Below are 72,089 nucleotides of genomic sequence, written 5' to 3'. Positions count from 1 at the left end.
CTTTACTTATAGATAGGGGTGGGCATTCGGATCAGGTAGTTCGGATCCCAACCTGATTCTATCATATTTGAATAATTTTTTGAATTTATTTTAAAAAAATTTAGATATCGAATTACCCGATACCCGACTTCTGGGTCAGGTGAGTACCTGATATTTTTTTTTTTAAAAGAAAAAAGACTTTCCCCTTTTGTCCAAATCTTTCTTCTTTAACAAAATATCGTTTTGAAATATTATTTTATTTTTTTCCTTTCTTTTGCAATTTATATTTTTGCAAATCCTAAAATATTACAAAAAGAAAGTGAAAAAAATTCAATAAACCCAAATATTAGTGTTTAATATTTAATTTTATTCTTATATGTTTAGTTTATAATGGTTAACTTAATTTTTATTGTTTAGTAAAATTTATTGAAATTAAAATTTTTATTTTTTTACTTCTTTTTAATATATTAAATGATTAAAAAAAATATATGAAAGTATCTTAGTAAAAATAAAATAAAATTGAGTATCTAATGTATCTGACTGTCGGCTACTGAAGCTTCGGGTTGGGATTGGGTAGCTATTTTAGCTACCTGAAATTTCGGATACCAGACTCGAACTATCCTAACTCAAAAAAACCAATTCGATGCCCACCCCTAGTTGTAGATGACAAGTATTGATTAATTATGGTTAAAACTTAAGTTTTCATATTAGATGGGATGATTGTGGAATGATAATGATGATTTACCATGACTTTCGGGTCGTACTTATTTCACTAGAAAAAATATAATTCTTACTATGGTTAATTATCAGGGTTAAAAGAAAAAAAGTATAGCGGATACTAATCACCCACAATTGTGAAACGTTTATTAGCCGTTGTTTAAAATTATATTTTGTTGAATAACGGCATATTTTAAATTCTTCGATATAGAGTTATTTGAAATAGTTTTTTCAAATTCTTACATTAAATTCGAATTCATTCATCCGAACACAACACAAAGCTACTTTTGGTTGATGAATTTGAACTCGGAAGAAGTATTTGGAGAAGGATTTCTCAAATGAATCCATACATAAATAATTTGAAATAAATCAATATTCAAAAAAATATAATTTATAACTAGAGTTGAAGGATTTGAAATCTTTTGAATTTAATATTATCTAAATAAATTTAAAGCATATTTTTATTATGAGTTTCGAATTCATAATTTTAAATCTATCACTTCAAATGCAACCTCGAGTAAAATTATCTCGCTATACAGTTGCTGCAGTGTTACTGCAAATTCACTTTAATTTAGGATACGGTAAAACCACTCAAGACTTAATGAATAATATTTCGAAAGCCTCCTTCATGAACAACTCAAAATTTTACCCAATAAGTGAAGAAATCAATACACGATAAGTGTATTACATATATCATATAATTGATTTATGTTTGATTGAACCTGATTTGGACTAGAATTTTTTGATATGTAGAATTTCTGACATCTTTTTTGAAAATATATACTATTTAAAATCATAACTTTTGCACCAAAAGTTTGTAATCTTACGAAAATGTCCTTTTTTTTATTAAGATGCTTAAGAAACCCACTTAAGATAATGTTAAAAAATATTATTAATTACTTGCAATTTTTTTATAAAAGAATTAAATAATTATAAAAATAACAAATAAAAAATCACTAGAAAAAATATTACACATACGTTAATGGTTAATAATTATTAGCCATTATATCTATAAGTGAAGTCAAAATATTAACCATAATTAAAATTCATATCAAATATTTTGACTATAGTTAAAATTATAGTCAAAATATAATCTTTTGTATCGCTTCTGTTTTGTTGTGGTGAATAGTATTACTTTACTATGACTTTTTAAGCTGGTCATTTTATAATGTAGAAATATATATATTTTAAGTGAATATTAATTTCCTTAGATACACATGCAAAGTGCCAAAGAATATACTATACGTGAAATTTTGTAACGCACGAATACTTCGAAAAATCGATCAATGCAGTGTTGGACACGGACACAGCTCGGATGAAAAATCGGAGTGTCCAAAAATTAAAAACAAAAAAGGAACACGGCGTTGGACATACCAACACGTTTTGGTGGCGTGTCTGACACGTTTTGATTTTTTTTTTTTTATAATTTTAAAAAAAATTTGGTTTCTTTAAGAAAAATAAAATTTAGGCTTAATAAAAAAAAATTTAATTCACTCTTCTTAAACTAAAAATATTGTGATAAAATTACTACATAATTGAGAAATGTTCACGATAATTTAATTAATTTAAATTATTAGAAATTTTTCATTACGTTCTTTCTAAAATAAATTGATTATGTATATTTTTTAAGCCACATTCGATTAAAAACTCAAATGTAAGACATACTTATTTTATAATTTATCTTAATATTTTTCATATTGCATATTTTAATTTTATGAAAAACTAAGAATATATATAATAAAAATATATATTATATATAGCCCTGTCACTGCATGCCGTAGTCTAATTTTTTTATATTTTTTGTGTCACCGTATCCGTGTCCATGCATCATAGGTGCAAGCTCTTGAGTGCACAACTTAATTAATTATTTCATATGGGACAAGAAGTTACAAAGCTATACTATTACAAAAGAAAATCTATTAATCGTATCAATTTTTAATTGTCCCGTTTTACCCTTTCATTTCTTTAAAAAAAATTGCCCATAATAATAATTTTAATATTTTTTTAATTATTCAAAAATTATTTTTTTCCTCTCAACCCACCATTCCATTTTTCTCACTCATTTTTTTCCGTATGTTTTGCCTTAAAAACTTTCATAATTTTAACAAACCCTATTATAATAAATTTTTTCTCTCTCACATTCTCTTTTTTTATTTTTTCTTACTAGCTTCCATATTTTTAATAAACCCACAATTATAATTTTTCTTTCTTTCTTACTTTACCCCATATTTCTTTTTTCTCAAATACCTCTTTCTTTTTCATCGCCTCATTATGTTTTGTGTCTTTTTATAATTTTTTTCCGTTATCTTACATTATAGTTTTTTATATGCTCACAAAAACTGCGTGCAACAACAATTAGTACATATATAAGCAACCAATCTGATGAATAACCAACTGTTGAACACTCGCCATCAAATCTCCCACACAAATAGAATTGTGACCAATAAAACCTCCCACACAAACAACGGTTAATGACCGTTGCGTAACCATGTTTGATTTATATTTGCTACAATTTTCTTCTTCTGGCTATAGTAATTAACCGTAGCGAAAAATCATAATTCTTCTAGTGAAACAAATGTTAGTTTATGAATACGTGATATATTTTTATTATTTTTTAATCAACTGAACAGGTTTGAGTCGAGTTTGAAACTTAATTTGTGGAGTTTAAAAAACAAAGCTCAGTCGAGTTTTTGCGGACTAATCTTAAATTGAGTATCGAATAATTTAATTTTATATTTCAATTTTACACGCATAAAGAAAGGAAGTCGCAATAGGGGAAATTGGTCATAATTGGCAACACAAAGGTGGCCTTACTTTTGGGGAGACACAAAAAGAGGGAACTTTTATGGACGAGAATATGTGTCACCTAATTAACTGTTGCAATTCAAATTTGATCATGAAATATTTATGGAAAATATATAATTTATTATATTATATATAAAGTATCTTCAACTACTAATTATATCCAAAAATAAATAATAAAAAAGTGCACTACTCATGACTTAAATTGACACTAACAGTGTGTGTTGACTAAATTTATTTTAAAACATTTTATAAAAATATACTATCTTACAAGATATATACTCTTATGACTTATAAAATAAAACATCTTATTTCAAAAACCAATTCTTGAAAATGTTCTAATTAAATAAGACGAGAGCTTGTAAAATGTCAGTAACGAAAATTTAGGAATTATTATTATAAAAATCAAAGAGGTTAAAATTTTAGAAAACATTAGAAACTCCTTATTTTTTTCTAACGGAACTTATAAGCTCTAATATTTTATTTTTGGATTTTGTATTTTTTTTTTAAAAAAAATAGCAAGTACTTTCAACATCTTGTAAATTCTCAAATATTAATTAAATGGGTTGAGAATTTGGAAACTACAGCGGGAGTTGGTACATTTATATAGTTTTAATCGTTTATCCGCTTTTTGCTAAAAATAAGCTGAAAATAACGTTTTTATTTTACGGTTCTTGATTTTTGAACTGTTTAGATCTTTAATAAAAAAATTATAGAAACTCTCTACTAACTAATACAACGTATCAGTATCAGTAAAATTATATGTATTAAACTATTTCTTCAAATACTTTGATATCGACTTTTTTTCATTTTAAATTTTTATTTTCAAATACTTTCGACTTTTACTACTACTTAATTTATAACTTTTTCACAAACTTATATCCACTAAAAAATAAAAATAATTTCAAACACCCCTTTATTTGTTTTATCCAAAAAGAATTCATCTTTTTTATAAGACAAGTTCGTATACGAAGACTGTCGGCATATTTCGAGTGGGGCTGAAGGTGCCGGTGTCTGACCACGAAGTGGTAGGTCGATCGATGCCTTTCATGAAGAGTCCTGTCATAGACATAGACATATATACATACATATTTACGTGTGACTATGTGTGTATATACATACAAACACACACACATATATATATATATACATATATATTTATATCTCGTAGTGATAAAATATCGATTCACAATCTTGACGTTATTCCTAAAAATATAGATCGATATTTTTTCAATACGATCATTAATTATTGACGAAAAAAATCATGTACAAAATTATCATTATAAATCAACTAGTAGCACATCTATAGTGACAATAAATAATTCTCGTCGTCACTAGAATATCCCTTATATTTGTCACTAATTATTTTCAATAATTTTACGTACAACATTTTCCTCACTAATTCTCGCTAGTGATAATTGTAACAACATAATTGTCACTATCAAAGTTGTAAAAATCAATATTATGACAAATAAAATAAAATTTATCGTCACTTAATACGAACAATAGATAATAATATTACACTTTTTACTCTCTTTTTTTGTGGTATACTTTATATTTAATTTTCTACCGAATTTTCTTTTTTAAATTATGATATATTTATGTGTGTATATATATATATATATATTCATTTTTATTATATATGCATGGAGTAATATAAAATAGGTCCTACAAGCCCTTTTTGAGATGGAATTTATGGCCATAATAATGAGAATCCCTTTTTCAAGATTTGCGGCCTCAAAGGTACTTTTCGAGGAAGGAATGTTCATATTTCAAAGAAGCAATAACACATGAGGCCATAACAAAGTGACAATGATTTTGCATTTTGATCTCTATTATTATTAGTGGGAAGAGATATAACTTTGTGTCTCAACTATATATAGGGTCGTCAACATGTCGATTCGATTCGAGTCGTATGTATTATTATTTAAATTTATTTGAATTATTGTTAAAATTTAAGACTTCAATTTTATTTTAACTTGAATATTATCAAATACGGGTTAAATTTGAATAATTTGTTATTTTCAATTATGTTTTACAATTATTTTTTATTGACCGATCGAGTCGAACTGAAACTAAATATATAACTTTTTGAATAATTTTTATTTAAATTTAATTTATTAAATTTAATGAATTGAACTCAAATGGATTTTTGGAATTTCATTGAGTATTGAATAACTTGTTTTATTTTTTTTTTTAATTTTTAATTGCAACTCGTACCAAAATGTGATAGAATAGACAATCAACGTGTTAGAGATGGAAGGCAATGCGTATTGATACACTAACCACATACATCTAAACAAGACTATTTCATTGGTTGGTGATGTCTAATTATGGATAATTTTTTGGGTATTATGATAAATAATTTAGTTATTTATTCTTAGAAAGTTTCAAATATTATTTCAAAATTATCAATTAAAATATACAATAATTTGTCACAAAATTGTACTTAGTTTTGATAGTGTGATGAAAGCAACTCCTATTATGCGCGGTTTAATTAGATCTTCTATTTAAATTGAAATTCCATTTTAATTTTATATATATATACACTTATATATACATATAATTTCAACAAAATAATTATTTAATATGTAGATTATCCAAAATATGAATATGTAAATCATACAGTAAATTACATTGATGCAAACTTGTGGGACGTTGTCTCTCTATGTATATAATAATAATTTTTAAAAATTTTATAATAAAAATAAAATATATAAATTAGCACACATTGCATTTCAAAAAAGAAAGAGAGAAAGAAAAGAAGATCAACTTAATTAAGAATATTAATATCGACACAACCAAAAAATTAATATACTGCGTCAAAAATCTAGTGTTTATAAGTGGGAAGGTGTTTGTTTTAATATATATTTAGTATGAATTATGAATACACCCCGGAAATTGTGATTTGTAATTATCAGTATATTTTTCTTTTAAAGACAAAATTTTATAAATACACTCTCAAATATGTTATATCGACATGTCCTTAAAAGGTTTGCGTGTAATAAATGTTAATATATATATATATATATATATATATATATGTAAGATGCTAAAGCACAAAAGACATATGATCAACTTTCAGATGATGCAGACATAGAAAAACTTCAACATCATCATGAATAAAAAGTCCTCACTCCCTTTTTCCTTGTCTCTCAATAACAAAAGGGTGAATTTCATCGCACGTGTTGAAGTTTTGTCCTAAAGATATATTTTTATTAGATTGAAAATTATAACATCCTATTTGATGTTTGCTCCGTTTATATGTACTTTTATTTGATAGAGTTCTGGATGTTCATTAATTATGGAGCTGACGTGATATTAAACGATGATCGTGTAACAAAACAGAGATGAAGCTAAATTGATATAGAGAAAAAGAGACAAGAGCAGACGGGAAAAAATGAGATTGAACTGATAAAAACAAGCTAGGCCTAAATAAAAAATGGCCCAACAATCAATGCCGATGATGATGTAAGCTTGAACGAGAGTGAACTGACGAGAGAGAATGGAGAAACAACCTGCGAGGGTTTGTTTGGGGGAAAAATAATATGATGAACTATATTTGGGCGTCACTTCTTTATATATATATTTTTTCTTTTTAAAAATATGTCCATAATTTTTTTCAATTTTCTTTTTCTAAAAATTTAAGGGTGTTTTTGTACTTATGTACTTCACCAACAGGGATCGTAAATTTTTTCAAAATTCAGGTCGAATAATGGTAATTTATTTCATAATAATATATTTGTACTTAGGGTACGTAAACATCAAGAAATACTGACCTAATTTATTCGAAACAAAGAAAAAGGACTTACGTTAAAAAAAAAAAAAAGCAGAAAGAAAGAAAAAGAAGTTGCAGAACGTGTGGTTTTCATGATAATGAAATAATTGAAGGCATATAATGTGCGTGGAGGCATCACCATCCTGAAAGAAAAGTGCCGAACAGGGTGACAAAATGGATGACGATTCATCAGATACTTTTTTTTTTATTTTGTCACATATATAAAAACATCTTTATCTAATCATTATTATTACAATTATCATTCTTATCTCATATGATTATATGCTTTTAATCTTGTCGATTAAGATTTAACAGAATCCTCTCCGACATAAATCACGTGTCGATTCCTAAGTTAGTCGATGCAATATCACTAGTTATTGTTTAGTAGTTTTATATTAAATGACTAACTCGTCTAAAAGTTTAATCTATCAGACTTTTTTTTTTTATCAAATCTTGCACGTACGTGAAATGTTTTCTTTATTTTTTTTTATTTTTTTGTTTTGATAAATGGGCGGAAATGGGATTAATCTGAACGTAGAAATATATAATATTTTTAACATTCTACAGAATAAAAGAATGATTTACTTTTTATTAAAAGAAATATGACTTTTTGTTATAATTAATTAAGTAAAATATCATAACAAATACTAATGATCCACGTCTACGCAACGACTACTATTAGTCGTTGCTTACGCAGGCAAGACCAACACATCACCCTAACTAATACTATAATAAATATTAATTAATCGTGTTAAAAATTTAAATTTTTATATTAGTGTTGTTCTGATGATGATAAATAATATTAATTTATATAAATTTTAAATCGTAGTACTTATATTGTACGAAATAATTATTTTTTATTTCTAACTAGTGTTTGAAACTTAGGTATATCATGTAATTAAAACTCATGTACGTAAACTCCCACGACAAAATATTTGGTGAGTTACACTTTTATGAATCAATAAATGAAATTGAAAGCATTTACTCCACGTAAAAAGAGAGGTCAACTTGTTTTTGACCAAAGAATTAAAGTACAAATACTCAACCAAAAAAGCAAAGATAAAAAGGGAAGAAAGTGGCCAACTCATTGCACTCAAGTTGGTTGGCGAGGATATGTATATGCACAATAATTTAAAATTTAAAAAAATATTATTATTTTAAAATAAATTAAATAGATTAATAAAATATTAAAAAGTACAAAATATGAGAAAATAAAAATAATAAGAGAAGAAAAAGAAATGTGGGAGTCGAGAAAAGAGAAAATGGGAAGTTAAGAAGAGAATAAAAAAAAATTAATTAAATATTAAAAAAATAAAAATTGACGTACCAAAATTAAGTGACTGATCAAAAAAGTACTCTCACTTTGTATAGTGTATAGATATTGCACAAACATTTACCAATGTGTTAAAAGTGATTATTTTTAGTAGTTTATGATCAGAAAACTCAAACAATAATTAGGGTTTTTTCATTGGTAAAAGTAAGGAGCAAATTGTTTATGGAATTTTTTAAAATAGTCCTATTAATATACAAAACATCTTATTTTTAGTCCTCTTATCAATTGACATTAGGAAATCGGTCCTCCTGTCAACTGCAGTTAAAAAAATTAAAAAACCCGAATAATAATTGGGGATTTTTCATTTAGAAACTAAGGAGATAATTGTGTACGAATTCTTAAAAATAGTGTTACAACTTGCAAAAAGTTTTATTTTTGGTCCTTTTGTCAATGATTGTTAGGAAATTGATGAAAAAAATTACGTGTAGGTCATATGACTATTATTATTTCAGAATAATTTACAAGAGTATTTCTGATAATTCGGCAAACAATTGTACTAAAAGTATACAAAATTTAAATTATTCCATAAAATTGCAATTTCCCATTAAAGTAAGTAATAAGCACTGTAACACTTACGTAATAGTTTACATTTTATTGTTTTTTGTTATTTAATTTTTTAAAAAATTATTGATATACTATGGTGTTAAGTGTATATTTTGAAATATTGTATGATATAATAAAAGAAGACGATAAAAGATTGTTCTTCTAAAAATTAAAAATAAATAAAAATAAAATTTTTAGATCCAAGTCTCGTCAGAAGCATGGATGTTACCCTAGTATGTATTAATATTAAATAATTAATTAATTATAAATAATTTATTAGACTTAATTAATTTTTCTTAAAAAGTATTATTTTTTAACTCACCGACTCAATTCAACCTACTCTTCTTATAAATATAAATATACATATTAATATATATATATATATATATATATATGTAAGAAGAAAAATTGTGCTTTTTCTTTCTTCCTTGGAGAAAATTATGGCCATAGGACCCATGTCCCTTACAAGTACCCTTGTGCCGACGACGACGCCAATGATGACCACAGCAACTGTAGACAAAAGGCACATTCACTCATGGAAAAAAAAAGGCTGTATTTGGATTTATTGTTAGGGACTTGTTATAGTCAGGTAGTGAATTAATGTTTGCTGAAACATATGAAAAGATGAAAACTGTACGATATAAAATTTTATGTAGTTCGAAAAATTTATTCTACAACAACAATTTTTGAAATCGATTAATTTTTATTAGAATTTTTCGGATGAATTATAATTTTATGGAAAAGTGTCGTTCATTAATTATTTATATTAGGAACTTGTAATGTGTTGTGAGATTACGATTTTACCTCTGGAAACAAAAAATGTTTCAAAGTCAACCCTCAAACTTCCGCCTTCGACAAAGGGCATGATGTGTGGATTATCTCCCGAAGGTCGTTCTATCTCAATTCAGCAGAGATCTCTGGATCTGCTTAATATTTTTAGAGTCTTTACGATCTAGACCCAATACATTCTAAACCTTATGTGTATGGATCTACCTTGACCCTTCGAATATTTTTGCACTGTGATTCACTCGAAATCATACAATTGTAAAAAACTTACAAATAGTCGTTTTATTTGCCCTAAGTATAATTTTTGTTGCCGTACCTAACTATCGGACTTTAGCATCGAAAAGCTATTGCTGAGCTTCCCGCTACAGCTCTTCGTAATTTATTTTGTAGGCCTTGTACCTGAGAGATTTGAAGCATTCCTCGTCCCTTAAAAGGCAACATATCCATAAATACACACTCTTACCCCAAAAATATTATAATAATAGGGTCTAAATATATTATTGGAACAGAGTCCACGCTAGACCATGGAGTCACATCTCCTCTCCTATCCTTTGTGATATTCATAAGATTCAGTGTATGTACATATATATGTGATGGTAAAGGGGGTAGGGCAGTGATGTTGGGGCGGTGATATTGGTGCAGTGGTGATAAGGAGCAGAGGGGGACCTTATTTGATTCTGCCAAGGGACCTGTACTTCTTGCTGTTCAACGTTGCATGGACTCATCTTCCACGTGCGCCCATTTTGGTTGAGCATTCGCTTTCCCCGAATTTTCACTTCTAATTCATATAATTATTGGGGGTTCGGGACGTTCATATTCATCACCCTCAATCATGACAAATGTGAATTTTGTTAAATAAATTACAATAATTTATCTTAATAAAATTGAGTAATATTTTTATTCAATCATTACATTAATATCACTCAACAATCAATAAATTATAAATAATTCATATAAATTGAGATAAGCACTCACATAAAGTAAGATAAATTAATACCCACACATCTGATAGGACACGAACCCATATCTTTAAACTTATTCAAGGGACCTCAACCATAACCTTAATTACTTGGTGAGATATTAATTATTGGCACTATAATAATTTAGGATTGAATAAAATATTTATACGTATGTTGTGGGTTTGAATTTTTAACAAAGTATTTGCTGGAATTGAATATATATATATATATATGTGTGTGTGTGTGTGCGCGCGCGCGCTCTGATGTGTAGTTATGCAGTTTGGTTATCGAGGATTCTAGGTCAATTAGAAGAATTTTAGTCACCTAACAGACACAAAACGGGACCTTTCTAGCAGGTTTATACGGTGTCATCCGTATTTCAATTCAGAATTTTGTTTATCATTTGATGTAAAAATAGTAGAATATATGCTATAAGAAATATATGAGCTTTTGTATTTATGACTAATTATTTATGTTCAAAAAGTAAAAAAATATGGTGAATTTTACTCGCAGCTTAGTTTACCCACAATTATTTGTTGTCATTCTATTAGCTAAAATCATAACAAATACTTTTGTCTGGTTATAACTAAAAATTATTGTAAATACTTTTGAAGGTAATTACCTAGTAAAAAATTTAAAATTTGTCTGATCGTCGCTGATTAATATTAATTTATTATGGTTTTCAGGTCCGAACTCATTTACAAAGTAGGAAATATTCAATTTGTTTGTAGTGATAAAGTGGAAAATTTCGTAAAATACTACCTTTGGTTAATTTAATTGTTTCTTAATGATGTAAATACAAATTTATTTTCAATAATTTATTAAAAACTATTGAATAATATAACAAATACTAGGATTTGAAAGCACAGTCCAAAGATTAATATTTTAAAAAATTAAAGATTAATTAAATAATTTGAGTATATTCGGATGAGCATTTGGAGTTGAACTTTTGTGTTTGGAATAGTGTGTGTGTGTGTGTGATTGATTTACATATATAGACAAGCCTTAAGCGGTGTTTGCAACCAAAACACGAGTCCAAATTGCCGTTCTGGGTCAATCAACAAAATTCTCTCTCACTAGATAAAAAAAACAAGTATATCAACATTATTACAACAAATTTATGTACGAGGTTTCCACATCTCCAGCCCGGAATTTCGTACGTCAATTATATTTCTCCCGCACATTGTCTAGATACGTAGGTACACTCTTTTAATTTTTTCTAAAAACATGCCTGTACTATATATGTTAGGCATATAAGGATCAATCAGATAGAATTTTGGTAAATAAATATGATTTCACAAAAAAATTTATGATTTAGTCGAATCGAAGACATTCTAACTCTTTTTCCGAGAAATTTTAAATGTATGAAATTATGTCTCAATTATTCCACGGTTAATGAAAGCAATAATCACATAATGCAACGCACGTTCATGTCTCAGTCGTATGATTTCTAAAATTCATTACAGTAGAACCTTTATAAATTAATAACTTCTCTAAAATAATTATTTTTCTCAGTCGCCACTTGGGCCCAATGCCTGAATTAATAGTTTCGATAAATTAATAAGATAATTTTTTAGAAGACCCTTATATAAATTTATTACCTCTTCAATATTGTAAATTAATAATTCTATAAAATTACAAATATAACTAGGACAACTTAGTAAATTAGGATTTTATTATCGTTTGGCTTCTTCTTAAAATTTATATCTAACTGTATTTCATTTTTAATTTTTCTTACTGCATCCAAAAGTTCCGATGTTGCGTTTCATACTGCAATAAAAAAGTTGCAAAGAATTGTTGCCGTTATGAGTGATTCCTTTCGCATGATTGGTTGCAAAAGTATTTTATTAATAAAAAATAATATAGATTCGTTAAATAAAAAAACCTCTTTAAATTAATAAATTATTGATATATCAATTAATTAATCTCTTTAATTAATAAATTTACATATTCTCGATATTATTAATTTATAAAGATTTTACTATATTTATCAAATTATATCACATGCGTCATCAAATGGTCATCTTTTCACAAACTTATAAGATTACGGACATAGATGGATAATTAAAATCCTAATTTCTCAATTGTTTTCCTTAATTGTTTACGTGTTTCAATGTCTTCGAGTTTACTCAGATGTAAAATGTTGTTCTTGAAAAAAAAAATTACATTTGGCTAGTTAGGAGTAGTTCCCAACTAACACTTTTCGATACTTAAATCAAATTCGAGATCTAGATAGAATAATGCAAATGAAGATATTTAATATCGATAAATTATAATAATTAATAAATATATCTTGCCGTAAATGCAGTGGGATGAGGGTACTTATAGAGTTAACGTGCCGATCAACCTGGTCCAAGTGGCGTCATATCAAATCATGAGTTGTCAGAGGATCTATACTCTAGACCTCGAGCCACCCGAGATAAAAAGGCATAGATCCTAAGGTTCCAGTGGTATTTTAATATTGTTGGAGGGTTATGTGTGTTTTTCGAAGTGGATATGGTATACCCCTATCAATATGGGTCGGGCCTGTTACTGCTCCAGAACCAGATAAGTTTGATCATATGAAGATGTACTGAGGAGTGAAGGCCCAGATAAGCCCAATTAGAATACAAATTGGGCCTTTCAATTTAACCCATTGGATCAAAATTTCACAGAGTTTGAAACCATTGGATCAAAATTTCATTCCTGACGTATATATTGAATCAATGAAATATTAGAAATTTGGGCTAAGGCTTTTTTGGGTACAAATTATAATTTATAATATGCACATATAATGTATTCTAACATCAGAGACCTGAACATATCTAGGATTATTTCTCCTGTTCTTTGCACTAGTATTTTTAATTTAATTTAATACATTTTCCTATCTCATTGATTTATAGTCATTTGATTTATAATTTTTATTGTTTAATTTTCTTTAGTCCATTTTTGTATTTTGTTGTTCGCTTTGATCTATTGCTGATTTGCTTTCTTGACTTTTGCTGTGTTTTGTCATTTACGTATATAAATAGAAAATACTATATAGTATTAAATAAAATTGAAGGCTTTGACTAGTACTACTTTTTTTTTTCTTTTAATAAATTAAATTAAAAAGAATTGGAAAACCGGAATGTTGGGTACCCGACTAAATCAGGTACTTGAAATGTCACGTCCCTACAATTATCATAACGAAATCGGATACCTAAAAATAATTACTTAAAATTTTGGGTATCTAACACAAATTATTCGAATTCAAGCTACCTGATCTGACGCTGATCCTTATTTGCAACGCATTAATTAATTTTTATTAGTATTTTATTTCATAAACATTTACATTGATTCGTTTTATTAGGTATTTCTTATAAATAAATATTGATGAGAGTCTAGTGAATTTATTCTATAAATAACAAATTTAAGAATATAAACTATAATAAAAATTTAATTATGTCCACCCAAATACTTGAATAATTAATTTATAAAAAAAGAAAAAATAAACCCTGTTTGAAAAGTAGGCAGGCGTAGCATAGCATCCCCACAAGACAAGTAAGCTTTAAAACGTTAGTGCCAGAATAATTAGAGTGCTCTGACAGCGATTCTAATCCAACTTTACCTTTTTATAAGGAAGAAAATGTGAGTATGGATGTAGCATCACTTGTCCCCATCGAACCAATCCAACTCACCACCTCTTGTTAACTTTTTCTCGCCCTCCATTTCGATTCCAGGTCAGTTTTCAATTATCAACCGTTCTCCTTTTCCCGAGTAAGGAGCCCGGTCTCCACCCCCGCGTGAAAAATCATTCCTTAAAAGTCAAGCAAGAGTAGAACCCACCACCTTCCTCTCGGACCCATTCTTGCGTTTGCTCAGATTCCCTCAAGAATTGTTTGCTTTGGCCGTTTTGACGCTGAATTCCATGCAAACCCGCATGAATTCATCTATATACCCTATGATACGTGATGATTGAAAATTTCAGCATGGAACCGTTTGGGAAGCTGGGCGTGGACCTTTCGCCGTTGGAGCTCCGGGAGACAGCCTACGAGATCCTTGTCGGAGCCTGCCGGAGCACCGGCTCTGGAAGGCGTCTCACTTATGTTTCCAATTCCAGCTCAAAGGAGAAGTCTCAGCAGCCACCTTCTTCGCCGTTGCCGCATAGGTCTATTAGGACGTCGGCTGCGAGCAAGGTGAAGAAGGCCCTGGGTCTCAATCCGGAAACGAAGAAAAGCGAGGAGAACAATTCGGGCGAACCGGGGGCTGGGGTTCATGGAAACGCCGAGAGAAAGAGGGGCGGGTTTACTGTCGGAGAGCTGATGAGGGTTCAGATGAGGGTTTCTGAGCAGACCGATTCGAGGGTCCGGCGAGGCTTGTTGAGAGTGGCTGCGGGTCAGGTGAGAAATTTGTGACTTTGGCTGTAGTTTTATGTTTTCGTGCTCAACCGGAAAACAGGAGGAAATATTTAGTAACATTGAACTCGTGATTCGGGGTGGGGTACCAGAGATAGAAACATATGTAGAAAAATACCATATTTCATTTAGCCCCTTCATGCTTACTATAACTAGTTTGGTCAACTGGCGTGGAAGCTTTTACTCGAGGGGGTGCTCTTGGCCCAGTGAATATTGCTTATTCTGGTGTTTATCAGTGGTGGTATACAATTGGTTAATAACGTATTTAAGTAATTGTTGTTCTGTAAGACCATAATGAAAACGGAACTTTTGTTTTTCCTCTAGGTGAATACAATATTTTACTAAATTAAAGGGTATTAAACTTTTATTTCTTTTGTTTTGTAGAAGAGAAAATGCATGAGAATTTCAGTGTAATTGGTTTTTCAGGTTCGTTTCCAAAATGTAGAGAATTTTCAATTAATTGGTGGTGTGTTATTGGATAATGAGGAAGAAGTGAATTGAGGAAAAATAGATTTTTGCACCTGATTCTTGGTTGGGTTTTCTGTTTGTGGAAATGAACTAAAATTTCCTACTTTTTTCATGTGGTGAATTCTTTGGAATGATAGAGCCGAGGGGCCAGTTCGTTTGTCTTTGCTCTGTAGTTCTCATGTATTTTGCAGGTAAAACATTGATTGAACCTTTTAATTCTTATATCTGAAGAACTAGAAAGATAGACATTCCAAGCAAAGAGTATTTCGAGGTAATTCAATCTGATCTTGGTAACAGAATGGAAATTTTGGAGAAACTTAAGTTAATGATAGGAACTGGAGTAACCTCAGCTTAGCATATGAAAAACTGAAAGGTAGCATTGAGAATTTTGAAAAGACATGTGCTCCCTGTTCTTATGTATATATATATATGCGCGCGCGTGTGTGTGTGTGTGTGAAGATACACAACTATTGAATTTGAGAAGCTTTTTAAGTAGAATAGGATACAAGAAAACAGCTCAATGTATTTTCTGCTATGAGTTAATTATTTTCTTCCTTGCTGAAAGATATTAGTATGTCATCAGTCATTGCATTGTTTGATCTGTACCTGTGCACGAAGAATGGTTGTACCGTTGCGCTGTACACCTCTTTTTGTGTGACATGACATAGTACCTGCAGACTGTTTGTTGGATAATTTTTCTGTGATTTGTGACAATTATTATGGATATGATACAGCATCATGAACCTTTCATTTCAATCATATTAGTAACTGGGTTTCCTCCCTGGTTTTCACTTCTTAGCAGCTTGGAAGACGAACCGAGTCGATGGTTCTGCCATTGGAGCTATTGCATCATTTCAGGTCATCGGACTTTACAAGCCGGGAAGAATATGAGGCATGGCAGAGAAAAACCTTGAAAATCTTTGAAGCAGGGCTCCTTGTTCACCCATACTTGCCTCATGATAAATCAGAAACGGACGCTCAACGCCTTCAGCAGATACTACAGACGGCCTCAGAGAAACCCATTGAAACAGGAAAGTTTAGTGAATCAATGCATATTCTCAGCGATGTTGTAACTTCTCTTGCCTGCAGATCATTTGATGGTTCTGTCTCGAGTATATGCCACTGGGCAGATGGAATTCCTCTAAATCTCCATCTTTACCGGATACTTTTGGAAGCGTGCTTTGATCTAAATGATGAAACATCTCTTATCGAAGAAGTGGATGAGGTATTAGAACAAGTAAAGAAGGCCTGGTCAATTCTTGGTATAAACCAAGAATTTCATAATCTTTGTTTTTTGTGGGTTTTATTCCACCAATACGTTGCTACTGGTGAAATTGAAGATGACCTTCTTCTTGCTGCTGATCGTATGATGGTAGAAGTGGAAAAGGACGCAAACTCAACTCATGATCCTGAATATTCCAAGATCTTAAATTCAACGTTAAGTCTGATGTTAGATTGGGCAGAAAAAAGGCTCCGTCAATACCATGACATTTTTTATAGGGGCAATATAGAATTAATGCAAAGTGTTTTATCACTTGGGGCATCAGCAGCCAAAATATTGGACGTATCTCATGAATATGGTAAGAAGAGGAATGAACTGGATGTGACATGTAGCAGGGTTGATGCTTACATCAGGTCATCGGTGCGCAGTGCTTTCTCTCAGGCAAGTATGAGTTAAATTTCTCTAAAGTTACATTCCTGTAATGTGATTTCAGATTTTGATGGCCTGTTTTTTCTCTTTTGGAGGTTATTCACTTGTTCATATATCCTTCTTCTTCAACTTTTCCTGATTCATTCCACATTTTTTTTTGTGAATCTAAACCATTCATTTTCCTGTATATTGTTCTGATTTCTTATATTCCAACCCTATTTTTTCTTATATGGAACTGTTGTGGAAACTCCAAATGGTGTAGATCATGCCACCATAGCACAATATAGGTTCTACTACTAATCTATTATCAACACCATTTGGTGTTTTAACTCCCAATTCAAATAAGAAAAATCCATTCTACTGCATTTCTGATTAATCCATGTCAATCATTTCCAGACCTCTTTTTTTGTGTATTCCGAATTCCAGTGAGTTCAATTGGTAAAGGAACATGGTTTCACGTATAATGCTGTCTTCTTGTAAGCGAATGAAATGTAAATTGGAAATTTGATTTTTGGTAATTTGGTTTCTAGTAATAAGATTCTATTATGTCATTTCGAACACATGAGAAATCTTGGCAGGAAAATTATAAAAAATCAAGATGAAAAAATGCCTCTACTCTGTACCCATATCACACATGAGGTAATTTGTAATTTGTTTCTTAAAGATGATACTTGTAATCATATGTTTTAATCAAATTACATTCTTGAATACTGAATCATGTTTATCATCATTAATTATGGCTATCTTGAATTATTAGTTAATTACTATTAATTAATATATTTGGACAAAATTTGAGATAAATATAATCAAAATCAAATAGACAATAATAATTCTATACAGTAAAATTATTATTGATATGAAATAATTTTAAATACCAGCATTAAATGTTTTAACTGTTTCTGATGATGTTTAGCTACATAGTTTACTTCATTACTAAGTAGTTGTTACCTAATTAGCACTGAAATTTATCACTACTACTAAAGATTTCATATTATGAATTATGCACCTTATATGAATAATCAAATAGTATGGTTAAATAGTTGCTGTGGAATAGTATTTTGCGAATTTTTGTTTCCAAGAATTAGGACAAAATACTGATTTGAGATTGGTTCCGTGGATTTTAAATATCTCCTAGTTGAGAAATCAGCTATCCTAAGCTTAAAAATAATGCAAAACATAATTTAGTGTTAGACAATAGATCTCCCGTTTGGATGTCATTCCTATCAAACAAACAGAGACTAAGGGTTATGTTCCCCAATCTTCAATAAATGTCTTTTTATCTTTCTCTTCTTTTAATTGTGAACTCGAGCTGCTTTGTGGTCCATTCGATGACAGGAAAGAGAGATGGTCATCTCAGGCAGGAAGTCTTCTAGGAAACAGCAAAGTCCTCTCCCTGCCCTTTCCATCCTTGCCCAAAATACTCTTGACCTGGCATTCAATGAAAAGGAAATATATAGCCCTATATTGAAAAGATGGCACCCTCTTGCCACGGGTGTAGCTGTTGCTACTCTTCATGCTTGCTATGCGATTGAGCTACAGAAATTTGTTTCCAGCATAAGTGAATTAAATCCTGAAGCTATACAAGTGCTGCTAGCCGCTGAAAAACTTGAAAAGGAGCTCGTGGAAATGGCAGTTGCAGATTTAGTGGAGAGTGAAGATGGGGGCAAGGCAATAATTCAGGAGATGGCTCCTTATGAAGCTGAGGCTGTGATGAACAACTTGGTTAAATCCTGGATTTTGACTAGAGTTGACAGACTCAGCGAATGGGTTGACAGAAATTTGCAACTAGAGGTACTTTCCTTCCCCTGTTTGTTTATGTTTGATGCATTGTCAGGATTTACTATTGACCTTCAAATCGATGCTCAGTTTGAAACTAAAATACTGTAATCTCAAAGAGATAGATTAATGTATTTGCTTTGGGCCTGATCTGGTTTACAGAGCTATTCATTGCCGACCATTTTCTTTGCTCATATGCGCAGCGTTGAGTATAATGAAATGGAACATGCAAAGGGAAAAAAGCAAAAGGCACTACAGAAATACTAAGCCAAGGCAAATTTTGCTAATTATTATCTTCACAATTTTAAGTTGAGGAAAAAATTTCTGGGGCTTCTTTGAACGATAAATATGTGTACCCCTCACATAGGCTTGATTATTCATGGGAAGGGAGATATTGAAGTGGATAATTTTGACTTAGTGCTACAAGTAATTTTTTCAAGGTTCTAGCTCAAATTTTACTTTATTACTACAGGATAAAATCCAGTTTTACATGGGACCGTGTGTTGGGCTATTAAGAAAGATGTGCATAAAATCAAGTATGGCTAAAACAATTTCCAGATGTATTTTAAAGTAAAAATGTAGAAGACTGCAAGAAATTAGCACGTCTGCAGATTGCTTTTAATCAATAAAGAGAGCAAATGGACATATGTCTGGGTGAAATTGAGTGAGCGCTGGCAGACTAATCCATTGAGTCAGCTGTGTGTACTGAGAGTTGCTACACTGGCATTTGAGATAATAATGCAACGGGAGACTTTGAAGTGAAATCATACTGCTGAGGTGGTTGAGGAGGAATTTGACCTTTGTACTTCACTCAGGCTATGATTGATATAGTGGAGCCAGAAAATAGGATCTATATAGCAGTTCAGTTAATATTGAGTTGGATAAGGATGAAAATAAAACTTATTCCTGTATAATGTGCAGTATTATATACTTTTTCTATGTCTGAAGGGGCCAGTTGGATGGTTTTCTGATATTATTAGTTAATGCTATTATCTTTGGACTTGGTTAGTAAGGTTCCCGTGTTATGTGAGTGAATACATCCCATTTCACTCCAGATGCCTTGTAGTGATATGGTGTAATTTTCTGGTAATGCACTTCTTTTCTGCCATAACATCATCGTGACCCATTTCAGTTCTGTTGGGAAAAGAAATATAATCTAGTCCCTATTGCTATTTTAACGTCATTTGAAATTTGTTTCATAGTTCTATTGTTGGTTCTGTTAACTGCTTTACTCAGCTTCAGCTTCTTTAAGGGACACCTCCATGGTTACACTAAATTATTTGAGCTTGTTAGTATTTTTACCTAATGTAATCTTAGATTTTTCTCACTCTAATTTAACCCTGACATACGATCCTTTCTGGCCTGGGTAATAGCTCCAGGAGTGGAAAAGGTTTTTGGATGATCCTAATTATTATATCACCTACTGTTTTGTGGGTCTAGTATATTTTGCAGTCACATGGACTAGAGGTCAAATTGTGATGCTTCGACTGTCGCTCTCTATGCCTGTGCTATGAGAAAGTTTCAGAGGGGTGTATACTTTCTCTCCCGTATGTAGTAGTGATCTAACCAACTCTATTCTCTCTTCTCCCAAAAGAAATAAGGAATTTAAGAGAATACTATTGGCCGAGTGGTTTACTTCTAAATTGATCTGATTTACTTGAAAGTGAGGGTTGGAAAATGAAATTGTATTGTAACATTACCAATTACTTCTCACAGGACTGGAATCCTCAAGTAAATAAAGGGCGTTTTGCATCCTCTGCTGTGGAAGTTCTACGTATCATAGATGAGACTTTGGAAGCATTCTTTTTGTTACCAATACCAATGCATCCAGTTTTGCTTCCTGAGTTGATGGGTGGTCTGGACAAATGCCTTCGGAATTACATCGTCAAGGCAAAATCTGGCTGCGGTAATTGTTATATTCTGCATATTTCTTTAAGTTTGATCCAAATTTTTGCACAGAGTTATTGATGCTTGGCTTATATTGAGCAGGATCTCGATTAACCTTTACTCCAACACTCCCTCCGCCAACCAGATGCACTACCAGTTCAAAGTTTGGTGCATTTAAAGTGAAAGATCGGTTATTTATGGGTCCAGGTAGGAAATCCCAGGTCTACAGCAGAAATGGGGACGATTCCTTTAGTGTACCACGACTATGTCTCCGCATTAATACTTTATACAACATTCGGAAAGAGTTGGAAGCTCTAGAACAAAGGACAATGGTGAATCTGAGGAACAGTGGATTTCCTGATGATCAAAATGTGGCAAATGGAAAACTTGCGCTTTCAATAGCTTCATGCACAGAAGGGATCTTGCAGATCTCCGAGGCAACAGCATACAAAATTGTATTTCATGATCTGGGTCATGTCTTTGGGGACTACCTGTACATTGGGGACATTTCTTCATCCAGAATAGAACCTTTCCTTCAGGAGCTGGAGCAGAACTTAGAAGTAATATCTTTAACAGTTCACGACAGGGTCCGAACCCGTGTAATTACTGATGTAATGAAAGCGTCTTTCGAAGGTTTTTTGTTGGTTTTGCTTGGTGGTGGGCACTCTCGTGCCTTCACTCAGCATGATGCTTCAATAATGGAGGAGGACTTCAAGTTTCTTGCTGATCTCTTCTGGTCCGATGGGGATGGTTTGCCAGCTGATTTGATTGACAAGTTATCGCATAGTGTAACAAGTCTGTTTTCTCTACTTCAAGCTGATACCGGGAGCCTAATTGAGCAATTGAAACGTGCCACTCCAGATAGCAACGGAACTTCAGCAAAATTGAGGCTACCATTGCCGCCAGTAACTGGTCAGTGGAGGCCAACTGACCCAAGCACAATCCTTCGTGTTTTATGTAATCGGAATGACAAGATGGCATCGAAATTTTTGAAGAAAACATATGACCTGACGAAGAGAAGCAAGCACAATCCGTCATATGATGCTCCTCTGAGTTGAAGTTTTCTGGAAAGCACTGGACGTCTGCCATTAGCCATTTCATTTTAAGATGACAGAATTTTTGGCAAATCGGGAGCCAAGAATTGCATATGCAGCAAGGATGACGGAACTGTGAATTTTCAGCATACAGCCGATCGGCTGCCATCGCTGCTGGTTCATCTATTTACCAACCTTTGTGAGCTGAAATAAAGTCATCATAAAAGGGTCTTGAAGCAGTACAAGGATACCTTCTGCTGCTTTCTAATTTGATTTTCCTTGGGATTTTGAGGCTGCTAATTTATGATTGTGGGTTGCGGGGTTTGTATATACTTGTGCAGGCTGTAAAAATGAATAGCAAAAGTTGAATGACTTGGCTGCAGTTTTGGTGCCTGTCCTGATGCTTAGCTGTATTAACCATCTTTGGGTTCCCCCTACAAATAAAAGAATAAAAGGGATCAATAATCTAAAACGTCTGGACTGAAGGATTTTGAATCCGAACAAATGATTTTGGTGAAACATCTCAAATGACTTCATATATAAAAAATAAATAAATTTCACAATATTCTACAAAATATAGAGCAACTGAAAGTTGGATGCATGATTGCATGTCACAGACAAAACCCACAAATCGTCATAACCAATGAAGTTGGGTCATATATACGACGGTGATCATGAAATCAACTTTCAAAGGTTGGTTTCAAATGTATCAAATCGAGACTCCGAGAATGAGACCTCAGGGTTTTACTAATATTGCACTAATAAATGTATCCATATGATGGGTGTCACGTTTCATTGACCACAGGCATGATGGCTATACATTGTTAGAGGATGATTGACAAAGAGTTGTTAAGCCGACTGAATCGACTCTCGGAAGATTGTCACAAAGAAGCCCAAGTGGCACGTTCGATATAATTGGAATCATCGACTCTGATAGTACGGGATTTCATTCAAAGATTTGAGAATTCACAGTGATTTTATCACGGGGCGACTGTATAATAAAGGACGACTGTATTATTACCGTAGTCTTTTGAGAGGGATTTTTATAGGATCTCTTTTACCCCCATTAACTTCATATTATGTTAATTTAATTTCTCTGGAACATGGAAAAATTTGGTGATTTCTAAAATATCCCCACATTGCCAAAAAATCATTAAAAAGTAACAAAATAATTTAAGTCCCGTCTCCAATAACATTTGAAGCAATTTTCGTCAAAATATTTTAGAACAAATTACCAATTAAAATCTAAACAAATTGGTTAATAATTTAGTTCCATATGTTCAAATTAGTAAATTCATAATAAGTCCATATAAAATTTGAGTCTTATACATTTTTGGAGAACCGTCTAACCAGATTGAATTTTCTAGTTGAAATTTTGTTACATATTTCATTTTATTTAACATGTGCACAATAAGTATATAAAAGTTATGTAATATATTTTATTTAAAAAAAATTTATACACATAACAAGTATATATATATATATATATTAAATAAAATAAAAGATTCGAAAGTGAAAATCTAATCGAGCATTGAAGTTCATCATTATTATTATGTGAAACACAGGGTTGGATTCCATTTAGTAGAGAAGCAAGTAACATTTATGGTAAATTACACCCATCTTCTTCTAAATTTGAAGCATAATCATGAATATTTTTTTATTATTTAAAAAATTATAAATACCCCTTAATATTTAATGAACCTATATAATTTTTGGATGTAGGTATGAAATTGTCAACCTTACCCTTACTGTATTTTTTTAAAAAAAAATTAAAAATTTTAAAAAAATCGAACATAGTGGATGAAAAAATTTTAAAAATTATAAAAAATCATCCACTTAGACCATATAAAAATTTAAAAAATAAATAAAATTATAATTCTAAATTAAAAAAAGGACAATTAGTCAGTTAATCACAAAAAATGAATAAAAATTCAATAAATTTGACTAATTATTAAACGACCAATAAAATTAAAAGGTATGAATAATTAATATTTCAAACAACAAAAAAATATTAATAATTATATCAAAACATAAATCAGACCATTGTAATTTACCCTAATATTTGCAATCCTGATGATAAATGATAGATTAGAGATGAGGCTTCTGTGGAGAGTTGGTGTGTGTCATTATTGTTTGTTAGAAGTAATCATTCATCGATTGGTGCGTTTACATAATTATGTATATCAGCTCAGCTATTAGGAGGGATTACACTCTCCGACGTTTCTATGAAGGATTATAGGTATTTTTGTCCTCTAATTATTTTCTAATTTTTTTTTAGTTTTTCCTATTTTTCTAGAGTTTTAAAAAGATTTTTTAATTTTTTAATTATCGTAATTTTAGTCTTCTTTGTATAAAAAATACCAGAAAATGCCACCTTAGTCTGACATGGTATTTTAAATTGAGGACAGTAATTTTATTGGCTAATTATATATAATGTTGCAATTACATGGATTTAATTAAAAAAAATAAAATGTGCCGTAGCGTTAGTGGGGCGCCACGTGGCATTAAGTTATATTATTCACCAAAATTACTATTAATTGTATTTAAAATAAACTTTTAATACTTTTTTTTTATTGTTTTTGCATTTTTAAACAATATAAAAGAAATATACTCCTATTTATAATTTTAATGAAAATAAGAGCCAAAGAAATTAATTATAGAAAAACCTCAAAAATTTTGCAATGCTTTCGCTCAGCTATTTCGTTATGTTCGGAAGGCAAGAATGCCGATGAAGAATGCGTCGAGAAGAGACACAAGACCCTAGGAGGATAAATTAATACTCGATATATCAGTAATTTTTCTAAAATAGTAATTTTTCTCGGTCCCGACTTGGGTCCAATGTCTAAATTGATCATTTTAAAAAATTAATAAGATAATAATTTTTTGGAAGACCCTTACATAAATTTATGGTTCTTTCAATATTACAAATTAATAATTCAAATATAACTAGAACAACTTAGTAAAATATGATTCTCTTGTTTTTTTTTTTAAAAAAAATTTAAATGTAGTTGTCTTTCATCTCTAACTTTTCTTATTGCATTCAAAAGTTTCGATATTGTACATGTTTAATATTATATCGATTAATTAATATTAGTTGAAAATTAGGATAATTTACAGCTACCTCTCGTAAAGTTTGACATAGTTATAAATATTTTGTCATTATTTAGAAAATTACAAATACACTCATCAAATGAAAAATAATTATGTAGTCCTAGACAATGATATAGAAATTACTACTTTATCTATGTTAATTTTTTTAAAAAATAATTAAAAAATATAAAAAGATTTGAGGTTTGTAAAATAAATAATCCATATGGCATAGTAGTCACAAAAATATTTTAGAAAACTCTTAAAAAATATATAAAATTATAATTTATAGTTTAAAAGGGCATTTGGTTAGTTTACCAAAAAAAAATAGATGAAAATCTAACAAAGACTAATAGGATGGACTTGTTGTTAAACGGATGTTAAAATTAGAGGGGTATTTATAATTTTTCAAATAACAATAAATTATTTATAATTTTACCATTTATTTTTTGATGAAAAATGGAGTAATTAACGTAGGAAAAACTTAAATATGAGGACCTTTTAAAAATATGAGAAAAAAGTGTAGACCACCTATTTTATGGGACGAAAAATACAATTTTGTCTAATAATTTTTCTTTTTATATAAATATAACAACAAAAGCCGATGTGGTCTAGTTTAGTTGACGAAATTGAGACTTCATAATCAAGAGGTCATGAGTTTCAACCACACCAATTAATTGATTAATTATACATATTTGATATTCCCAATATTAATAATTGATGTATATTAATTATTGAGGATTGAAATGTACAGAATGTAATTGTAATCATTTAATAAAAAAAAACCGCAATAATGGAATAAACTGTTGTTCAAAATATCCAACTTAAATAATCATAATTACCGACGTGCAATCAGTAATTAAACCAAACAATCATCATCCATCTGTTTATCTTTCGTCTCGCAAATTATGAATCCAGACAAAATATATGTTTTTAACCATGCATGGGAGCAGTCATTATGCACCTTTGGCCAACATCGATCAAAACAGACAAAAGCAGTAAGTGGGGTGACATGGATTAATAATAATTCTCATCCAACGATGCTTGGAAAACACGACTTCATCAACATATATATATAACGCACAAGAATCGCCAAGACAATCGAATCCCTCAATCATCGGCTTTTTCCCTCTCTTTTTTCTCTTTTCTCTCTCTCTCTCTCTCTCTCTCTCTCTCTCTCTCTCTCCCTCTCTCTACGTATATATATATATGCCCATAAATAATTGTACAGACACATAACACATAGATAACGATATAGATATGGGCTTGATGCAGGTAGCATTGTTGTGCTCATTGACGATCCTCTCACTCAGTTCACTTTCGAATTCACTGAGTTCGAATTACTACCACAAATCATGTCCCAAAGTTGAGTCCATCGTCGCTAAGGTCGTTCGCGATGCAACGTCGAGAGACAAAACGGTGCCCGCAGCGCTTCTCAGGATGCATTTCCACGATTGTTTTATAAGGGTAATTAGTGAGCATTTCAACAATGTTTTAGTTCCGCTATATATAGTGAATTTAGGGGTGGAAATTGCAATTTTTGTCCTGTTATTTAGGGGTGGATTTGCAATTTTTGTCCTGTTATTTAGGGGGTCTCTGAAAATTTGGCAATTTTGATTCCATATTCTCGGAAAAAACCTTAAGTTACGGGATGAAAATTACAAGTTTTCCAAGATGGCAGGAGAAATTTCAAGAGCATGTTCAACTTTAAGTAAAAAAGCAGACGAAAAGGGAGTAATTAAGCCGCAATCTTTTTGTGATTAATTATTATAATGATGATGATTAATTAGTGAATTTGTAACGTTGAAAAGGGTTGTGATGGGTCTGTGTTGCTGGAGTCGAGGGGAGGGAACAAAGCAGAAAGGGATGGACCTCCAAACCGTTCGCTGCATGCGTTTTATGTGATAGAAGGCGCAAAGAAAGCAGTGGAAGCTGTGTGCCCTGGCATCGTCTCCTGCGCTGATATCTTGGCCTTCGCCGCTAGAGATTCTGTCGTCCTGGTTAGAAAATCATCATCTCCATCTCATGCATATGTATTGGGTAAATTACATTGACGCTTACACCAACATTCCCTGCATTTTATAAAATTATGAATACGTCCTTTGAGATTGTAGTCCTAATTATAAATAGGATTAAATGTATATCTGATCCCATAACTTAGATTATTTGATTTTTTCGTTTTTTAGCTTTTTGAAATATGTAGCATTTTTGTCCAACTTCTTTTCAATTTTCATATTTTTAATTTTTTTGTTCATCGGAGTTCACCTCCACTAACAAAAAGGATGAATTCAAGCAAAAAAAAGGGTTGAAATTGCAAAATTAAAAAGATAAAAAACTAAAATACTACCTTAAAAAGTTAAAGCACAAAGTACTAACAGAAATGAGCCAATAGGATCAAAAGGCCCAATTTTAAAATGTATTTAAACCTTACAGATACGCTCCCTATTTTGTGATGAAATTTTAAGCAAATCCCCCTCTAAAGTACATTTCACAACCACCCCTTAGGTGGTATAATTATAATTTTACAAAGAATAATGAGTATTTGTGTAATTAAATCTAAAAAATTACTCTTAGTTATTTGCTTATTTTTTATGAACTGTAACTAAAAGTTTTTCATCCATGCAAAGAGGATTTCTACCTTGTCTAATTTTTTGTTTTTGGGTTTAGCATATACTATATATAGAAGTTAATTATAACCACTACTCACCTAAAAAACTTTACCACCAGAGCCCTTTATTCTTTGTTGTGACACACATCAACCAAAATTATAATCTTCATCTTTTAATTATATGGGGTGATAATTTTATTTCTATTGAAATTTAATTTGACAATTTAAACTTGTAATCGAAAGAAAATAACACATGAAGGATAACATCCGCTAAAATTACGAATTTGACCTGCATTTGAGGCTCGTGTGAAAAGCTCACACACCAAATTCCTCTAGATTTGCAATTTTCGACAATTTCTTTAAATTGAAGGTGGTGTACAAGATATAATGATATTGACTGAGGTTTAAATTAGTTGACGAAGTTAAGGTCCCATGATCTTAGAGGTCATGTGTTCGAACCCCACTTTATGCACGGAACATGTGTCCACTGAATAGTAGGTGTGTCGGTTAGATTTAGTTTGTTTGATATTATTGATCATAATATGATTGTTGTAATTCGACAGGAATAATTGTAATCAATTTATTTCAATTAATAATAATTTATCACCATTACTTTAAAAAAACAATATCATGATATTGAACATAAAATGTAATAATTCTTGTTGCAAGCCAACTTTACCTTTATTTAATTTTGCATGTTTATATTATATGCATATAAATGATAATTATTGTAGCCCAATTTATGTAAAATAATGCAATTTAAATATTGATAGTCTGGAGGGCCAAGATGGGATGTCCCAAAAGGAAGAAAGGATGGAAGGACATCAAGAGCCACTGAAACTGCACTTTTGCCTTCTCCCACTTTCAACGTTTCCCAACTTCAGAAGAGCTTTTCTCTAAGAGGCCTCTCAGTCGACGACCTTGTCGCTCTCACAGGTCACTTTTTCATTTTTATAACTTAATGTAAGTGAAAAATTAAACGACAAATTTTACATATTTTCGGGTAACATATTCTTTCCTTTAATGTTTCTTAATTTTATTAAAATTCATAATCTATGTATATATAGCAAAAGTTGACGCACTAATACAGACAAAAAATTAAATAATAATTTAAATATTATTACTAATTTTATGTATAAAATGGCAATAATTTTTCTTTTTCCGTAATAATTAATAAATATTATAGTTTTAATTACTAACTATAATTATTTTGAAAAGGGTGTGTCCAGCAAAAATTGATGGTGATAAAAAGGTTGTGCACAAAGTTGTCATGACTAAAAAATTAGTAACGCGTATGGTGACAACTCAGCGATGCGAATAATTGTTGTTAATAGGATATCTATAATGAGAATTTTATACTTGATTTTCATGATTAATAATTATAATTTGACAAAATCGAAAGTGTTGCCATTTAATATAGATTTTGAACGACAATTTTAAGATTGTCATATAATCGAAATTATTATGTTTTGTTGTAGTCACATTTTGATTACCTATTAGTAAAAGTAATTAATTAAATAAAAAAGAAATTAAGAAAAGTTAATAGTTGCAGGTGCCCACACGCTCGGGTTCTCCCACTGCTCATCTTTTCAGAATCGGATCCACAACTTCAACTCGACCCACGATGTGGACCCGACCCTACGCCCCTCCTTTGCAGCAAGTCTGAAAAGCATTTGCCCCGTGAAGAACAAGGCCAAGAATGCAGGCATCAGCATGGATCCTTCTTCCACCACCTTCGACAACACCCACTACAAACTCATACTTCAGCGCAAAACCCTATTTTCTTCGGATCAAGCTCTGCTCACCACTCCCCATACCAAAACCTTAGTTTATAAGTTTGCAACCTCCAAGAAGGCTTTCCACACTGCCTTTGCCAAATCAATGATCAAGTTGAGCAGCATCAATGGAGGACAGGAGGTCAGGAAGGATTGTAGGTTTGTAAACTGATGAGAAGACTTAAGTTCAGCTAGTCAACAGTGTGCATGTCGTCATAATGCGTTGGAAAGAACTATATATTGATATATATATATATATATATATATGCCTGTTTTTTTTATTGTTTTTGTGTTGTTATGAGTGAGGAGCAATAGATCTAAATTGTAATCTATGCTAATTATGTTGAAGGGATTAATCGGGAGAAATATCATTTTTCGTCCCATAATTTAGATTTTTTTATTTTTGGTCCCTGCATTGGTTATGAAATTCTTACTTTCGATTCCGTAATTTTCAAAAAGTAACATCTTTTGTCCTATGTCACCTTCCATCAGATATTTAATAAAAAAGACCACGTGAGATCATAAAGTATATGGGACAAAAAATGCTACTTTTCTAAAGTTATGGGGCTAAAAGTAAGAATTCTATAACTAATAGGACTAAAGTGCAAAGGCCTAACAATTAGATGGTAAGCACATCATTTTCTGTTAAATATTTAATAAAAAGTGATATAGAACCAAAAATTAAATATATAAGACAAATATAAAAAGACCAAAAATTATATTATTATTTTCCCGATTAATTGCAATTTTGATCTTATAATTTGAGGACTTGACATTTTGGTTCTATAAAAATAGGAATTGACAATTAAAGGTACTACTAGTTTAAAAAAATTGGAAGTTTACAATAAATTTTGGTGGAAATTAATTTTATAACTTATCCATAATTGATTTTTGATTTGGGGATTTTCTGGTGAAAACGGTGGTGTGGGCTTTTGAAATTCAAAGTGAAAAACTTGGAGCACAGATATGCGCCATTACAATGTGAACTTAGGCCAATCCAAGCCGAAAAGTATTGTTCTTGCCACTTGATCTACTACCTAACAAAGAAAAGTTGTTGCTCGAATTAAGTTTGATCAAATTAAATTAATTATAAAGTAAGTTTATTATATTTGTTCTGTAATTGGTTATTTTTAAATTGTACATCAATCACATAGCAAGTATATTGTACTTGTGATATGATTAGTTCAAATTTAATTGAACCAAATCCAGACTAGAATTTTCCACAAACTATATATACAAATCTGTAGCAAGCTTGTAATAACTTGAGACGGATTTGTATATTTGAGTAAGCAGGGAAATAGTTTTGATTTTCTTTTTCTTTTTTTTTTTACATTAGTTGTTGTGGCATATTGTTTCTACATGCATATAATTAATAAATTTTTTACATAAAATATATTAGAAATAATATCATAAATAAAAATAAAATATACAAAGTAATACATTATATTAAAAATAAAAAAAAAGAAAAAAATTAATTTATCAATTAATGTAAAATTAAAAAACTTAAATAAGTTAGTTGTTTCATCGGTTGAAGAATATATTTTGTTTTATAAAAAATTAGTGCAACAATATCATTAACCGTCATTTGTAAGTATGAAAGGCTTTTTTTTTATATAGTATAAATGATGACATTATTTGCAATGATATTTGTGACAATTAGGGTAATGTTTTGCAATGGAGATTGCAAAAGGATCAATATATTTTGTTTTTAATTTAATTAAACATAAATATTAAATATAAAGTCCACTAATTAAAAGTTTTAATTTATAATAAAATCACGTTAAAAAATAAATTAATATTATACGTGTTTCACAATAGCAGAAAAGAGAAAAAGAGAATTCTACCAAATAAAAAAAAAAACCTAATTTGGGTAGCACTAATATCCCAGTCATCTAATTGACGGATGATAGTGAGAGGGGAGTTGGCCAATTTGGCAGTAAAACGCTTTTGTCCAAAACACGATATGCGGATTCGTTCAGACCCATACGCTAGCTATGTAGTCTACCAAACTGTAGATGCTCAAAATAGATCCGCCAAAAATCTGGGCTCGAGTTTGAGCTTAATTTTTTTAAATATATATATATATATATATGAAATCTTTTTTAAAAATATGAACTATTTTACAAGTTAAAAACATTATTCAAAATTTAAATTGGAATTAAGAAGAAAGTATTCACAAGAAGTCCAAAAAGAAGCAATGCGATGCCAAAAATGTATACGGTCATGAAAAATCATTCAGCCCAATCATTTAATGAGAAGTAACAAAAATAAAATAAAAATATAAAATATTGACCAATAATTATGATATATGGTGAATTTTCAAACAAATGCGTTTTGTTGAAGTTGATATTGAAGTATAATAAAAAAAATCATATGCATTATATTAAATATTTATTTACAAAAATATTATCAAAAAACGTACTATTGTTGATTAAACTTATTTTTAGATAATATAAATTAAAATATAATATTTTAGTATCATCTAAAATTAAAATATTAGATATTGGCTAATAATTCTAATATATGTTGAATTGTAAAATTAACGCATTTTGTTGTAATGGATATTGAAATTATGAAAATAAAATTCATAAGCATTATATAAATATATATTTATAAAAATATTATCAAAACTTACTAAATTGTTGATTAAGCTTGTTTGTGGACAATATAAATAATAAATATTGTATCTTATTGTTATCTATAATTTAAATATGAGATATTGACTAATAATTTTGATATATGGTGAATTTTGAAATAAATGCACTTAATGCATTGTATTAAATTTAAAATTGGAGATATATTGACTTATAATTCTATTATATAGTGAAAATTGAATATAGACTTGATATAATGTTGAATATGTAGTTAAATATATAAAAATATTTATATATAAAAACTTTTTAAACAAAAAGTATTGTGAGCTCACGACTCCTTAACGTAGTAATGTAGTTCTCAAGCAAGTTCGAATCAGGCACGCTCGCGAGCCGACTCAATTCATCTTGCACCCCTAGGTTCTCTTGCATCTTTCGATAAATCTTGGGGGGGGGGGGTTATAATATTTCATCAAACATGGGATTTATAATATAATTTTTCAAATAAGAATGAAGTATTTGTAATTATATCAAATTTCAGGAAAGATCGTTGTAATTTACCCTTTATATTAACCATCTGGGGGGGGGGGGTTATAATATTTCATCAAACATGAGGGGGTATTTATAATTTTTCAAATAAGAATGAAGTATTTGTAATTATATCAAATTTCAGGAAAGATCGTTGTAATTTACCCTTTATATTAACCATCTAATGAAGTCCAATTCATTTATTTTCCAAGCCTAAGGAATTAAGTCTACTTCAAACCACGCTATTAAGTAGACCTAATTTACTGAATATTAGTAGGCCCAAATCTTGTTGACCAACCCATTATTGGAGGGTTAAAAGACTACCAACTCAGTCTCTGTCACCTTGCTGACAGGGCAACACTAAGTCTAGGGCCAATATCAATAAGCCTAAGACCCATCCACCTCATTTAATATGTACATTAGTCTTATTCTACACAAAAAACGCCAACTCACCAGAGATGGTGTCGGGAAAGACATACATGCCAACTAGATTTGATTGGTAAAACATATAGGTATCTAAATTCTTAAATTTGTGACTGATCTAACATGATTTTTTTCTACATAAATTGTCCAACAACAGAATTTTGGTAATATCTTAACTTCCCCAAACTGGCCCCCAAAACTCTGAGAATTTGCTCTAATAAATAGGGATCCACATAAGTCGAACAGACACCTAAACTTCTACAACAAGTCCACTCGAATTCTCTCCATTTCCAACACTCTACACATGTTTTTCTATAGGTTCAGCACTTCATCTTTGAACTACATATTTTAACTTATTAATATCATGTTTTATTTTTTTCGCTTGAGTTTTCTAATTATTTGGTCATAATTTTACTAACTTAGTCGTTGGAGTGTGTAACCCAATTTTGCATATTTACTCTATAATCATCTTAAAATTTTCAAGAAAATCTTTTAATTCTTGTAATATTGCAGGACTCTGGTACACACCACCATCAATTTATTAATTAACTTAATATAAAAAGTTGATCAAATTTTTACAAGCATATCAATTTTCTGGCGTTGTGTGATCGAGGTTGAGCCAATTGGGCAGACGCAACTCGCTAACTCCACGTCAGTGAGTGGATTCGCTTTACCTTGCTCCAACCAAGCTCCATCGGAATGCCTCACCAGGCATCTCATCGAATACCCAACAGAGCTTTTGGCCCTTCTCCTTAGCTCATCAATCTAATGTTTTTGCAAGGAAGAAAATAACAAATACATTATTACCAATAATTTTGAATCAAAGGCATTTTATCTGCTGAGTGCATATATATATATATATATATATATATATATATATGTAAACAAATAATATTGATTAATTTCTTTTGGATAAGTACTAATATTTTTTTTTGTTTCTATGTATAAACTTGTTAATTTTCATTTGGCAGAATAAAGCTCATTGAGGCTGTCTGCATCTACGTATAAACGGCCCTCGGGTCAATAGTCTCAATAATTCTGATATATATATATATATATATATATATATATATATATATATATATATATATATATATATATATATATATATATATATATATATATATATATATATATACTTTATTATTAAGTGAAAGCACCACTTTGGTGTCGTACTTTTATTTGTTTGCTAATTTTGTATATTTTTTTTAATATTTATATTTTAAGTTTTTATTTATTATCTTCCCACTCTCCCACTCTTCTACACCCCCAACCTCTCTTCTCAACTTTCACTAACTTTAACTTGAAACTCACCAATTATTATGCACGTTCTGACTGCATTGAAACAAGACTTATAATGACCACATTAAAACATGATCATCTTTTAAGACTAAACGTCATATTATTGGGGACGCGGAGTTCAAGTCATATGGGTCAAGCTTCACGAGCTTCTATATAACAACTCCCCACGAGTCAGTTCAGTCGGCTTGACAATCATTCTCCACCACCCACTAAAATTGCATAAACGTTGTACGTTTGTCGCCTATGAAATACGACACACATTATATGGACGCAATATTTAGTACAAGTCTAAATAGAACCCTCGATGTCCATTATCAGGGCTTTCAATTTGGAATATTTTTAACTCCAACCCCGAAAGATGGTCTCATAGTTGCCACCAAATGCCCAACTCAACTTCATTGGTTGATTAGTGATCTGTGGCTTTGTTGATGTATGAAAATTGCATGAGTAAAAACAACAAAGTAAGGCAAACTGAATATTTACTCTTATTCATTTAATTCAATATTACAAAACGAAAAGAAATTGCTTAAATAGATTACAAAATAGACATTCTAATTTGCTTTCTCGTCACTTATTCTAACAATGTCTGCATTTTACCCTAGTGATTTTATAGTATTTCGAAAAAAATTTATTATATAGTACTATGTTTAAATGAATTAGCCAGTTTTTCAACACATGATTATTACTCGCACTTGCATAATTATTAGAGACTATGATATTTGACATAATTACAAATATTTCATTATTATTAAAAAAAATTCAATACTCTTTTCAAATAGAAAATAATTATGTAGTTCTTAACCGATTAGTTAAAAATTTCTACTTCACCCTTAGTGATTACTCTAAAAAAGACAAAAAAAAAAAAATGAGGTTGGGTAAACTTAATATCCATTGCGAATATTAGTTCATAAAAATATTTTCTAAAATTTTTAAAAACATATAAAATTATAGCTCATAATTCAAAAGGGCATTTTGGATAATTTATTGAAAAAAATTGACTAAAACTTAACAGAATGGGCTTGTTATTAAACGGACGTTAAAATCAAAAAAGTATTTATAATTTTTCAAACAATGAGGAGGTATGCGTACTTATGGTAAATTTTAAAAAATGTGGTTATAATTTACCTTAATTATTAATATATGCTTTATGTGGCGATAATATATCACATCATTTCATTAAAAATCAATTAATAGCCATTATTTCGTAAAAGTAAAACTAGCTAGCACCCAAAATATAATAATAGCACTAGCAAACCATCATACCTAATAAAGTGGAAACTTACTAAACAAGCTATAATTATCAACTCAAGTAACGGAATTGATGTTTCTATTTCAACCACTTAATCAAAATGCTTATCCTTGAAACATACCGTATAGCTGACCAACCATGTTTTAGTCTAATTGTTAACATTAAGGTTGAGAGTTTACGAATATATAAGTTTGAGATCATGAATTTGAATTCCATAAAATGTGGAAATATTTATATTACCTTTATCTGAATTATTATAATTTATTTATCGTTATTAGTCATATATATTGATACATGAATTGTAATTAAATTATTATTTAATGTAAATAAATATAATAATTTATTTATTATTATTAATAGTAAAAAGAAATTACTCCATTTATATATTCAGCATCAAATACTTTAGATTCGAGAACAAAACGCCAAACCCAAATATTAGTGCTGAAAAGAGATAATAAATTTTAGGGTAAATTATAACCACCTCTTCTCAAATTTGGTATAATTATGAATACCCCTTCATTGTTTGAAAAATTATAAATACACCCCTAATGTTTGATGAAATTGTAATTTTTGAATGGCGGTATCAAATGATCAACCATTGCATTTTTTTTTTATATAGAAATTTGTAAAAAGAATATGAGGGAGTGGATGAAAAAATTTAAAAATTATAAAAAAAAATCATCTACTAAGTCAATAAAAAGTTAAACAAAATTAAAAAATAAATAAAAATATAATCCTTAGTCCACAAGGGTACTTTGATCAGTTCACCATAAAAAATAAATAGAAACTCAACAGAGACTAACGAAATGAGATAATTGTTAGACGAGCATTAAAACTATAGGGATATTGATAATTTTTTAAAAAACGTATTCATAATTATGTCAACTCTTAAAAGAGTGATTGTAATTTACCCTAATTAAACTTTATGTACTTTTACATTATTGTCTTTAAAAATAACAATACAATAATCATGCTTAGATGACGAACAATGATAAAATATTAGCGTACATATATATCAGTGAATAACTCATTTAGATAATTAATGTGAAAAACTCTGCATGCTGAAATCATCATGATATCGACTTCTCTTTCATTTTTATTTATTTTAATTTCTATAAAAACAGTAATTATACAACTACATCAATATTTCAATAAAATGACCAATCAGATAATATCAATATTTCAATAAAATGAATAATCAGATAATACATGGTCAGTTCGATCAGTAAATTAATATATCAAAAAAAATATAACATAATACAATAAACTTACATAAAATTAAATAAGTACCGACAGACCCGAACCCATAATCTTAACTTATTCAATTAATATCAACCTTAACCATTAAATTAAAACATCATTCATACTTGTATTTTACTTTCATATTGTCGTAAAGATATGAAATAGAGTTATGTAAAAGGTAAAGACTACAACCTCACAACCAAGAGGTCGTGGATTCGAATCCAACAATATGGATATATGGTCCACTTTAGCAGAAGTGTCTTATTTTGTTGTTTTATTGAATATGTTTATTGACTTAGAATATCGACATATTGAATTAGTATTTAATTTTAAATTGGGTTAATTACATTTTGTCATCCGAATTGTGACCGAGTTTATAGTTTGGCATCTAAATTTTTTTTTGTGTCAACTTACCATCTCAACTTTACAAATCCTTGCACTTTGTCATTTATAACTGTTTTTCAACCAAGTTTTTTATCGAAATAACATCACATGCAGTGCACATTTGATATTTAAAGATTATGTGATGTGATTTTTTTCACATATGCACAACATGTGATATTTTTTTAGCAGAAAAATCAATAGAAAGACAATCATATGTGGCAAAGTGTAAATTTCTTGAAGTTGAGATAGTAAGTTGACACAAAAAAAAAAGTTTCAATGGCAAATGTTCGGATGACAAAATGTAATTTACCCTTTTAAATTTTACTGAATTGAATGTATCAAATCTTATAAAAAAAGAAAAGGCAAAAGTACATTTTTTGTTCTGTAACTTTAAGTCATCAACACTTTGTTCCTGTAACTTACTCCATACATTTAGTCCTGATCATCTCATATTTGATTTTTTTTTTGACAAATTTAGTCCTGCATTGATAATTTTGGTCCCCTTTACACTATAATAAATCTCATTTTTTGTTATGACCAAAATTATCAATATATGACTAAATTTTGTCAAAAAATGACCATATGTGATATATTAATGAATAAATTCATTAAAAAGGACTAAATGTATAAATGAAGTAAATTATAGGACCAAAAATACTAATGACCTAAAATTACAAAACCAAAAATATAATTTTTACCAAAAAAAAAAATATGGATCTCAGTAATTTCATTTTTATCATTGTTTTTTATGATAGACATACCATTTAGTAGTTACAAACTCAAAAAATAGAGATAAATTAGGGGACAGGTTTCATGTTTGGGAGTTGATGAACATTATGATTAATGTTTGTTGGAAATAATTATTTATCTATTGCTAAGTTTATATAATTATGCATATTAGCTTAATTAATTACGCTTATGATGAGAATAAAGGAAGATACGTACGTAGCTTTCTATCACTGAAATAATTAAGTACATCATTCTGTGTAAAGCTATTATTAATTAGTGAATAATTACATTTATATATATATATGAAGAATGATAACTATATTAGCAGAGAGCATATAATAAATTAATTGAAAATTGGCATAAGCAATGCATGTGCACAGTACGGGATCCAATGGTATACAAATTCATGCCTTGGAAAAATTTTCTTCCCTAAAGATGTGCAGTAAGTACTGAACGAGGTGGACGAAAAATTTTAAAAAATTATAAAAAGAATTATCCACTTTTATAGTCCATAAAAAATTCATAAAATTATATAAAAAAAATGGAATAAAATTATAATTTCATAAGGGCATTTTTGTCAATTCACCGCATAAAATAGATGGAAACAAATGAATTGGGCTAATTGTTAGACGACAGTTAAAATTAGAGATTAGTGATAATTTATCTCAAGGTTGTTTATTTCTTCTAGAGAGCCAATCTCAGAGTTGCATGAAAAAATTCAAGCCCCACCAGATGTCTGAATATTAGTCTCACTTTATATCCGTTATTATAATTTATATCATAATTTTTAATTATATTAATGTATTAACTAAATCATATATTACTGGACTTAATTGAGATTATGTAGTCATATAATTACCATATAAAAAGTAGAATACTTATTTAAAACATAATAAATAGAATATATTAGAAATATTCATCAATTTAAACTACAATTACCGACTAGCAAAAGAATCAATCATCTAGTTTTATTTCGTAACTTAGATGAGTGTAGACAGAATAGATGTTTTTAACCATGCATGGGAACAGTCATCATGCAGCTTTGGCCATGTTCATAACAAGCAAATGCAATAAAGTAATAAGTGTGTTTGACATGACATGGATTATTAATAATTCCCATCCAACCATGCTTAGAACACACGACTTCATTTCCAACAAAAGAAATCGCTTTTTTCTCTATATATAGGACCATACATAATTATTTATACACATAAAAAACTCTATCTCAATCAGAAAAAACATACGTACCCACACATAGAGACATGGGCTTGATGCTGCAGGTAGCATTGTTATGCTCATTGACGATCCTCTCATTCAGTTCACTTTCGAGTTCACTGAGTTCGAATTACTACCACAAATCATGTCCCCAAGTTGAGTCCATCGTCGCTAAGGTCGTTAGGGATGCGACGTCGAGAGACAAAACGGTGCCCGCAGCGCTTCTCAGGATGCATTTCCATGATTGTTTTATAAGGGTAATTAGTGAGCATTTCAACAATCTTTTTGTGATTAATTATTATAATGATGATGATTAATTAGTGAATATGTAACGTTGAAAAGGGTTGCGATGGGTCTGTGTTGCTGGAGTCGAGAGGAGGGAACAAAGCAGAAAGGGATGGACCTCCAAACGTTTCTCTGCATGCATTTTATGTGATAGAAAGCGCAAAGAAAGCAGTGGAAGCTGTGTGCCCTGGCATTGTCTCCTGTGCTGATATATTGGCCTTCGCCGCTAGAGATTCTGTCGTCTTGGTTAGCAAGTCATGATCACCTCTTGCATCTTGCATATATACTACTATGAGTTTTTTTTTTTGATATTTTACAAAATAGCCAGTTTAATTGTAGAATTTGTGATGGTATAAACTCAACGAAACACACACAAATGGGCGTGCATAATTAAATAAAAATTTTAAAATTAAAGAAATTAAATATTAAAAACAAGAAAGTTATGAGAAGTTAAAGTTGGTGGGACTTGAGAAGAGTGGCCAACTTATCAATTATGAAAGAGGGATAAAAGTTCTTTAAAAAGAATAATGAAATAATGCTATGTACACTCGTATAAAAAAAAACTCTTTTACACTTAGAAATGGTGATTAATGATACCATTATACTAATTTTTTATGAAGATAAAAGTGCCCTTCAACTAATAACATAACTAATCTATTCAACTTTTTCTATTCTTTTATTAACTGATAAATTAATTTTTTTTCCTTCCTACTTTTTCTATAACATATTATACTTTTATTTATAATATATTTTAAAGCGTGAAAAATAATTTATTAAAAGCACACAAAAACGACTTGCCACAACTCCTAGTAAAAAAAAAACACCATGATTAGGGAGGGCACCAAATTGGTATTATCCCTCAATTATAAAATATAGATAACAAATCAACAATATTATTAAAGCATTTTGAGAAAATATATTTATGTATATGTATAAATATAATTTACCCGTGTGATATATATATGAAATGAGCAAATACCCCTGTGAAAAAAATTAGCAAATTATTCTTTATGTTTCAAAAAATAAAGCAAATGACCTCCCTATCAATGGTTTAGATAGGGAAGTAATTTGCTTTTTTTTTTTTTTCAAAACATAGGGGGTAATTTGCTTCTTTTCTCAAAACACTGAGAATAATTACTATTTTATTTTCTATATGAAATTTTACTCATTTATCATATTATAGGGGGTAAAATACATTTTTCCCTTTTTGTATATATAATTCATGCATGTCTTACGAGATCCTTTCTCAATACCAAAAGTTTAGATCAATTGAGGTTTAAGAAAAATAAATAAGATAGCCAACTTACTAAAGAAAAATTACAATTTTAAGTTTTCCAATTTTAGTCATGTTAAGTATAAGAATGGTAATTTTGGTCCTGTTAAAACTATTTTTTGCAATTTGGTTCTACAATTTAAAAAAAATAATTGATAATTTGAGAACATTTCTAGCCGTACGCTCATAAATTGGACCAAAAAGTGCATGTAATGTGCATGGGACACGATAATTTAAGGATTTTCGACTAATTTATGTAAGCACATGGACTTATATATTAAGCAGTGCAATTTGTGGACAGTCTGGAGGACCAACATGGGATGTTCCAAAAGGAAGAAAGGATGGAAGGACATCAAAAGCCAGTGAAACCACACAATTGCCATCTCCCGCTTTCAATATTTCTCAACTTGAGAAAAGCTTTTCTCTGAGAGGGCTCTCAATGGAAGATCTCGTCGCTCTCTCAGGCGGCCACACTCTGGGCTTCTCCCACTGCTCATCCTTCCAGAATCGGATCCACAACTTCAACTCCACCCACGATGTCGACCCCACCCTACGCCCTGCCTTTGCAGCAAGTTTGAAAAGCATTTGCCCCATCAAGAACAAGGCCAAGAATGCTGGCACCACTATGGATCCTTCTTCCACCACCTTTGATAACACCTACTACAAACTTATACTTGAGGGTCAAACCCTGTTTTCTTCTGATCAAGCTTTGCTTACCACTCCCAACACTAAGAGTTTAGTTTATAAGTTTGCGAGCTCGAAAAAAGCTTTCCACACTGCTTTTGCGGAGTCCATGATAAAGATGAGCAGCATTAATGGAGGACAAGAGGTCAGGAAGGATTGTAGGTTTGTAAACTGAATGTAATATATATATATATATATATAGCTTCAATTCATCAGTACTTAGCCCAGCAGTAGGCATGTCGTGATAATACATTGACAACAAGTGTTGGAGAATATGCCTTGTTGTGTTGTTGTGAGTGCAGACCAATTTAAGTACTTAGTGTGCAAGTCTCTCAATTGTAATCTATACTAGTTATTGTGAAATGTTATGCTAGTAAGCTTTTTTTAAGCACCTAGCTCCTTTCATGACTTCCTCTAATTTGGTTTTGGAAACTGTTTTAAACATACTTCCAGTTGAACCAAAGGTAAAAAGTATTTTTGAAGTCCCAAAATTATATCGTTTTTTTAGTCTCAAAATCACAACACATTTTTAGTCTTAAAACCATAATGCACATGATTTTTTTGACTAAATATATGTGATTATAAGTTTTATGAAACTAAAAGCGACACATGTCATAGTTGTCGTACCAAAATAAATTTTACTCTTGTTTTATGGAAGTAAAAAGGTATTTTGCCCTAAATCAAAGAGTCAAACATACTTCTATCATTTCCAAATTGATAATATCAAATTCCAATAAACTTAAGATGTTATCAGTATTTATATATAGGGTAAAATGTAATTTATCCCCCAGTATGAGAGAAATGAGCATTTACCCTCCGTGAAAAATAAAGCAGCAAATTACCCTCGTATAAAATAAAAAATAAAGCAAAATCCCCCCTAACGTGTTTTTTTTATTACACGTGCTTTTTTTATTTATTTTTATTTTTTTAATTTAAAATTTAAAATAACATTTATACCCTTATTTAAAAATCGTTGGATCTTGATTTCAATTTATGTCCAAATTTTAACTAATAGACCAATAGACTAGATTTTATCTCATTCGAATCAATAGCTTAGATTTAATTAAATAATAATTAAAAAATATATATAATTAAATTTGGATATATATACATATAAAAATATATCTAGAAAAAATTATAGATATATGCTTATATAATATATATATATATATTCAAATATATCTAAAATATGTATGTATATATATATATATATAGAGAGAGAGAGAGAAGGGGAGAGACGGCGGCGGGCTAGGGAAGAAGAGGAAGGGGCGCGGGGCTGGGAGGGGGGCATTACTAAAAATTGCAATTTACCCCCTGTCACACTAAAAAATGATGAGGTGAAGCCCTATCTTCATAAACATTACCATAAAGGACATTGATCATGTTAGATATCTTTTAGGCCCAGAAATTGCGCGCTTCGGCCTTGAACTTCAGTTAAATGACGTAATTACACACTTGATATTATTTCTACTGCTGGATTGATTGAGCTAAACCAATAGTCTTATCACTTAGTTTTCGATTTTCGGGAATATCTTAGCAGATGAATTAGTAGAAATTCAGTTTATATAAAGCTGGCCAAAAATGAAAATGGAGGGACTAATTTGTAGGTTATAGCCTACAGAATAAGAAAAGAAATCGCAGTAATTAAAGAGGTCAGACCAAAATGCATTACTATGTGGATGATTGTAAGATGATTCGGGAACAGTTCTAACTGAAACCTAGCCCTTAAAAACAGGGGACTCTGTATGAGATATCTTGTACAGTCTACTGTCACAGCCTAAACAGCAAGTCAAAAATTGTTCAACACTTCTCTGCTACCCGCCTATCAATATCCGGACGTTAAATTAACAACCATAGAGGAGATTGCAAAATCTATAGCGAGCTTTCTTTTTCTATTTCGCTCTTATATAAAAGATCCGAGTCCAGCTAATGCCAAGGATTCTTCTTTCTTGCTCCGCTTCTTCTTGAGATAGATGTCGAGGTAGATTTCTGAGAGGCAGATATATTAGAAGTTTGATAATATGTTCACTACATATTGCAATGGATCAAGTACTGATTCCTACATACCGATTTGGATTTCTTGGTCTTCCCACGGACTCTGTTCCTTGGAGATTTCAATTTGTATATCCGAACCATCCAATGATGAGTGGTGAATACCTTAAGAAAATGCATAGAACATAAGAGCAGTTCCACCAAAACAAATACAAATGAAATAGAGCACTGAAGCTCATGACAAGTCTCTTCTCCAGATCTATCACCATGCAAAAACATAAGATGCACTATCGGGCCTTGTTGACAATGTAAAGATTCGACTATGTGAAATAGTGCAATCATGAGAATGGACATAGGAGGGGCAATACTCCCTTATTCCAACAGATGTTCAATGCGGTCCTAACAGAATGATTGTTCAAGTTTTCAATTTTATATCATGTTACAAATAATTCACTTCTCCACCTAGTCTTCTAAGTCCTTCGCACCATTAGGAATTAAGAGCCGGATATAATCAGATATATTCATCCTGTTGAATCACTTTCATGATGGTCAAATACAGATATAGATGATAGCCATCAACTTGAAGAATCTCGGGGTAAAGCCAAAATTAATTAGCATCAATTGCATGCAGATCAGTAAATTATGAAGTAGATGTAGGATATTAAACAACAGATTGTAAGCAACACAAAAGTTTATAATATCTAGATACCTCCTCAAAGTGGGTAAGTTTGAAATATTTTTTCCCGATTTCGGTGTGCCTCACCCTGTCAAAGCCTCTACCATCTGTCTCCACAAATCTATAAGACAAAGCAAGGCAAATGATGAATTGCCTAAGGAGCAGAAGGAAATAAAAACATCCATACGTATAGCCAATAAAGCCACACCTGTAATACGAGAGTTTGTACATGAGGCAGTTAAGCATCGTTGGAGTTGCTTGAGAATCAATTCGGTATTGACCATCTCTCTGTTAGACACCATGATAGAATTCATTAAACTACTTCATCCAGGTGAAAGTAACTCATATAAAATTCAACAGCTGATGCATTTGCAACGTGTAATAACTAGATCAAAAGTAATAGCACGATGACCACCATATCATATTGAAAACATGTATCCCCTTACTCTCCACAAGAAAAACAAACATATGACACACACACACAGAGAAAACGAGAGAGACAGAGACCAATCAAAGGAAAAGAAACTGTAGAAAAATGTTTCTCAACTAGTCAAGTTCTGAACTCAATTAAAGTTAACCCTTCAAACAAGGACAATCAGGTGCTATTTGACTGAAACAAAACGCGGTTCATGCGAACTGAAAAAATGGATGGTGTATGAAATACATGCACTGTAAATAACTAAATTCATGTATTGAAAGTAGTAGCAGGCACTTTAAATTTAAAAGAAAAAAATGACTATACCCTCATTAGCAAATAGCTGATATTGCTGCATATTGGCATTTTTTTTTACTGGCCTTATAGTAAACAGCAGCATTGGACTGATAAAATCAACCATTGTAGTAACAAACAGAAGACTAATATATAGAAAACAAAGAATTCATTGAAGAATATCAACTCTGCTATAAAACTCACCAAATAATCAGGTTCTTTAATGTGAGGAAATACACCTCCACCTATCCGAACCATCCACAGAAACTTGTTAATGTCATCACTGGGATATCCAACAAGACCTGAAATGAGGTGGCAGATGTGAGGATAATTTTTTCTTTCTTAATTAATAAAACTGTTCCCTGCTTAGTATTGAAGAACCAACCTCCAAAAACAACTAAAACATATTTTACATCTAACGAGTTGAAAATCTCCCAAGCTGCTTTTTCAGGAGAGGACATGGCAGTTCCAACAGTTGCAATATGTGTGTTGTTCCAGGTATTGTTGTCAACAATAACAGTACGGTTAGCCATAGCAGTTGTTTGGTAGCCATAGTCCCACCAAGATGCAACCTGGAAACATCAGCAGCAGCAGGAAGACGAGGATTCTAATCAAAGGCACAGTGTTGGCTTTTAAAAGTTCAGCAGATACAAATGTGTGACATGTGAATTCACTTGAATATACACACATAAGTGTGATATTCTGCACTAAACAACTCTGAGCCGGCACAAAACAAAGTCAAAATCCCACGTAGGCAAGGGAAGCCAATATCCTTAAAGGTTTGACAATATTTGTTAATTCTCTTGTTACCCCCTTCTGGATATGAGTCCCCATAGTACTCATATACATAATAAACCTTACTATTATAAGCTAGAACAACTGAAACATGCATAATGGAGTAGTTTCTGCAACTACATGAGCCATATGTCAAAAATTATACAGTGCATGAGTTTGATAAGCACCCTCCAAGAAATGTAACTTGTACTAACAATGTCGTGGGTGATCGGATAACCAAAGGTCATCTCATCAAGCCTCTTCACCTTGCTTGTGAGGGTATTGAAAATTTTCATTTCTTCTTATGTTTCACATGATCCTTTATAGTAAAATGGTGTCAGGACAAACAAAAGCAGTTATAAAAAAACAAGTGTTCATACTATACCCTCTAAAATCTGTCGGCAACATAAAACAGCTTACAAAATGTTCAATACCCTTGTTTGGCCTGTCATGGGTGCATTATGCACTTAGAAGTCTATTCAAATTGAAACCCATTTAAACATCTGTCATGGGTCGTTCAGGCTATGATAAGAACCACATTCACTGAAGCAGACGAAAAAGTAGCACTTTTTCTAGAATGAGGCTAACCATCAAAGGTAGTGGAAAGAAAGTCAACTTTTGGTATAATATGGAAAAGGGCTTCCCAAAACCAGGTTTTTCTAAGATGTTGCATACAGGTTAGTCGTATCTATTGAATCATCAGCACTTCTTCTTCAACCAGTCAACAATATAACAATTGAGGCAAGAAAACAATGAAAGATGATGGGAATACACTACTGTGTTTTACCATGATATCAAATCTTCCAACTCCAATCTGCTACCACTCTTCAAAAACATGTTAACATTCTACCCATTTATGAATTAACCGGAAATCATCTCCTCATATTTAAAAATAGTAATGGCAATAATAAGAGTGCGTCATGCTTAAAATAATGTTCAACTCCATTATCACCATTAACCAACCACATGTAGTGCAGATAGTAATAATAGTGCAATTGAACATTGGCATAATAAGCAGAAGTGCTAATAATAAGAACAATAATGCACAAAGAGAATGCAGAGAATCAAAGGGCAGAATAAAAACTTACCTTATCATCTACGTCGGTGTTATGGCGCAACCAAGCATATGCCTCTCTGAAGTCATCAAAGACGTGAAGGCCGTCATGAGAACGAGAGGTTAGCACGATGGATGGAGCAGAATAAGCCTCCGCTGCCGCCCAGACACAATGGACCTTCAAAAGGACAGGTCAAAATGCAGAAAGCACAAGAGAGCAACAATGAGATAGGTACCAGCACGGCAATCATAAGACCTAACACCTCATTCATTTCCCGGTCATCAAATGTCTACACTTGAATTTGAAGATTTTACTCGTTCTGGAGTAAACATGCAATCAAACTGTCAAAGCTTTTTGGCGCTGCCAGTGAGCTGCAAAATACTAGACCAGCAGCCAATGGGCCAAAAACTTATGAATGAAAAAACAAAAATTCCATAGTAATCTTAATATGTTGAACAAATCCTATAGTTCCAAGTTCAGTAAACAGAGTTAAGTCAACTTTAAAAATTGCACAAGTATACGAATTCCTTGGATGTTCATAATATTTTTAAGAGACATGAAGTTTATCATGAGCTAAAAAACATCTTGCATCAACTAGTCAACACAATCACATAGGCAATAAATATTCAGCAAAACATAATCCTCTATACCACCATAGGCAAGTTGTTCTTGAGGATATTTTCCAAGTTCATGCAAAAAAAGACATGATCTATCAGCTATTTATCACATACCACGTAAAATGCACCCAGCAACACAAGCAAGAAAATAGCAATCAGGGAAGCCTCCAACGGTAAGACCAGAAGCTTCTTTTCAATCCGGGATACAAGCGGAACTGTTTCTACGTTCTCCTTTTCCTTCTTCTTACTTTTTCTTGAAGATCGTTCCTTCAGTGAGTCCTCACTTTTCTCAGGCTTCACCACCTCATTTTGTGTAACATTGGTATCCCCTGCCTTAAGAAGATCATAAGTTTTAGTCCCCTGGTTTAAATACCTGGTATATTATTATTTGCAGAATTAATAGGATGCTTACATTGACCTGGGGGTCTTTTGTTGCACCAAACAACTGAAATTTAATTGATCTAGTAAAAACATCAAAAGCTTCTGAAAGAGCAATTCCAGACATTATACAAGCTGCTGGAGCAAGTACAAGCATTAGGCGGACCTAGCATATCATCAAACGAAAGTTAACTTGGTGCGGTAGCAGGAAAACAAGAAAAAGTGTGATGCAGATGAGTGCCAAGTATATATACCATAACACCAGAAAAATATACTGATGTAACAATATAAAGGACCGCAAAGGAGCTTGCATCAGAAAGTGGCAAAAAGCATGCCTGCAAATCCAACAAATTGAATATTGTAAAAGAACAGTTGGAGGAATAACAAAATACCTCAGATAATAAAAGAAAATCTAATTCTCAGTTGACAATATTGAGAACTTACAATAATGCCAGCTGGAACCAAAAATGCCAAAACATTAATGTCCATAAAGTATGACGGCCATGTCGGAGGTTGATGTTCACTAACACTTGCAATAATTGGTATATACTTGCTCGCATAAGTTCTGTTCTCAATTCCACGAATGGAAGAAAATAGCAGTGAAAGAGGTGAAAGAGATCAGATGACAAATAGCAGAAATGAGCAAATAATCATCATAGGCACACCAAACATCCCATATATTAAAGGAAATAAACTTGGGGAAAGCAAATTTAAATGTTTGAATAGGTATGTCAAATACATCATAAGAAGAGAACAAGGAGAAACTACAAAATAACTGGACGTTTGTAATAAAAAGTTCTCGAGTTTTTTGCCTCAACATGAAGTTTTACAGTCAATCTGTGGCAACTGGAATCTGAAGATAAAAGATTGTTTAACTTTAGTATAGCCTGTTTGAGTAGGGATCATGAAAGAAATTAATCAGCTTTTATCTCCTTTTAGTTCTAGCAAAATCTGGGACAGGAAGACTGGTGGTAAGGTGTGGACACTGATCCAAGCACGTTTACATTCCTTTAAAGATAAAAAGATGGACGGATAATGTTGGAGCCACATCATAGCTAATAATAGTTGCTAGCATCGACTCATTGATACAAGCAAGCATGCCATCAGCCGAAGAAGATATTTTCTGAAAACTTAGGTAGAGAAGAACTGGATTCTTAACCCACTTATCTCAATTCAACCCAATGGAACAACTAATAATCAAGTAAAATTCACAATAACACTGATGAACAAATCATTCATTAAGTATCGGATGAACTCACACCAGAAGATAATAATATTTAACTCATAAGAGTTGGACAGGTTCAGTAGACAAAACTGGAATGGAACTGTCACGTTTAAGGTCAGAAATTAAAGGTTCAAAAAGCAACAGAATCCTCATACTTATGTTTACAGAACCATCTATTGTACAAAATTTAGTAAACAAAATTAATACAACATAATCTTAATCATAACTAGTTCATTGTGCACTCCATGCATGTGCACATTTTTCATATATATAAAATTTAATCATATGAGATATTGAACTTCTATGATTGTATAAAAATAAAGGAAATATGTTAGAATGACAAATAGGAAACATTTGAATAAACATAGGCAAGAGGAGGAAAAAAGAGGGAGTAAAACTACCCTTTGGACACTAATTAGCCTTTTATAAGTTGTGAGGTGGCATACCAAAAGTACTTTACAGACCAAATATATCCATCCCTGTTTAATTATGAATTTCATAGATGATTAACTTACGGATCGAGCAGGCTTAGACTTCGTCCACTCCATCCTTTGGTTGGGCTGGAAGCTACCAATGCTATTAGTACTGCTAAAACAGCACCGCAAACTATCCTGAATAATGGCAAGAAATAATAAGTGAAAAGAGGACATTTTATGTCGACTGTCCATTATTTTAACAATATTTTCACATAGAAACTGCCTCTTATACTTTGAGTCCAAGAAGTACTACTTAAATACAAGAGGAATTTACTATAACATAATGAAAATACAAGAATATACAACTACAATCGAGGTTAACCACGTGATTCTTTATTTTCTTCCTTGTCCAGTAGTACCTTAATGATTAAGGAAGATCAGAGAAGAGAGAAGCTTACAGCCCAACTGACACAACAAGAGTAACTGCTACTTTGAACATTTGAGGAGTGAGAATTCCTTTGATATAATAAACAAGAGCCACCACATGTATAATAATAAAGACCTGAGCACAATCATCCAAAAAGCCAGTGTCTTAATAAACTGAGAATATCCAGTGTCATTTCTTACATAAAACAAGTAACAAAACAAGGAACCACATGAAACATATATACATAGTGCAAGAAAGTTAGAATTTGATTCCTCAGCACCCAACATTATTCTTGTAGCCCTATTCACAACAAAAGTTGCCCTGTAAATCAAAGAGGGAAAATCTTGCCACGTTATTATATGCATTAAGCTATAGTCAGGATAGTTTAACTTCAAAAGATACAAGATTGTCTTTTCGACAAAAGAACCAAAAAGGAGAGTTTATGCATCCAAGTCAAAATGACATCACACATTCTCGTATCACAAATAGGGTAACTCGTCAGCAAACAACTTACAGTTCAATTAAAAAGGTACCCCATTGAGGAGGAATACAAAGGGATCTCATAATCTGGTGGTGAGTTACCGGAACCTGGGGCCATGTTAGTATTTATACAGGAGACATCATTATATCAAAGAATTTACAATTCTTATTGGTGAATACCCTGATTGATCTAAGAGTTCGCAAATTTATTCTAGATAGAAAACAAGGAAATCTAAAATCTAAAAGCATCAATTACTGATCATCATAGCAAGTTACTGGACTTTGGGGTATTTTGGCAGTTTTTTCAAGCAGGGGTTAGTCATTCAAAGTAACCAGTAGGTTTAAGAATTATTTTTCCATGCTCAGATTCTAATGCTCAGAGTTACTCCATGTCATGAGATGGCCATGAATTAATTATAAAACAAACCTCATTGAGGAAGGTTTCCTTGATCTTAGCATTTTCATGTTATTTTCCAAGTAGAATTAGGTTTAAGGAAGCATATGAGCACATTGTAACTTCTCAGCTTAGAATATTCTAAAGAAGAGTTCAACTCTTGCAGTTTTGTAACAAGAAATTCCATTAAACTTCTTCAAAGTCCAAGAGATTCTAAGCTTTATTTCACTGGGGAAATTCTAATAGTTACATCTTTCCCAATGTTTTTTTATTTATATCCTGTTCTTGACTTTATAATGTTTCAAGGAATATGTAATTTTTCTGCACAACGATTACATTTAAGCATCATCCTGCGACATGCCCTGCCTTGGAAAAATATGCATAAAATTTTATAGGGAACATAGACGCCCTCTGGTTTGGATTCTTTGGAAAGTTATATCTAGTACCTGTGAATTTTGTTTTAGATCCCTCCGTCATCCCTCCATTAGTTAAAATCCATATTTAGCTCAGATTGACTTATTATTGACTTATTACTGACTCATTGATTTACTTATTACACGTCAAACAATTTTTTTATAACCAACTACTATAATACATCTTCACATGCATTCATGTTAGGAGTATATATACACGCTTATACAGATTGTTTGGCCATAAAACATTTGTTTGACCTAAGTCAATTGAAGGGTAAATATGAATTTTCACTTAACTTTTTGCTAGTATCAGCAAATTCATGGATTTTGGACCAACGGAAGTATCTATCTTGTGGATGGAAACAAATGCCACTAAATATGATTTCTCAAACCACAGGCATCCACATATAATTACACTAGACCTCAAGGGAGAGTGGTATGATTATCCCATATTTATATTGCCACCAAGATTCTCATTTTGATTGACAGCATAGGTTATATCAATATTGTTATATGAAACCTATACCTAAAGGAGAGGTTCAATGGTTAAAGTTAGGCTTTAAATGGGAGATTGCAATACTTGATACCCTTTCTTCTTCAGTGCAGCTTACCCTGACCCTCGCTAATAGAGCTAAAACTAGATTACTCAAACTAATGAATGGATTGAAGCCCAATTCTTTCAAATAACATAAGAAACCAAAACGTTCCACACCAATAGTTTTCCAATACCAAACCTTTGAATCTCAACACTCCGAATCAAAGATATACATTGAAGTTATTAGTTAACATCTAGACATCTGTTGCCCTTACTAAAGCTATTCACTTCTTACAAAAATCACGCTAATCTGTCTCTTTCAGTTTTTAAGAACCATAATCCATAAATGACACAAAAACTAACAATAATAATAAAAAACTAAAAAAAAAATCCGAAGTCATTGAGTTTATCAGAAAATATAATTAGTAGTTACTGTTGAAATGCAACTGCAGCACATATTATGTTTACCTCCTCCGTTTTAGGAATTAGCATCTTTAACAACAATAAAATAAGATGAGCTTGGAGTTTAAATGATATTTCAGATGCAAATCAAACTACAAAAGGAGGTAATAAATATGGAACAAGTACTGTAGTAGTTTACTAATACTTAAATTGGCCCCCTTCAAATAGGTACTCGAAAAGCAAATCGAAGCAGGTTAAATATTTGTTTCTGCGAACCATTTTCCAGCAAAGCCAATATGCAAATTCATACGTGTAAACATAAAAGTGCATCAAGGAAAGAATTATAGCCAACACGAGAAAAATAGTAAATTAGAAAAGTGAAAATACAGTATTAGTATTCAACTTACTAGAAATGATGCAAAATGCTCGGACGTCATGACAGCATTAAAACCCACAACAGGTACCAAAGATGCTAACAATGTTCCCAAGACAACCTGCATTCAAACAGTCAAGTTATTTAGTGTGGACACATAGATCAATCTAGGCAAGACAATACGATATATATATCTCAACTCTCAAAAAGAGTAGTCAGACAAATTCACCAACTTTCTAGTAAATCAAATTTTGTTAAGAAAAGCAAAAGGTGAAAAATAATTGATATTGCGTGAACAGGTTAATCAAAAGTAAAATATTCGTGCAATATTAGGAAAGGGTGACGATCTGATCATTTCACCAACATATGGAAAGATTGTGTATTTACCAAGGATGATTAGCACCAATCACAACCTCTAATCATCAATCCCAGACCTTACATTGCGGCCACTATGTACCAAAAGTTGTTTCCCCAGCAACTTTAGGAAAGAGCCCAATGCTTCCCAAGTTAGAAGGGACATTTTCAGGGTAAAAAACAAAAAAGAAAAAAAAAGAATGAGTGCTTCAAGTTTACTTATGCAACCAACATAGTATTGTGAATGCCATTTATCGTGCAGATTTGTTACAAGTAGTGCTTTCTTTCATATCCCAAAAGCTTTAACACCCTCAACCTATTATGCTTGTGAGGATATACAGGTAATATTAGAAAAGAAGTATACCAGGATTTCACCTACAGTGGGATACTTCCATAATTGATTGAAAAATGGGATACACCAAAAACGTTTGACAAATAATTTAATTCTTTCAGATTCAGAACAAGCTGATTTTATGTTCCGTACCTATATCTTTTACATGTGAATTGAGATTTTCACTCAGTGAAACTTTGTGGCTCAACTGATTAAATAGTTCTTATTATATAGCCATAGGACCAATTACATCGGCGCAATTAAAAAAGGACCCAAGAACTCATTTAGCAAAAACATTAACAATCACTTGTTTAACTGTGGCAAAAGCTGGTTTCGATATCCAAATGCAAATCATCAAAACTCGTACACCTTCCAATGTCTGAAGCTGGCATCCACAGACACCACAGAAGATTGTGAAATTTTCTTCTCTTTTAGAGACCGACTCAACTATACCCGTATCTCATTCACTGAATGGAAGGAACGCGTGACAGCCTGGTGAAAGAGGAGTCCTTACAAAGGTGGTGGGCTATAACACTTTCTTTATACTAAGCTTAGAACTCCATAAACCACCAAACAAAGCACCAACCACCTCAGCCATAAACAACGGAAAAGGGAAGAATATTGTTCAGTCCAGAAAGCAAAAGAAGAATAGAACCCCTCAAGAGTTCTCCAGTGGTTACTTTGTATGTTAATCTTGTCCCAAACTTTTTTACATTCTTCAACCACCATAACTAATCTCATGATTATCATTATTAAGTTCCCTATTCTCATAGCTGTAAAATCATCAGCCTTCAAGCTGAAGCAAATGCACAAATTCCACAGAATATCATTATGGTTATTGTCGACTAAGTTACTTACAAGTGGAGCATAAGCAATGTAGAGGCGTGAAGAATAGCGACCAGTTACAATGCATAGCAGCACATGCATCGGAATAAGATTTATGATAAAGGTGTACCCTCCCCAAGAGCAAACCTGAAAAGATATATGAATATTCCGTCATGCTAGAAAACAGTAGGAGCATGGGTTCAGATAAAAAGAGGGCAGTAAACACAGCAGCAGGAAAACCTACCATGTAGAAGTATGCTATTGCATTTAGAGTAGCATAAAAAAGGGATCCTGTGTTCAATGTCTGCAGTCAATGGAGCTATTAGTGATTTAATTATAACAAAACTTCAAGTCCATGAAAAATATATGAATCAGGGAATCTATGTTTATGAAGGAAATTCACTAGTTATCATAAAAACAGTAATACAGCATACCAAGTGATTAAGCAGCAAAAAAATAATCTCTAACCTTTATATAGAGATAGAAAGTGAAGATCAAAGCAAAAATAGCCACTGCTTCATTGTCATAACTTCCAGCAACAGATCGAGAAATATATGACGGAACCTGTGCAATAAGAAAAGTAGAAGTACGTTCAAATTACTATATGAATTGAACAATCTGACACAAAGTACAGCATCTAAATCCACAGATAGATCATCCTGTACTCTTAACAGCAGCATACTTATAGTAGAGTAAATCCATGCAGTTAAACATGAAACTTTCAGTTGTATGCTGCTTTAGGAAATCAGCCTTACCTTGTACTCTAATTGAACCACTGTTTTCTTTCTTTCTTTTTCATTTTTTTTCTTTTTTTTCTTTTTCCAGGAACAACGAACAATTTATTGATCAGGAAAATAAGTTAAAATTCAATCTAGATTTAGAAGCAGGAACAGTTTCCTCCAAAAATGAAGCATTCAATTAGATATATCCAAGAGATACCTAAAACAACTATGCTTCCCGTGATGATAAAGTAACTTGCTTGATAGCCTAATAAGTGGGATCCAAGATATGTCTCCATAGGTGGGTACAAAATATCTCTGCTAGTTGTGGTGTAGTCTGGGCATCAGAATGTTGGTTCACCACTGTAGAAAGACCGATTAGTTCATGGAATGCTACCTCAACAAAATCCATTACATTAAAACCATCCAGGTGTCCTTTGTGCTACTTGTAATTATCTAAGTATCTTATACTAGCACCAAATACAGAAATTTGCAAAAGTCACAGTTAGCTATTTAAGAACAGTTCTGGCCATGACGCTCGTGACTTGCACATTGGAACTCAAGTCTGATCTTCCATAAAAGCTAAAACGCTAGTCCAAAAGTAAAGGCCATTTTTCAGCCAAACCACCTCATGAAGGAAACTTTTCAGGCACGGAGAAGCTAAAATTGCACTACAGCTGGATAGCAAAGTCGAAGGGCCTATATCCAACCAGGATACAATATGAATTCAATTATTGCTTGAACACAGCCCTACTGTGAAGGTGACACCATAAGCACAGAGAGTGGTAAAAACTCAAGATCTTACGCACCCTTGAATTGAAATAGAATTGACTTTTTCCTCAATTAATTGCCTAAATGTCAAAATATTGACATCCTTTGATCTGAATCTTTTTTCACATGGACAGACTCTACTCATCCAATTCTCAGCTCCTCTTCGAAGAATATATCCATACATTTGTTGCCAGAAAAGCAAAAATTATTCTGAGTAAAACTCAAATCAACTTCAGGATCCATGGCACTTAGAAATTGAATCACTAATTATCTCTCTTGTCGTAGAGCAAAATAATATTTACACTCTCACATGAACTACCTTTCACAATGCCTGACTTACTTCCTAATAATGGAAGGTCCATTTACCATAATTTACCGGTTAATTACAAGCTTGATACATTGTAGGATGCAATTTTTAAAGAAGCAATACATGAGTTATATAGTTAAGAACAGAACTATCCAAAAGGAAAACAAGGAATAGCTTTTTCGTAACACATTTAAAATTTTCTGGAACATTTTCCACTCCCCCATCTGTGGATGCTAATTCAACTACTTTAACCTCATTAAGTTAAGCATCAACTTCATCAACTACATGACTGCAACTGCTTCAAACTAAAGCGATAAAGTAATAATAATTTTTTTAACACACTGTTAAGGGTTTCCGCTGTTCTGGCATCTGCAATGTTGGTCATTTCTTTGGCAATTACGACACTGTTGATAATTTTTATCTCCCCAATTTTACAAATGCCAATAGGTCTCCCAACATTTCCACCAATCAATGCTTGTGCACCATACAGATCAGCACATGTTAGTTTTCAGCTGTTCAACAATTATAAATTATTTCATTGTAAGGGCATCTGAATGTTTCCCAACTCATATATTTTACAAAACACCTAAGTTTTTTCATAGAGTTAATTAATTTCTGAGACATATCAGCCAAAAAGTACTGTTAGTGTTAGCATGAATCGTGATTTCCAGTATTATGAAGGGAATTTGCCTCTTGTGGATATTAGAAAACCTAAAACCACAAAAGAAATTAAAATCAGGAACTCATTCAACAATCAAAGGAAAAAACTCTATATGAGATAGATGTAACAAGAGCAAAGCTTTGGAACATTGGATGGACAGCCATATGTCTAGTGTCTAGAATCAAATATGTCTTTTCATTGTTCATGTGGTAGCAATGAGAAATAACGAAAGATTAGTAAGTGATACATATAGACTCATTGCACAACAGGAAATGCAAGCTGTCATTCAGATTCAGACTCTAAAAATGCTAACAGCTGAATAATGATGTATTAAAATAAAGTACCATGGCCAGAAGAGCTGCAGCAGTCAACCCAGCACCAGCACCTTTGACTTCCTACAAAGCAGACATAACAGATAAACTTCTCCACAAAGAACCCACATGTAGAACCATTAACTTGGAGGATAAGGTAGAAAAGAGCCCATAGATTAATCAAGCAGAACCTTTGTCAGAAGATATGTTGCCCAAGAAGCAAAAGCTGAAAAAATAGGAGCCGTAAACACACAAACAGTTTCCACGGACAGAGGAATATTTAAGAAGTTCAATATCCTGCCAATAAATTTCAAAAAGGACAAATCAATTATGGCTACAGGGCTAAAAACCAAGAGAAAAGGGAGGTTATTTATTCTCACTTTGGTCAAAATCCTGAACCATATAATTATTAGTTTTATAATCTGATTTTTATCAAAAAGCTTCTCCCATGGATATACTGTCATTTGAAAACAACAATAATCTATAGCCCTCACCTCCATAAAGTACCCGCAGTCAGCGTAAGTCCAGGGTAAACTGTTCCACCAATCACACGTCCAAGTGGGTACCTTTGGAACAGTATAGAATTAGCTCAATTTGATGCTAATACAATGGAAATAAAGTAGCAAGCTTTTTTTCTGAGAAAACACAAATTGAATGCTGGTTATAACAGAGTTTACCATGTGCGGTCATCAAACCAATTCCAAAAGTCATATACTCCACTTTTTGTAAGATACTGCAATCAACAGAACTTATGTCACCTTCCTTGTTCAGTTTATACAGATTTCCACAAGCAAAGAATCATATAGAATAGTATTATTTCACATACAGACAAACGAAACAAGAGAAAATGAATAAAGAATATGGTGACTCATTTCTGCAATGAAAAGTTTAACAAATAATTAAGCAGGCAGGGCATGCCATAGTTCTTGTGTATGACCATATCCATATTATTGCCAAGCCCTTCTGTGGAAGAGTCAGGGTCACGCAGACTGCTCACAACTCTTTGCAAAACCCAAAAACCTCTTCTTTGTCTTTTTTATATTGCTCGCATATCAAACTGACTTCCTTCAGAGTTGACTCCTCTAACGACATGTTTAAGCATATAATATTTCAAAGTCCACTAGCCTACAGTTTTAAACTTGTTTTCTCTATCTTGATTAGATGGACATCCCTCAGAATTTATACTAATTGAAATAATATCATTCTAGAGCTGGTATCCATCCCTCAGAATTATACTAATTGGAATGATATCATTCTAGAACTGGTATCCATCCCTCAGAATTATACTAATTGGAATCATATCATTCTAGAACTGGTATCCATCCCTCAGAATTTATACTAATTGGAATCATATCATTCAAGAATTGGTATTCAAATGTGAAATTCATGACATATTAAGAAACACATTCCATTCTCCAAGTTCAAGCACCATTCTGGGTAGAGTTCAGTATACATACCTGGGCGATGGATCCAACTTATAGAATATAATAAAACAAAACAAATCTATATAGGAGCACCTATGCTATTTCTCCCACCAAGTTAGACCAGGATTACCATTAGATGCATCTTATTATGGTCACGAACATATTGTTCATAAAGATTTGAAGAACCAAACTCAACAATCAATGTACTTAACTGCATTTGTATTCTGATCAATCTGTTGAAAGTTCAGAATAGAAGAACCTCCGCTAAATATAGTCTTTCCGAATGATACACATTACAGGGTCAAGTATTCGCATGTGAACTCCATTGAGAATAACAAACTCTTCAATTTGGAACTCTTATTAGAATCTTAACAATTATAGAAACATAAATCCATTCCAACTCGTTAGCTTCAGCAACAATATCTCCTGGGATCGCTCCTTCTCATAATGTAACTAAATATAAAGAAATTATCATCAAGCTGAAAACATTGAAAATAACATTCACTTTCTAGCGGGATATTATCATGAAGACTCAGAAACTAGCATCTTTATAAATCCAGTAAACAAAAACCCGACAAACCTGCGTCACTCTATAATTGAAGTAAGGATCGAATTCATGAATTACACTCTCGTACTTAATCACCTGTACAGCATAAAAGTCAACAAACGAAAATAAAAACAATTAGATATATATCTCAACGCTCCTATTCAAAATCCAAACAAAAAATTCAAACAACTACTGAGATGCCTCTTTAACCTGACATATCTTACATTTAACGGCTCGATCGAGTATAGATGTACAAATGTAGACAATTAAACATAAGGGAATGCACGCAAACGAAGAGAGAAGAGGATTTACGGAAAAGAGACGGATCGAGAAAGCGAGAACACCGATGAGTAAAAGAACGAAGAAGGAGAGCACATTCCCGAATGCGTGGCGAAGAGTATCCGGTTGTGGGGTCTCAGGCGCCGCCATCGACCGCCGTGGTTCAAGCTCTCTTATTCTGTAGGAAATTTGAGAATTTCGCGCATAAACACACGCAGTGAGTGTGAGAATGGGACTGGAGGGGAGGGGTTTTGTAGCAGGAGTAGACTTCAGGACAAGACTTTACGTTAGGCAGGCCGATTATTATTGTGGAAAGACAAATCTGACCTTTTCGAAAATGCTATATTGATTTTGCTCAACGCTGGTTGGAGGATGCAAAACGATAGCCAAGTGGTGCATCATGATTTGTCCATGGTTGTTGGCAGGGGCTTTGCGGGTTTAACTGAGAACATCTTAATAAAACGGGTAAATTATAAGGTTTGATATAATTTTGAATATTTTTATTATTTAAAAAATTATTTTTTTTATTTTACTAATTATCTAATAATAATATAAAAAAAATCATTTATTTTTATGATAAACTGATCGAAATGCCCTTATGAATTAAAAATTATAGTTATATTTATTTTTTAAAATCATCTGATTTTTTTATGGACTATATGGATAACTTTTTATAATTTAAAAAAAAAAATCATCCACCTGTTCAGGTTTTTTATAATTTTTTTATTTTTAAAAAAATTAAAAAATACAATAAAAGCAAAGTTGGTAATTTTATATCTCCATCTAAAAATTACATAATTTTATCAAATATCATGGAGCTATTTGTAATTTTTCAAATAGTGAAGGAGTATTCATGATTACGCCAAATCTCAGGAAAGGTCGTTGTAATTTACCCTAATAAAAAAAAAAGATAAATTTAATTTGGTTAGGATGAGATATTATGTTGAATATGTGATTGATTGTAAGATAAATTTATAACAATGACAATTAATGTGATAGTTTTAAGATGAGTGTTGTTTGACTCATATATTTTTATGAGATATATCTAGAGAAAACTTGTCTGATCGTGCGATTTGTTTCTCTGTTTTATTTTCATTCAATATTGTATTTTCATTGCAACCTTGTAAAATTATTAACTTTTTTTTATAATTTTATCGATATTAAATGTTATTGATATTATTTTTAAAATTTGTGGATATTTTTTAAATTAATTAGCTTCATAATGTTATTTAATTATCAATATTAATAATATTGATTTTTTATTTTCTTAAGATTGAACTTAATCTGTTGTGTCAGGTTCAAATGACTTGCTTAAAAAAAATCCACATTTGTGTAAAAATCGAAGAAAAAAAATGTGTGGATACCATTTATCCATTTTATTTTTTGTGCAAAATTAAATTTGTATTATTTCGCCACAAATTCTTGTAATTTTTTTGTTTATTTTAACTTTAATACACTTTAAATAAATTGCCATTTAATTTAAGAATAATTATATGTACACCTCTTGATTTATGATTTGTTTACATAAACCACCCATATCTGTTAGTTAATTATACACCCATCAAAATATGATTATCACTTATATAAATTACCCGTTACTCTTTTGTTGAATTACACATACACTCCCTAAAAATATTAACATCATTACACAAATAACCAATATGTTTTAAACAATCGCGGGCTGACTTTAAATTTTCTCAACGGTGTATTGGGTTGGATTAGTTTGGTAAACATGGTCTAATGGGATAACAATTGAGACAGAGAGACTAATGGGAAGCATATCGTGATCGCCAGTAAAAATATCCCGTGTGCTACTTTACGATTATAGTGACCAAATAATTTAATTTTCTCCATTTACACCTGGTTTACTAAATGGATGATAGTATAATTAACTATGTATTTACTTATATGTATTATCGAAATAAAATATATTCTATTAAGTATTTATTATGATGTATCCCACATGCTTTTGGTAGGAAGTCTACCTCTGAGTGCTTAATTTCAAAATTTATAGACAAAATAACAATAATAATAATAACGATGATAATAATTATTATTAATAATAATAAAAGAATAATAATAATGATAATGATAATAACAATAACAAATTTCAAGGGTACAATGGTTATTCACATTTGATACAATTTTCGGACTAATTTTATACCACCTCCCAAGGTGGTATTAATTATTCAGGTGTAATAGTAGTTAACACTTTATTAACCTATACTAATTTTCTTATATAAACTTATATATCAAAGTAAATGGGCCTTAGTGGATATTAGAAATCCTCGTCAGAGTGTGATATAAATTAGACCACCTATCAGTCGCCCAGTAATGACAGAACTACGAGATAGTATGCAGAGGTGATCAACCTCCTTTCAGCTGTAGTACCCATGCTCCAATTCCCAGCATTGTTTCTGACCAAAATGGATTTGTCTATCTGAATGTGCAGCAAATGGAAATAAATTCACAATTCACTGTCAACAAACAATGAGTGCAGCGAGAAAAAAAAAACGAATCATCGTTTTGCAGAGCCAGATAACACCAACATAATGGACTATCTAATCTGAACTCTCAGGCAAGCTATAAGCTGGAATTTTTGCCAGTTTCCTTTCCTTCATAATTTGTCTTGACCTCTCTACTTCTTCCCACATACCATGATTGGCATAAATATTTGATAAAGCCACAAATACCCCATCATTCCACGGTTCCAACTCTACCAAGTGCTTACCCACCCATTCGCCCATTTTCACATTTCCATACTTCTCGCATGCACCCATCAAAGACCCCCATATCACGACATTAGCTTTCATAGGCATTCCCTCCACCATCAACTTGGCCTCATCGAGCAGCCCCGCTCGGCCAAGCAAATCCACCATGCAGCCATAATGGGGTAAGAGGGGCTTAATTCTGTAGCCATTTGTCATCATGTTGAAATAGTATTTTCCTTCTTGTACCATTCCACTATGGACGCACGCACTTAAAACTCCAACAAACGTCACATGATTAGGCGTAATGCCTGCTTCTCTCATACAGTGGAAGCATTTCAGTGCTTCAGCCACATGCCCATGCGCAGCATAACCTACAATCATTGACGTCCACGAAGACACATTCTTCACCTCCATTCTACTAAATACTTTGTAAGCCAAGTCCATACGTCCGCACTTGCCATACATATCGATAACTGAATTCATCATAAGAATATCAGGCTTTTCGAAACTTTTCGCTTGAAGAACACACTTGTGCAGCTGAAGAGCCAAATTCAAGTCCCCCAAACATCCACACGCTGAAGTCACGCTAACCATAGTCACATCATCAGGGTAAAACCCATTTTTCATCATTGCTACAAACATCTGTACAGCTTCCTTACCACGTCCTCCTTGTGACAACCCTCCTATGATAGCATTCCAAGACCCCTGCTTTCTCTCAGTACTATTCACAAACACCTTACGCGCCTCCTCAAATTCGCCCGCCTTAGAGTACGCGCTGATTAAACCACTCTCACAATACATATCATCTTCGAGGCAATACTTAACCGAAAGCCCATGAACTTGTTCCACAAATATACGGTCCAAATTTTGACTTGCCGCCTTCAAAACAATCGGGAGAGTAAAATTATCCGGTCGGATGCCGGCACGACACATGATGATATAGACGTGCAATGCTTCTCTTGGTGACTCTAGCCTGCTATAGATTCTACTGATGTTATTGTAATGGAATGAATCAGGATACAATTCCAGAAAACGGGTCCGGATTACATGGGCAAAAATCTGACGCAGTTGCTTTAGATCGATGCAGTTTGATACTTGAAGTGCTATTGCTTTAGCATCGTGTGTGATTGGTTGGTGAGATGGGGTGGTGGGTAATGGGGAGGAAAGTCTCTGAGAGTCATCGAATGGAGAAAGGCTTATGGCTATATCGTGAGTGAAATGGCAAAAGGTGCAATACTTGATTCTGTAGAGTTTGAAGGAGAATTGTAGAACAGACTTCATGTGTGCATAAAGCCTTGTTTGTTCAACTTCCCTAATAATATGAGAGCGTGTGACTCAACTTTTTTAAAAATAAGAACATTTCATCAATTCCAAAATTTATAAAATATTTTAGAAACTTATACCATATCGAATCTTATATTAAATTATAATTTTTTTAAATGTTTGATAAAATAAAATATTAAAATTTATAAAATATTATTTTATTTAGCATAATAATATCTTTTTATCGATAAAATTACTAAAAAAATATAATACCGTTATAATCAATAAATTATTACTTTCTTAACATATTTTATGTTAAAATATTTTTATAATTAGTACACACTAGTTTAACTCAAATTAAAGTTTTTATAGATAACTTTTTTTACAAAAATAAATAATTGATGAATTATTATCTAAATTTTGCATCAAAATAATAGAAGAAAATACAACTTACCCCATGTGATATAAGAAATGAGCAAAAAAATTCTATAAAAAATCTTATTTTTAAATTCTTAATGAATACCTTCAAATTAATTAATAATTTATTATTACCAATATCTTATAAGCTCCATAATCTTATTTTCTCCAAATACTTCATGAATTTATGTTTAAAATAATGTTTAAAATCTTATAAGCTTTAGAAAGATCTGTATAACTTATTTTTTAAATAAGCATAGTCAGACACCCACTAAATTTAGGAATGGAATAAAGAAGAACTAGAGTAATTTATTTATATTATTCCCATGTCAGGTATATATGTTATAAAAAATAAGAAAAAAAATTGAAGCAAAAGTCTATGAATAACTACACTCATTTATATCTTTGATAAATAGTAATGAATTAAAAAAATGTACAAAAAAATATTATGCGAGAAATATTATTTTGGAATGCTAGATGAAATACAAAGTTACACAATATATATTTATGGTTTCATATATTTATATTTAATAAATACTTATTATTTACAAAACAAAAACATACATATTGAAAAATATAGAATAAATGACAATACAATATATCTAATGATGATATAAATTTTATAACAACTTTACAAAAAAAACTTTTTTAGAGTTTATTTTAGCAATAGAAAAAAATTTAATTGTTTTACATGAGCGAAAAAGTGACATGCATACTATTTATTTGATTGTGTGCCTAATGATACACATAATTTGTACCTACATGAGTTTTTCAATTCCCTTTCATCAGGAAATCTTCCACCTTATAAGTTATAAACGTTCTCCAGTTATGCTCATCATAAATATAGATCCAAATATTAGTTCGTGCAACGGGACCAGGCTTATATCTCACTAATTTGGTGGAAAATCTCATAGAAATAGATATATTAGCACGGGCAATTCAAGGAAATGCAAGAGATGCAAAAATGCATTTTCAAGTCGCAGACCGTTTTCAATTCGTCTAAGTTTTGCATTAACGATCAGCAAATTTCAAGGGCAATCTTTTCCAAATTTTGGAATTTATATGTTATTTTATCATGGGGTGTTTCAGAAAAAAAAAAAAAAACAACTAAAATATTAGTGAATAAAGATATCATTAACGATCATTCTGGTGTTTATATAAATAATGAAATTTTCATGAAATTGAGGTCCACAGAAGATCATATATAAAGGTAAAGTATTAAACCTTGTCTTATTTATAGTGACTTTTTGTCACTTTGGGGTTTATGCCTCTGAATTTGCAGATTCACATCAAGTTGTAGCTATCGCATCAATGTAGAAACTTCATCAGTACAACTAATAAGTGGTTTGTATCGATGAGATTTAACTCAATTGATGAGGCAGTAGATTCAAATCTTATTGGTTTGTGGAATGTAATTCTACTTTAATAGTAAGCGTAGTTATATTTTAATAATAGATATTGATTCGATATAGTTGTATGATATTGATAAATAGTATATGATTGTTGTTATTGTTGATAGTATTGATATTTGACATTAATGATTGTAATAAATTTATTCAAAAATAAATAATTAAATAATTGTTAATCGCTTTCACTTTTTTTTGTTTTTTTGTTTTTTTTTAAAGCCTAATTGATTTGGAAATTCATAAATAGGAAACATTCTTACTTGGCTCTCTCTCTCTCCCTCTCTCTCTCTCTCACACACACATAATGATAATAATAAGTTTTCTAATTTTAATAAGGGGTTAATTACGTTCAACCCCCCCCCCCCCCGTTAAATTATACTTTTCTCCAATTTTTTTTTAAAAGTTCACTTACACCCCTTCTAAAAATTCTCAACTTACACCTGACCCACTTTCGTCAAGATTTGAAAGAAAAACTCTGACGTAAGCAAGAAAGAATTATATAATTTTTTTAATTTACTCCTTTTTTATCATTCTCATGTATATTTTTGTACTTATAAAGGAATAAATATAATATATATATAATGTGGTTAATATCATCACAATTTCCTTTATACCTATCAAATTATTATATAAAAACGTTAAATGATGGGTAAAATTAAAAAATTATGCATCTTTTTTTGCTAACATCAATATTTTTCTTTCAAATCCTAACAAACGGGACTCATGTTTTCGAAGAGGGTGTAAGTGTAATTTTAAATTTTATTTTGGAGAAAATATAAATTTGTAATTTCGTCTAAGTGTAATTAATCCTTTAATAAGTTATTCTTGAGTTATCATAATTAAAAGAATTTTTTAATTCCTGAGCTGCCACTATATATACATATATGTATGTATTTATCACAGATTATTAATTTTTACGACTCAAGAATTAATTTACATATTGATGATGAAAGAAACATAAAGATTTATAATAGCGACTTATGATGGTTTTATATCAGGATTGAAAAGTATTGAAATTGATTTGATTATTGAGTAATTTGGGATCTTCCTATGCAATAATGAAATCAAATTTGACGGAATTAAATATAAGGGATAATTGCACTTTCATCTCCTAAAATTTGGTGTAATTACACGTAAATCTCGTAGAGTGTAGAAAATTACATTTAGCATCCCCGAGGTTTGCTTCCGTCTAACAAATAAGTCCCTCAATTAGTCAAAATTCACCAAACTCGCTTATATTGACAAAACAATCAAGAAAAGATCTTTATTCACACAGAATTGACTTATTACTGATTTATTACAGGTTAAACAATTTTTTTATGATTAAATTACTATTCATCTTCACATGTTGATGCATATTCACCTTTATAAGGATAGTTTAGTCCGAAAAATTTTATTAGATTTGTTATAAGTCAATAATAAGTTAATCGATGGTAAATATTAATTTTCATTTAATTTTTTATTAATATCAACAAATTTAGTGAATTTTGACTAGTAAAAAACCTAATAGTTAGACAGAAGTAGATATCAAGAGTACTAGATGTAATTTTTCAAATTACAAAAAATTTACATATAATTACACCAAACTTCAGAAGAGAGGAGTATAATTGTCCCTTAATATAAACTTGCAGACGGTACAATTGATACCTCATTAAAGGCAAAGCCAAAAAGTAAACACTGGAGGCTAATTATTCAATCTGAGTGCCCCATTGATTTTGATTGATCCTTTTCTTAATTCGCAATTTGCTTGATATGATAATCGGTCGGATTTGGAGTTAATTTAGAACCAATTCCAAATTAAATCAGGCGAAGACCCAACGATTGGACCCATTAGACTCAGTTAAGATGTTTAAAATATTAAAAGATATTATTTTTTAACTTAACTACAGAAATATAAGACAAGATTATTATTGAAAGATTTTCTTTTTTATAAATTTATATGTCCATATTTTGGACACTAAAATATTAAAACATTCAAATTATATGTCACTTATTATGTATATATTAAAACTTAAAACTATTTAAATTATTATTTTTATGTATTATATGTACATATAAATAAAATAGGGTTAAATTCAATTTATCATCTTGTGATAAGGGAAATGAACGAAAAAAACTTATATGAAAAAAAAAAAAAAAGGAACAGCAAATGACAATCCTGTATTTTTAAAAATATAGCAACACCCTTAACATGCACGTTAACATGAGTGAAATTTTTATTTTTTTAAATTTTTCTTATTTAAAAATTGTTAGATCTTGATTTTAATTTAAAGTTCAAATTTAATTAATAAATTAACTGCGTAAATTTTATTTTATTCGAATCAATGATTTAGATTTTAATAAATACAATTAAAATTATATATATATCATATATACAATTAAATTTAAATATATATACTTCTAATATATTGAGAGAGAGAGGAAGAGGGAGAGAGAGATAGAAGGCGAGGTGGGTACCGACTGGGAAGGATGGGGAAGGGGGCGAACCGGGGGAGGAAGGGAATGGGGGCGGACATGAGAGGGGATGAGGTTGGGTGGCGATGGGGAAGGAAAAGAGGGCACAGGAGGGAGGGAACAATGAGGGTGGCGACTGGGGCCATATCAAGCCACAATGTGCATTTTGCATAACCAATTAAATATGAAATGGTGAAATTCGAACACCATTATTATTTTGAATAATTTTTTTTTATAATTAATTATGCAATCATCAAACAAAATTAAGGCATGTAGAAAATAATAATTAATGTTGGTAATAATATAATATTGCAGGGCAAAATTGAGCTTTAACAAACATAGACCCCATGGTGTGACAAGTACAAGGAAAATAATGAACCAAGAAAAGGATGCATCATCCAGTGATGTGATCTCTGGATAGCTCCCAAATTCTGAAAAAACGTTCTACACAAAGAATTATTCGTTAAGCATTTATTTCCTTATTTATTTATTTTGTCCTTTGACAAATTAAATATTGGTCTTGTCTCAATGCTAAAACATGAGATTTCAAGATATTTCACTTAATTTCTTCTTTTTCTTCGTCCTTTTTTTTTTTTTAAACTGAAGAAAAGACGCCATCCCATATTACTATCCTATGACTTTCCACCCGTATTGCCATCCCAATTCAACCCAATAACCATAGCAAACGCCAGTTTATATGACAATTTGTAGTTTGTTGTCTTTTTATATGTTCGAGTCCCATGAATACGGGTGTCTGTCTACTTATATAATAATTTGTAGTTTATTATTTTTCTACGTATTTGTTTGAACCTCATGCATAGTTAATTGTCTTTCTATATATGTTTTGTTGCTTTATTTATTATCAGATATTAAATATACTTGATAGAATTTTCAATATTTCGATATTAAAGTGACGTAGTTTATTGCTCTAATAAAGATAATAGACAAGATAAATTTGACTATGTATTGTTACTAAAGTCTAAAATTGGATTGCAATAATCAGAAATAAGTAGTTCTTTTACTTCTCCTTAGTTCAACAGTGTTTTTCTCATTTTTCAAAATTGAAGTAATTTTTTTAAGGGCCTAAAAATATGTCAAAATTAAATAAGATATTTTGGATCTCAAAAGCTCTTTAAGAAAAAAGTTAACTTCATCCAATAAAACGTGTTATAAGCTCTATAAGATTAATATTTCAAACGGCAAAATATTCTCATTATTTTGTCTATATTTCATATCTTTTATCTTTTTTAGTAAATTTATGACTCATGTATATGTTTTTTAAACTTTTTTAGTACTTTAAATTTTAATAGCATTGTATATTTACATGGATTTAAGTTTTATTTTAGTCATAGTAGTGGAGGATGATTTTATTTGTACATAATTTTAAAGAATTTTATTTGCTATCTAATCTTCTTGCATTCAAAGAAGAGAAAATACTTAAATTAATAATAAATTATTATAATTACATAAAAATAAATTGCTATTGATATGTTATTTACTAAAACAATAATAATTTAAAAAATTATAAATTAACAAAAAAAATATAAATTATATATTTTTGTTAATATTCGACTAGCATAATTGTACATATATATTATTTGGATATATAAGTTTCAGTAATAGCTCATCAATTTTTTTTTATTTTTGATATATTATCTATTAATTTTTATCTGGAGTTAAATCAATGTGCAATATTTATGAAATTATCTTAAAAGATTTAGATACAAAATATGTCAAGAAGTAGCTACTTACTCGATCGTACTTGTATAATATTTTTATTTTACCAATATGAAGAGTTTATTATGACAAGTACCATAACATCTTATTTTATTCAAACCTTTTACGAGCTTATTCTTAAAATAAAATTTAACATCTTATAAGCTTTTAAAATATTTTATAAACTCTTAATTACATCTTATCAAATTTAGCCAAAAGCCCTCTAAATCCAATAAAATAAACAAATAAAATTTGGTAAATTACATCGACACCTCTGAGGTTAGGTCTAATTACAGATATACCTTTTTAGAGATATTTATGTAAAATTTCGCCATTAAATAGACAATGTACTTAACTACACTACGATATCAAAAGACTAGAGAACAGGGGCAAAGATGTAAAGAAAAAAAGGAAAAAACAGTAGAAAACTAGAGAAAAAAAAAGCGTAAAAGGAAAGTAGAAAACAAAGTCTGAGTGCATGGGGACATCCACCCACACTTTTCCTCCCAAAAATTGGTAAAGTAAAAGGGGAGAAATAATAGAAAATGAAAAAAAGAGCAAAGCAAAAGTAGAAAAACAGACTTCTCCTAGAAATTGGAGAACATATGTACTAATATATAATTGTTTTTTTTTATAAAATTGCTTCATTACATCATTTAATGTATTAAAAAAATTCAAAAATTAATTTAATAGATTAATATTTTATCAAAACCGATGAATTTTTTCAAAGAAAGAGGATACGCTATAAAAATAAATTATATACCCATGTTTATGAGAATCGAACCCATAATTTTTTATTGTGAGGTTTCAATTTTACCAATCGAACAGTGCTTTATTGTGGTATTATTGTAAAAATATCAAACCATAACAATTCAAGAAAATACAAAATCCTTAACTTGCATAAAATAAAAGTATGATAACCCTTGTGTTTCAAACTTATTGCTAATAATTCTTCGGAGTAAACTATATTGATATTGCTTAAGTATATTTTTATTTTTTTATAGAATTATAATTACACCACTTTATGTTGTAATTATAATTACAAATGTATCCCACTTTCAATGACAAAAGTTTACACAAAAGTCTTAAGGTATATTACACTAACACCCCCTAAGAGGGTGTACTTGTACTTTTACAAAAGAAGGTAATTCAAGAAAATTACATTTACGTTCCCTGATTTATAATCTATTCTACACAAACAACCCCTGTCTTTTGTGTAATTGTAGAAACCACTCATAGCAGCCAAAAAGCAGATGTAATTTGTGTAACGATGTTGACATTTTCGAAAGTGTATGTGTAATTTTTCAATTAGTAGAGGTTGTTTGCATAAATAAAGTTGTCGTTTATGATGAGTGTATGTGTACTTTTTTAAAAAATATAAATAATTTATATAAATAAATTATAAATCAAGAATGCAGATGTAATATTCCCTATAAATTTACGCTAAGTTTTTTATGAAATATCACAAAATAAATGCCTCTATATATATTAAAAAAAAAAAGAGTAGAACGAAAATATCTTCTAGATTAATCAGCATCGATTCAATGTATATGGGTATTTTCCTACTCTCATGTGTATTTATTGTGTATTTGTTATCCTTCAACGTATATTTATTAATGTACTCAATTAGCCTTTAATATATTGATACGTACTTCAGTCTGTACTTCTATACAAAATAATAATATCTCAATACCTGTACAGTAGTTTGCAATTGTTGTTTATTTATTATCTTTCAACTTATGCTTATTTTGGTTTGAGGGTGTTTGCAAACACTTATAATAAACTCTTATCAATTTATTACTAAAAATAAATTGAAGAAAGTGGTTTTCGTAAATTTTCAATTTCTTTTTTAAATTATTTAATTTAAATTGATTTAAGACAAAATTATACGTGGCTTTTCTGCAAGTATTGGTCAAATTATAAATTGGGTAAATTATATTGAGATCCTTTGAAAATGTCAAATTACACCTTTTTTACAAAAAAAATTAAAATTATACTTACACCCTTTTCAAATTTTACATTTGACCACATTTTTATTAGGATTTGGACTGAAAATGTTGATGTTTAGTAAAATAAATTACATAAATTTTTAATTTCCCCCTTATTTAATAGTTCTATGCATATTTTTGTATTTATAAATAGATAAATATAATATATATATACGGAGTGAGATTAACATCATTATAATTTTTTTCCTTATAGGTACAAAATTATTATATGAGAATATTAAATGGGGGCTAAAATTGATGATATATTTTTTTTGCTAATTGGTTGCATTTTCCACATCATCTGTAATTAGTAAATTCTTTAAGGGGTATAAGTATAGTTTTGAAATTTCTTTGGAGAAAAGTGTAATTTAGCATTTCAAAGGGAGTTTAAGTGTAATTAACCCATTATAAATATTAATTTATTTTTTCAAATACTTCAACTTCGACTTTTTTTTTCATTTTTTAACTTTTATTTTCAAACACTCCCAACTTATATTACTGTTTAACTTTCACTTTCTTTACGACTTATTCCAGTCGTAAAAGCAAAAATTATTGCAAACACCCATTAAATTATTATTATTTTTATTTTAAATATAAATCCATTATAAGTAAACAAGTTATAGAAAATACAACAAATGTGATGAGCAATTGCAGAATAGAGTGTAGCATCAACGATCCAAGTTGCACGCAGGCGATGGCGTTGTCAACTCCCACCAGCCATTAATGCTCGGAGAAAAATAAGGGAAGTAGACGTCAAGTCCATGATGATGGGTGCGTGCAGGTTGTGAGAATTGTGGCCGGAAACGTTCCCTCAGGACCCAAGATTTGTGTTGCTTGTAATGCTTAAACATCTCTTTCCAGATTTCTGAGGCCGACGACTATTCTGTAATTAATTATAAAATAGTTGCTTATGAAATCATTTATTTTTAGAAAAATGATTATGGTGTTTAAATTTATAATTCTTTTAATTAATTATGTAAATATAAATTATTGTTAAATTTCACAATGGACCTTATTGTAAAATTATAAAGAAATTACAAAATAGTTAACGGGCATAATGGTTAATTAGGTAAAAAATTAATAGTTCTGATGAAATTAAAATTTCCAAATTTTAGTTTTTATCAAACGTGATTTTATTTCATGTGAATCCTAAAAGCGATTATCAGACAAAACGGGCCAAATGCGGTATATAAAATGTAACATTAGTGATAAAGTATTTCTGAATTATCACTGTAAACGTGTCACTGACTATTTTTAGTGATAATTTTATGCACA

The 72,089-nt window shown here is 31.0% G+C and overlaps 5 protein-coding genes across 6 annotated transcripts; 3 read left to right on the top strand and 2 right to left on the bottom strand.

Annotated features, from left to right (window-relative positions):
- LOC105162059 lies at positions 14,494-22,561 on the top strand. 2 transcript variants are annotated; one of them, XM_020694151.1, is made up of 5 exons: positions 14,494-15,258; positions 16,541-17,404; positions 18,728-19,183; positions 20,885-21,074; positions 21,158-22,561. In XM_020694151.1, exons 1-5 carry the CDS (start codon positions 14,830-14,832, stop codon positions 22,111-22,113), a joined length of 2,895 nt encoding a protein of 964 aa, XP_020549810.1. In that variant the 5' UTR covers positions 14,494-14,829; the 3' UTR covers positions 22,114-22,561. The 2 variants fall into 2 exon arrangements, with proteins under 2 accessions (XP_020549810.1, XP_011078265.1); XM_011079963.2 differs by having other exon boundaries at positions 14,496-15,258; positions 16,544-17,404.
- On the top strand, positions 26,156-29,925 carry LOC105162057 (peroxidase 64). Its single transcript, XM_011079962.2, has 4 exons — positions 26,156-26,643; positions 26,988-27,176; positions 28,558-28,720; positions 29,337-29,925. The coding sequence occupies exons 1-4, from the start codon at positions 26,437-26,439 to the stop codon at positions 29,729-29,731; spliced, it is 954 nt and encodes a 317-aa protein (XP_011078264.1). The 5' UTR covers positions 26,156-26,436; the 3' UTR covers positions 29,732-29,925.
- Positions 39,226-41,852, top strand: LOC105162056 (peroxidase 64). The gene is made up of 3 exons (XM_011079961.2): positions 39,226-39,479; positions 39,565-39,753; positions 41,082-41,852. The coding sequence occupies exons 1-3, from the start codon at positions 39,270-39,272 to the stop codon at positions 41,637-41,639; spliced, it is 957 nt and encodes a 318-aa protein (XP_011078263.1). The 5' UTR covers positions 39,226-39,269; the 3' UTR covers positions 41,640-41,852.
- LOC105162055 (dolichyl-diphosphooligosaccharide--protein glycosyltransferase subunit STT3A) lies at positions 43,100-59,141 on the bottom strand. The gene is made up of 23 exons (XM_011079960.2): positions 58,893-59,141; positions 58,614-58,676; positions 57,287-57,342; positions 57,104-57,175; positions 56,801-56,906; positions 56,643-56,693; positions 54,309-54,404; positions 54,085-54,144; positions 53,874-53,987; positions 52,365-52,451; positions 49,765-49,868; positions 49,406-49,501; positions 48,110-48,230; positions 47,920-48,000; positions 47,700-47,831; positions 47,402-47,620; positions 46,704-46,847; positions 45,227-45,413; positions 45,046-45,143; positions 44,341-44,420; positions 44,166-44,253; positions 43,532-43,621; positions 43,100-43,453 (listed from the first exon to the last, which is right to left on the bottom strand). The coding sequence occupies exons 1-23, from the start codon at positions 59,007-59,009 to the stop codon at positions 43,391-43,393; spliced, it is 2,325 nt and encodes a 774-aa protein (XP_011078262.1). The 5' UTR covers positions 59,010-59,141; the 3' UTR covers positions 43,100-43,390.
- Positions 61,307-62,888, bottom strand: LOC105162054 (pentatricopeptide repeat-containing protein At1g77170). Its single transcript, XM_011079959.2, has one exon. The coding sequence runs from the start codon at positions 62,849-62,851 to the stop codon at positions 61,421-61,423; it is 1,431 nt and encodes a 476-aa protein (XP_011078261.1). The 5' UTR covers positions 62,852-62,888; the 3' UTR covers positions 61,307-61,420.

Source organism: Sesamum indicum, linkage group LG5, assembly GCF_000512975.1.
Source record: "Sesamum indicum cultivar Zhongzhi No. 13 linkage group LG5, S_indicum_v1.0, whole genome shotgun sequence".
Classification (NCBI taxonomy): domain Eukaryota; kingdom Viridiplantae; phylum Streptophyta; class Magnoliopsida; order Lamiales; family Pedaliaceae; genus Sesamum; species Sesamum indicum.
The sequence above is the reverse complement of the archived record's forward strand: the minus strand, read 5'-3'. Positions and strand labels throughout refer to the sequence as shown.

Excerpts from the sequence above, each read along its gene's own strand:
- LOC105162059 (XM_020694151.1), top strand. The coding sequence starts at position 14,830 with ATGATTGAAAATTTCAGCATGGAACCGTTTGGGAAGCTGGGCGTGGAC. Across the intron at positions 15,259-16,540 it reads TGAGAGTGGCTGCGGGTCAG|CAGCTTGGAAGACGAACCGA; the intron begins GTGAGAAATTTG and ends TTCACTTCTTAG. Across the intron at positions 19,184-20,884 it reads ACAGAAATTTGCAACTAGAG|GACTGGAATCCTCAAGTAAA; the intron begins GTACTTTCCTTC and ends TACTTCTCACAG.
- LOC105162057 (XM_011079962.2), top strand. The coding sequence starts at position 26,437 with ATGGGCTTGATGCAGGTAGCATTGTTGTGCTCATTGACGATCCTCTCA. Across the intron at positions 26,644-26,987 it reads TCCACGATTGTTTTATAAGG|GGTTGTGATGGGTCTGTGTT; the intron begins GTAATTAGTGAG and ends AACGTTGAAAAG. Across the intron at positions 27,177-28,557 it reads CTAGAGATTCTGTCGTCCTG|TCTGGAGGGCCAAGATGGGA; the intron begins GTTAGAAAATCA and ends AAATATTGATAG.
- LOC105162056 (XM_011079961.2), top strand. The coding sequence starts at position 39,270 with ATGGGCTTGATGCTGCAGGTAGCATTGTTATGCTCATTGACGATCCTC. Across the intron at positions 39,480-39,564 it reads TCCATGATTGTTTTATAAGG|GGTTGCGATGGGTCTGTGTT; the intron begins GTAATTAGTGAG and ends AACGTTGAAAAG. Across the intron at positions 39,754-41,081 it reads CTAGAGATTCTGTCGTCTTG|TCTGGAGGACCAACATGGGA; the intron begins GTTAGCAAGTCA and ends ATTTGTGGACAG.
- LOC105162055 (XM_011079960.2), bottom strand. The coding sequence starts at position 59,009 with ATGGCGGCGCCTGAGACCCCACAACCGGATACTCTTCGCCACGCATTC. Across the intron at positions 57,343-58,613 it reads TCAATTATAGAGTGACGCAG|TATCTTACAAAAAGTGGAGT; the intron begins GTTTGTCGGGTT and ends TGTTGATTGCAG. Across the intron at positions 49,869-52,364 it reads AGCATTTTGCATCATTTCTA|GTCTTTATTATTATACATGT; the intron begins GTAAGTTGAATA and ends GATTGTGCTCAG.
- LOC105162054 (XM_011079959.2), bottom strand. The coding sequence starts at position 62,851 with ATGAAGTCTGTTCTACAATTCTCCTTCAAACTCTACAGAATCAAGTAT.